Here is a 72,089-nt window from a genome sequence, read left to right as displayed (position 1 = left end):
TAACTCATCCAGTACGGGTGAAAGGAGGCCTAAGTGCTCTATAGAGCACCCTGGCATGGACTTAACTGCTCTGCAGCGCACCCTTACATGGGACTACCTATGCTGGTCCCTCTAGAGGTCACTTCAAGATGTCTTCATGTCATGAAACTCTTTTGGAAGGAGGCATTCAAAAGGGTGAATTGTTTAGGGCATGTAGCAACTGAAATTAGGGTTTGATGAGCCCTAAAACACTGATCTGAATGATGGGATTGATGTGCTGAAATGGATCTGTAACAGTTGCCCCATAAAGCATGAATTCGGAAAAATGCCAATGTAGAATGAAATGCTTTACAATGTTGTTACAGGGAAAAGTTTCTACTCAGAACTGCTTATCCCACTAAGGTGTGATAACTGCCTTAGAAAAAAACAAAGTAAAGCTACTTTCATTTTTCCTTTATGAAGTTTAGATAGAGAAGAACAAAGAAGACCAACCTCTGTCTTGCGCTAATCTCTTGGTTCGATTCCTCTATTTCTTGATAGTCTTTCGCTACTTGTTCCCTTGCACGCCTAGCTTCATAGAGTACCTGTAAGATCACAATAGCATAGCACTATATAAGAACATGGATCTATAATCATAAACAATCTAGGATCAGATGTAAATTGACCATACAAATGCAACAAACATAAATGACACAAGAGTATGGAGGAAAACTTGAATAGCTTTTATTGATAAACAAGAAAGAGCCAAGGGGAGTTACAACCGGCTGTTCTGACCCAGCATCATCCTCTCAGCCAGGAAGTCCCTCTTCACCTCATACAAAGCTTAGATCACCTAACAATCTGATGTTTGTCTCAAGAAACCAACAATAATTCCTTACAATATGCAAAATTCCAGCCTCTGGATCTCTGGGATGAGGGATCCATATATAGATATCTGTAAGGGAGATGAGTCAGCTTGTGATTTGATTAGTGTCTTCCCTCTGATAGTTCTTGCTTCCACTTGGAGATTGATGATCTCTTACTCATCCTTCGTCGAATTCAGAGAGGCAAGTGTCACAGGAGAAGTTTCTGGAAGCTTCCATGCCTCTCCACCTCGCGGAATGACACTGCCGTTTATCACTTCTCGCCCATCGCACCCCATAGAAGGGTTTTTTGAAATGCAACACACCCACACAGTGTGTTTAGGTGAGATACAACGCACTTTGCCTATGGAGCAGCTGAAATGATCTTGTTTTGACCAATTCTGAGTAGTTTTTCATGGAGAACTTCTGGGAGAAGTTGTAATCAGTTGACTTTGTTCCTTTAGGGGTTAGAACAACACTTTTAGGGACTTAGGAGCCCTTGTTTTATGGACATTTCATGCTTGGGGTTGTAGTGCCCAAAAATGTCTATAACAGTTGCCCCCTAAAGCATGAGGTCGTTAATCTTTTGATGTCAGGTGAAATGCTTTATTATGAGGATCTGAAGTTCTTTCAGGCTGGGAGGAGACTTGTGATAAGATACAATACAATACATTATCTTCATAATATTTTCATGATCTAGTTGAGGCGGGCATTCCCATGCTCAACTTTATAAATTCATTTTCATGTACATAGGACAGACAATCGTCTGAGTGTAGACTGATGATTCTGGTAGAGCCATCATCCCTTTGATTGGATGATTATCTATGCACCAATGATGTACATTTGATGTCTTTATTTCCCTGAATATGTTATGAAACCAGCTCAAGAAAAGATAGAAAAGATAAATCCACGCCTTAGAATTCAACCTCTTCGAGGGGGCAACCTCCTTTACATTACATAAATGAACAATTCTTAGATGATACAAATGACAAAACCTCCTTTCTATATATAGGAGTCTAAGGAGTCACAATATAATCCAGCCGACCTAACAATAATAATATAAAGCCACAAAAATAACAATAGAGGGATTCTATGGGGCACAGAAATAACAATATGGGGGTAATAGGGGCACAACAATATAAATAAGGGGTATAACTACAATAGTAATGGGGTAATCACTAGTATTATAGGGACCCAACATGCCCCTCTCCTTCAAAAAAGTGTTGTCCTCAACGCTTGAGCAGTTCTGGATACTTCTGCATAAAATTCTCATCCTCCCATGTGGAATCTTCAGGGGATAAGTTCTTCCACTTGATAAGATACTCTGAAATTGATCGATTTCGTAGCTGTCGAGTTCTTGTTTCTGTGACTGCTTCCGGTTCCAATATAATTTTTCCTTCCTCGTCAAGTTCTGGCAATATTGTTTGAACTGGGAGCTTGTCGCCTATAACCTTCTTTAAACATGAAACATGGAAAACTGGGTGCAATCGAGAAGCTGCAGGAAGCTCCAATTTGTATGCCATAGTACCAATCTTTTCCAACACCTTGTACGGACCATAATACTTTGGTGATAATTTATTATCCTTCTTAGCTTGCTTTAGGGACATTTGCTTATATGGTTGTAGCCGTAGGAATACCCAATCACCTACATCAAAACTTCTTTCACTGCGATGTTGATCTGCCTGTTGTTTCATTCTATTTTGTGCCAACACGAGGTTATCCTTTAAGAGTTGGAGGACTTGTTGTTGATGTTCGATGTGATGTTCCACTGCCTGAACCTTAGAATTTTCTCTTAAATATGATGTGATTGATGGTGGTTGATACCCATAAAGTGCCATAAATGGGGTCATTTTTGTTGCTGTATGGAAGGAAGTGTTATACCACCATTCAGCCAGAGGCAACCATTTGACCCATTGTGTCTGTTTATCAGATACAAAGCAACGAAGATATCCTTCCAAACATTTGTTTACTATCTCAGTTTGCCCATCAGATTGAGGATGATAAGATGAGCTATGAGCTAACTGAGTACCAAGACAAGAAAATAATTCTGTCCAAAAATTTCCAGTGAAAATGGGATCTCTGTCACTTACAATAATCTTTGGGTTTCCATGTAGCTTTTGAACTGTTTCCATAAATGCAGTAGAAACTGTACTGGCTTTAAATGGATGTGATAATGCACAAAAGTGTGCATACTTGGTAAGTCTGTCAACTACCACCATGATGACACTCTTTCCCTCAGACTTGGGTAAACCTGTGATAAAATCCATTGAAACCTCCTCCCAACGTTGGCTTGGAATGGATAAAGGTTGTAATAGACCCGGTGTCTTAATTGTTTCAACTTTATTTTGTTGGCAAACCAAACATTCCGCCACAAACTTTTGAATATCTGATTTAAGGCCATCCCAAAAAAATTCCTTCTTAACCCTGTGGTAAGTTTTTAAAAATCCTGAGTGCCCTCCTAAGGGAGAAGTGTGCAATTCCATAAGAATCTTTTGTTTTAGCTGGGAATTCTTACAGAGGTATAAGCGATCTTTGTACCATAACGAATCATTTTGCCAGCTAAATGTATCAGAAGTACTGGAATCTTGTTGTAGCTTTCGAATAAGTGCCCACACTTCTTCGTCATTCTTCCATTCCTCCTTTGCTTCGTTTATCCAATCTGGTTGGATAATAGAAATGGCACACAACAATGCTTCCACATCCTCATCCTTTCTTGAGAGTGCATCTGCCACCACATTTTGCTTCCCTTTTTTGTAGATGATTTCAAAGTCATAACCCAACATCTTTGTGACCCACTTTTGTTGCTCTTCAGAGGATAATCTTTGTTCTAAAAAGTATTTAAGGCTATCATGATCCGTTTTTACCTTGAAGTGTCTTCCCATTAGGTAGGGTCGCCATTTCTTAAGTGCATGGAGTATTGCCAACATTTCCTTCTCATAAATAGCTTTGTTTAAAAACTTTCCCTTGATTGGACGACTTTCAAAAGCAATGGGTCTTTCATCTTGCATTAAAACAGCACCAATTCCATTTCCTGAAGCATCACATTCCACAATAAAGGTTTTTGTGAAGTCCGGTGTAGCTAAGACCGGTGCTTGGCACATTGCCTCTTTAAGATGTTCAAAGGCCTTTGTTGCTTCCGGAGTCCATGAAAATGAATCTTTCTTCAATAATGTTGTTAGAGGTGCTGCTATTCTCCCATAATTCTTAACAAACTTGCGATAATACCCTGTCAACCCAAGAAATCCTCGCAGATGCTTTATGGATGTGGGGATTTTCCATTCCTTAATGGCTTTAATTTTGCTAGGGTCTACCTTAACTCCTTCATGAGATACAATATGACCCAAATATTCCACCTCCTGGACTCCAAAGAAACATTTGGATCTTTTTGCATATAATTGTTTCTCCTCCAATAGTTGTAGCACCTTGTCAACATGTTCAACATGATCCTTCCAAGACTTGCTGTAGATTAGTATATCATCAAAAAATACTAACACAAATTTTCTAAGGAATGGTTTGAAAATTGAATTCATCAAACCTTGAAATGTTGAAGGTGCATTGGTAAGGCCAAAAGGCATGACCAAAAATTCATAATGACCCTCATGAGTTCTAAATGCCGTTTTCGGAATGTCTTCAATCTTCATTCTGATTTGATGATATCCCGAACGAAGATCCAACTTGGTGAAGTAAATTGATCCATGCAATTCATCCAGTAATTCATCAATGACAGGAATGGGGAACTTATCTTTAATAGTGAGCTTGTTGAGCTCCCTATAATCTGGACACATGCGCCATGATCCATCCTTCTTGTGCACCAATACTACTGGAGCTGAGAAAGAACTTTGACTCGGTTGAATTATACCAGCCTCTAGCATTTCTGCAACCATACGTTCAATTTCACTTTTTTGGACATATGGATATCTGTACGGCCTGATGTTTGGAGGAACACTTCCTGGAATCAGATGAATAGCATGATCATGATCACGCATAGGTGGGAGACCTTTGGGAGTCTCAAATACCTTGGAATGATTGTCCAGGACTTTTTGGAGATCTGGAGAAATAGATGATTCCAATGTGGAAACATCTAGCGAACATAATTGTGCAATTACACCTCTTTGCTCCTTTTTTAGAAGCTTTGTCATGCCATTAGAGCTGATTATCTTTCCTGGTTTCCCTGCAATACCCCTTAATTCAACTTCCTTTCCTTCCACAGAAAATTTCATGAAAAGTTCTTGAAAATTAAAAGCTATTGTACCCAAGGATTGTAGCCATTGGACTCCTAGTACAACATCAGCACCTCCCATTGGAATGGAAAGCATTGGGCTAGTCAATACATATTCTCCCATGGATAGCTTGATATTATGGCACTTTCCAGAACAATTTATTGTTCCTCCATTTGCAATCATCACTTGACACTCTGGTGCTGGATATAGGAAGCAATTCAATTCTTTTGCTACCCTACAATGAATAAAATTGTGGGTGCTTCCTGAATCAATCAACACTATTACCTTTTTCTTCTTGATTTGTCCTTCTATCTTGATGGTTTGAGGAGTGGTAATTCCCGCCAATGCATTACAAGATATGGTCGGATTTATTTGTTCTTCATCTAGGCTTTGTTCCTGGAATATATCCTCTTCTTTTGACCTTTCTTGCTCCTTTTCTTCTTCCTCTTCACAATCTATGTAGAATAATTTCTTCTCAGCACACTTATGACCTTTGTGTATTTGCTATCACAATTGTAACAAAGCCCTTTTGCTCTTTTTTCTTCCAATTGTTGTGGTGTCAACCTTGTAGGTTGTGGAAGACTATGGGCAACAACACTTCCATCTTTATAGTTGTGAATGGTATGCTTCCTAGTTGCCATAATTTTGCTTTCCATTTTTCTTGCTAACCTGAATGCCTTCTCTAATGAATCAGGTTCCCAAAGGCGCAAATCATGTTGGATATTATCCTTTAAAGACCCTATGAACACATCAATCCTATGCTCCTCTGGAATATCTTTTACCCTTATGTTCAATTTTTGGAACTCCTCAATGTGCTCCATTATTGAACCCTTTTGTTTGAGACTTATCAATTGGCTAAAAAAAGTGTTGCTTTTTGTATCCTCATAATGTGCTATCAATTCTTCCGTAAAAATTGCCCAAGTGATAAATTGTTTACGAGAACAAAGCCATTGATACCATACAAACTGATTTGGTTCCAAATATAAAGTTGCCATACGTACCTTTTGTGTGTTTTGCACATTATTGAGATCGAAGAATTGCTCCATCTGTAATATCCATGTGGCGGGATCCTTGCCATCAAACTTCCTCATATCGATTTTTGGAACATGGTGAGTCTTCGATCCAACATTAGCGTCTATGGTATCATGATTAACATTTCTTTTTTCTCATCATGAGTTTCCTTTACTACCTTTTCACCATTAGTGACACTTTCTTGTAGCAACTTCTTCAATTCTTCCATATCTGTCTTCAAATCTATCTTCAAATCTGCCATGTCTCTCTTCAAATCTGTCTTCGAATCATCCATCTTAGCTTCCATGCCCTTTATCTTAGATTCCACGCCACTTATCTTAGCTTCTGTTAGCTTTTGTGAGCGTGACATTTGTTGCACTTGTTCTTGTAATTTTGATATATCATGTAGCATTTCTTCTTCTTCTTCATGAGTCATGCTAGAGCTTTCAGGTTCCTTACTAGGTGTTTGCATTTTCTTTCCTCGGGGCATCAGTTACCGATAATAATGCTTTACTATGCCCTTTGAATTCCGTTAAACCAAGCTTACACAAAAATTTTAAAAAAAACTACACACCTTTTTTCACTTTATAGAAGCCTGATATTGAATCTGATGTATCTCTGTAATTTCAAATCATCCAGTTCTGAAATTTCTACCTGCAGTAGCCTTCTGTGTCCTCTTTCCAATGCCACAAGTCTGAGCCAAATTGGATTCTCCAAGGAAGAGTTATGTGAAATCTCCCACAGTGACTTGCTTTTAGACTGGTTCAGTAGAGCGAACTTGTACGACGTGCCACGAGTCACTGTTTCAACCTTTGAATCTAAAACACACATACACGAAACTATAGTCCGTCCTCTTTCTGTACCTTTTTACGAAATTTCAATCCGATCCTCAGAGAGAGAGTTATGACGATTTTCCCCAGGTCACCTGTTTTGAATGTAATTCAAGGGTCTGCAAAAAGGCCAACTTCCTCAGATCATATCTCCGAAAATATCGCGTAAAAAGCTCTGAAATTCGGACCCAAGGTTCAGCGCCAATTATTCTCAAATGGGTTTTTTTTTAGACTTCTGAAATGTCACAGAAAAAAAGTTATAGCGAAAATGCCACGATGACCTGTTTGGAGCAGCGAAACCCTAGAATCCAAAGCTCTGATACCAAATGTTATGAAACCAGCTCAAGAAAAGATAGAAAAGATAAATCCACGCCTTAGAATTCAGCCTATTCGAGGGGGAAACCTCCTTTAAATTACATAAATGAACAATTCTTGGATGATACAAATGACAAAACCTCCTTTCTATATATAGGAGTCTAAGGAGTCACAATATAATCCAGCCGACCTAACAATAATAATATAAAGCCACAAAAATAACAATAGAGGGATTCTAAGGGGCACAGAAATAACAATATGGGGGTAATAGGGGCACAACAATATAAATAAGGGGTATAACTACAATAGTAATGGGGTAATCACTAGTATTATAGGGACCCAACAGAATATATATCACAGCCCGGATGGATGAAACTAGATCCAGGGTCTTCAATCTCGTTCGATCTTCACTCGAAGTACAAGTCGATCCATGTGAGAGATGTTTTGGAGTCGAACATGGAAAGACATCCCCTGATTACTAGCCAAAGATGTAAGTTGTTAACAAGCACGAGAGGAATCACCGATAATGATAATGACCCTCAAGGTACTGCAGTACAATTCACGTGGTGTGAATAAAGGACTTGGCATCGAACACCACGCAAAATCTTTCGGTCGAAGGTCATTGATGTAAACCTGTCATCAGAAGTGAGAAACTTGCCATTGAGGCATGCAAGCTTCAAAGTACTGAATGGGGTGTTCCTAGATCGACTTCATGGATAATGAGTTGATGTCGACAAGAAGCGATCCGTCATAGGAGGGCCTTAATGAATCCCACATCAATGACACAGAACGGAGCAAATGATTTTAATGGAGGTGAAAATGATCTGGTGATATAAGGTTCAGGGTGGCGGTCATGAAAGAATGGAGTATGAATGTATTGTAGCGGGTGAGACACAGGTGAAATCTCTGAATGGCTTCTCTTGAACATATCAGTGACACTGACATGATGGATTGGTATCATTAACCCCAAATGTGGATGGTGTGATGGGACCATGGTGATGTGACCGGTGAATGAAACAACCCAACCCGACTTGGATGCAGAGTGAAAGTGTCATGTTCAAGAGTGACTTGCTACCAACAAAGTTTCTTCAAGTTTTCTTCCCAATTTTTCCCCAGTCATTGCTGACCAGTACCTCTTTATTTTTGTCAAGCTTGAGAAGGATAACATATGCTTGTTCTATAATTTTCCCTTCGGGCAAACCCATCTCTATGTTTTAACGAGCCTAGCGATAGTGAAACTCATTCTCGTCTATAGACAAGTTTGTCACTACTAAGTTTTAACGAGTTTAACGACAAATATAACTCGGTCCTTTTCAATTTTAGAGAGTCTGAAAAGGAACGTAAAGGAAACTCCAAAATTACTTTTTCGTCATCTAATCCCTTAAGTCCGAAAAAATTATAAAACAATACAAAAGGGATGAATTTTTGATCCTTTTAACGAGCCGAACAAAACAAGCGCTCGATCTTTTTGTGTAATAATCCCTCAGGTCCAAAAAGATTAAAATTTAGAGGAGGGATAGCACTTCCAGTCCCTTTAATGAGCTAGAGAGGCCAATGGCTTGGCAATCTTTTCATATTTTACAAGTCAGTTGAAAAGAGCTTAAAGGAGACTCGTCTTTTGAGGAACGAGTGATAAAATTGGGTAGCAGCTGATTCCAGGTAAGGTTTGGAATTTTCCAATCACGGCAGTGTTATAAGGATGGCTAGTGAGATCATTCTTCGCAGCTGTTCCTCAAAAAGGGGTAAACAATAAAATGGAGGTGAATGATCGGCCAATACAGAGTGGAGGTGATGATGAGAACATGACCAAGGCTTTTAACGGCTGAAATACTACATTCACGCTGGTTATTTACCGGGAAACCGGTTCATTTTTTTTATTGAACTTAAACACTAGGGGGAAACATTTGCTCATGACTTATGTTTATTTTTTAACGAGCTTGAACTATGTCCTAAAACTTCTCGATTAATCCAGTCGTATAATAAGAATGTCGCATATATAAAAATGACAACTTTTAGAGTTTTTCTCCACATCCTTTCTTTATGCAAGTTAGGAAACGACCAATCCTACGAGTTTAAAGGGTTAGAGGACCTACAAATTTAAAAAATAAATAGTCGCTCTTCACTTGCACGCCAAAAGGTTTGCATGCCCCAAGGTATAAAACAGAATTTCAAGGTTACCCCTTCTTCTTTCTGTTAAAACAATTGTTTTACCGAGAGAGGTCTACCTCTTACAGGTTACCAAAGATTGTTCTATTCACGGAGTAAACAAAACATTTCTTTGGTGATGTTTATTGAAATAAACAAAGGTGAGTGGCAATGCATGCCAACCCACATAACTTTGACAAGAGAATCTTATTCCAGTCCAACTCCCTCTTCCAATCACGGACGGGAGTACGGAGGTCATATACTCTCGCGGAAACCTACCCTATACCCGAATTTTTCCTGCCGAAGTAGACCAGGGTGCATGCCCCCTGGGTTTCAGTCATGTCCCCCGAATCACTCGCGCTCATCAGGCGGATGGACTGGAGATTGATGAGACATTCCTTGTGTGAAAATACCATTCAGGGATGGCATATGACTATTTGCTCTGTGTGATCGGGGAAATGAAAGCTGGTCTACGAGCTGACCACTCTTCCTTCGTGCGGAAAACAAATTACTCTAAAGAGTGAGGAGACAATCGCTCCCATGCAATAAATATAGTCTCTTCCGAGGAGTAGATTATAATCCAAGGGTCCTTGGACTACCATTATGTTCATTTGAACAGTTTTCCCTCTCAATGTTATGGGCACATTGGGAAGGATCCCTAACGGTCGACTGGTTCCTTTATCAAAGCCTATTAGATTTCTCATCTCAGGCAAAAGCAATGGTGAACCAAGCGCTTTCCAAGTAGTTGAGGAAAGGATACTCACAGAAGCCCCTTCATCTATGATGGTACCGGCCATAACCATTCTATATATTTGAACAATGATTCGGAATGGTACACTAGCTGGTAATCGGGGTCTGCCTAGTTGATTCCAGTCAAAGGAGACAACTAGGTTGCTTGGAGGTGGGGCCGAATAGATGGTCGGGTATGACTCTGACGAAATTCCTTCCTGCGGTAAAGGAACGGGTAAATTGACCCCATGTTCATCGGAGTCTTTGCTTACGAAAATAATTTTGACGGTGTCATCCTTGTTCTCTTCGGTGACTATATCATCTGAAGATGGAACCTCTGAAGGCAAGACCGGGTCAACTGCCACCTCGACCTTTTGACTTTCGTCTGGTATGAGTTCAGATGGTTTGTCTTCAATGATAGATGCTTCGGCCGACCACCTGAGCGGGTCAGCCAGCTTTTCAACTAGTGACAAACTCGGCAAGAGTTTTTTATATCCAAGAGGAAGTTGTAACGGTGAGATTGGATGATCGTCCAAAACTCTTTTAGCCTTGTCTAAGAAGGGACAATGGTGGATGGCATGGTCGCCTTCGCACAGTTTACAAGGAAATCTATATTTTCCTTTTTGTCCTGGGGCTTCACTTTCACTAGTCGACGGTGTGTTTTCAACATGATCATGAGAGGTTGACGACACCGGGTTGTGAAAACGAGGAGACCAGTCCCTTAAGATCTTAGGGATGCAAGGACAATCTCTATGATAGTGGTATCCTTTGAAAATGACACATGGTGATTTAGGCCTGGTCAGTGAAGTGTGTGGATTTTCACTACACGACACTTGGTTGCCCCCTTCCGCTTTTGGCTCCTTCTTCTTCTTCTCTTTCTTCTTCTTTTCCTTCTTCTTCTCAGGTACTTGATTTTTGGCTTTACCAACCCCATCAAGCGAAGAAGAAGGAGGAGAGGAAGAATTGGAGGAAGTAGAAGGTGGGTGGGTAACTCTGGACTCATCTAGTTGCTGACTCGATTGTTCAGGAATTGCAGTGTTCTGAATGACAGAGGTTGAGAAGAGCCATACGGGCAAGCCGATTGTCAATCTTGGAAGCGACAATGTGGCCATATGGGGTGCACCAACATCTCCCCAAGAGGAGAAGGGACTAGGATTTCCTCCATGGGGAATTCCTTGGTTGGTGGATTCCATTTTCTCAACCCAAGATCAACGTAGGAAAGGGTGATGATTATTCCGTTTAAAATAAATTTTAGACACTTTGACACAACTTGTTTTTTCAATTTTAAAGAGTCGAGAAAAAACAAAAGATGACTCTAGTCGCCTTCGATTTTTAATGAGCCTGAAGTGACAAGTGCTCAGATGGACCTTTTCCGTTAAGGAGTCTGAAAAGGAACGAAAGGGGCTGCTCTGGAAATCTAGGAGAGGGATTACTAAACCAATCACAAAATTGCAGAATACTTTTTATGGTACGGCAGTCAATCTTCCCGAATGTTGTGGTCAATGCATTGCAATCAATAGGGTGGCAGACATGGCTTCCTATGGATAAAGGATTAAGCCTATTGTGGTCTCCCAAAATATACTCGATGGTACGTGGGAGCACAAGTCTGTACTGGCACTTATCGTCTCAAATTGGAGGAATCATCCAACCATCAGTGAGAACAATAGTTACTAGGCTTTATGACGCTAGAACACGTCTCTAGCCTAGACTTCTAAATGTTGTGCGTTAGGTTCCAAAGCGTTGTTAGATTCATTGAATTTATTTTATAGTTGATCTTGTTTATGAAGTTTTCCTTTCAGGTTCACCGCGAGATGTAGTATAATTCCTAAAATGAAATCTAAGATGATAAACAATCTTTTTATCTTCTTTGTGCAATGAAAATACTAGCTACTAAGGAAAGAAAGACAGAATTCTTTCACAAAGAGCAAAGAGCACACTCTAAATGCACTTTCCTAAATCAAACCAATCAGACTGTCTAAATGCAAATGCACATGCATGTATTTGTTTTCGACTTTCTTAGTATGTAAATGATAAAAAGAAAGCTGATGCACAAATCTGAATTACTTTTCAAGCGACAGTTATCAACAAGTTTCTTTTCGAAATCAAAAATGGAGACAATCACAACACCTTACGATTTGGAAATGAATACCTGTTTTCGACACTAGAAAAATTACAAATTCAGACCAAATACAATAGTAACATGATAACAAACTATCAACAGCAATCAAACTCTTTCCTATGATCGAAAACGACACTTGCGACACTTTCAAATCAAAGGACGACAATACGATTACGTTACTTTTTGCAAAGGAGAACTGAAAATGACTCAACAAACACACAAAAACATTCATAGTTCTTTTGTACAAAGGAGGTGGAATAATAGCAAGGAAAAGGGGTTTCAAACAGATATATACTGATCATAGGCAGCAAAATTTACGAATAGAACTGGAAAGAATGAATCACAAAAACCAAAACTACACAATGCCTAGTCTGATCAACGCACATGTGACACAGGGAATTTGAAATGCATCACACCTACTACACTCGGGAAGTGCGCTGAATTTCAGATTCTCAGAACAGTACCTGCGCTGGACCAGAGATGAGACTTTGCTTGGGTTCTAGGTCACAGTTTGCAGTTCAATTCATGGGTTTTGGCCGAGGAAATGGTAATCAGTAATGCAACAATCAGGGGTAGATCTAAGGAGGATCTAAGAGCTACCACAAGGGGCAATCAGAGAGTTTGTGAATCAGTTGTTTAAATCATAAACAGATCCCGGAGATTGACTGAAGCGCCATTTATCTACTTTGAATTTGCATAGCAAATGCAGTTCAAAAGCTACCTAGCTCGACTTCAGGCTCCGTCTGTAAGTTTATGAAATATACAACAAGGAAGATAAACAAACAAACTAATTCGTCCCCACCGGAGTCACCATTTTGTTACAGGGAAAAGTGTCTACTCAGAACTGCTTATCCCACTAAGGCGTGATAGCTGCCTTAGAAAAAAACAAAGTAAAGCTACTTTCGTTTTTCCTTGATGAAGTATAGATAGAGAAGAACAAAGAAGACCAACCTCTGTCTTGCGCTAATCTCCTGGTTCGATTCCTCTCTTTCTTGATAGTCTTTCGCTACTTGTTCCCTTGCACGCCTAGCTTCACAGAGTACCTGTAAGATCACAGTAGCATAGCACTATACAAGAACATGGATCTATAATCATAAACAATCTAGGATCAGATGTAAATTGACCATACAAATGCAACAAACATAAATGACACAAGAGTATGGAGGAAAACTTGAATAGCTTTTATTGATAAACAAGAAAGAGCCAAGGGGAGTTACAACCAGTTGTTCTGACCCAACATCATCCTCTCAGCCAGGAAGCCCCTCTTCACCTCATACAAAGCTTAGATCACCCAACAATCTGATGTTTGTCTCAAGAAACCAACAGCAATTCCTTACAATATGCAAAATTCCAGCCTCCGGATCTCTGGGATGAGGGATCCATATATAGATATCTGTAAGGGAGATGAGTCAGCTTGTGATTTGATTAGTGTCTTCCCTCTGATAGTTCTTGCTTCCACTCGGAGATTGATGATCTCTTACTCATCCTTGGTCGAATTCAGAGAGGCAAGTGTCACAGGAGAAGTTTCTGGAAGCTTCCATGCCTCTCCGCCTCACGGAATGACACTTCCATTTGTCACTTCTCACCCATCGCACCCCATAGAAGGGCTTTTTGAAATGAAACGCAAACACACAGTGTGTTTAGGTGAGATGCAATGCACTTTGCCTATGAAGCAGCTAGAATGATCCTGCTTTGACCAATTCTGAGCAGTTTTTCATGGAGAACTTCTAGGAGAAGCTGTAATCAGTTGACTTTGTTCCTTTAGGGGTTAGAACAACACTTTTAGGGACTTAGGAGCCCTTGGTTTATGGACATTTCATGCTTGGGGTTGTAGTGCCCAAAAATGTCTATAACAAATGTGATGAGGAGGTTTCGAAGTGGAAGGTGACCTGCATCAATTGCAACACATATATCATGATATTTTGATCTTTACATGAATTGTTGAGGGAAGGCATGCATATGCTCAGCTTATAAAATTTCATTACATGTACATGAACAGTCTTTTAAAGATTTAGACCCATGATCAGAATGACCATCAATGTGAAGCCATTGTACATATGATTTAGTACTCCTGAAATCGCAGCCCGGATGGATGAAACTAGATCCAGAGTCTTCTATCTCATTTAATCATTCGCTCAAGTACGAGTCTAATCATGTGAATATATGATCTGAAGTCGAACATGGGAAGACACCATCTGATTACCAACCAATGATGTAAGTTGTTAACAGATGCGAGACAAATCACCAATAATGATAATGATCCTCAAGGTACTACAGTACATTCTGCATGGTGTGAATGGATGATTTGATGTCGAACACCATACAAATTCTTTCGATTGAAGGCCATTGATGTCAACCTATCGCTGAAAGCGAGAAACCTGCCATTGATGTATGCAATTCTCAAGGTACTGGAACGGTGTTTCTAAGTCAACTTCTTGGATAATGTGTTGATGCCGACAAGAAGCGACTCATCGCAGGAGGGCCTTAATGTATCCCACATCGACACAAAACGAGTGTAATGATTTCAAAGATAGAATTTGCCTGACAGCACAAGGTTCAAGAATGGCAGTCATGAAAATGAAGGTTTATGGTATTGCAAAGGATGAATTTTGACTGAATGACTTCTCTTGAACATGTCGATGACACTGAAATGAATTGGTAGCATTGATACAAAACAAAGTGACGTATGGTATGATAGACCAACAGTATGATAACCATCAAGTTGATAACCCAACCCAAATAGTCACGGTGATGGAGTGAAAGTGTCATGTTCAAGAGTGACCTGCTATCATAAAGTGATTTTCCCCTTTTGCCCATTTTCCCCAGTCATTTCTAACCAGTACCTCTTTATTTTTATCAAGCTTGAGGAGGATAACATATGCGTGTTGTATAATTCCACTATTCGGGTGAATCCATCACTATTTGATGTTTTAACGAGTCTAGCGAAGGTGAAACTCGGTCTTGTCTAGATGGACAAGTTTGTCACTATTTGATGTTTTTATGAGTTTAACGACAAAGATAACTCAGTCCTTTTTATGTTTAGAGAGTTTGAAAAGGGACAAAAACAAAACTCCATGATTTCTTTTTTGTAAATTAATATCTCAAGCCCAAAAAAGCGTAAAATAATACAAGAGAGATGTCGTTTCCAATCCATTAACGAGCTGAAAAGGACAAGAGCTCAGCAATCTTTTCATATTTAGAGAGTATGAAAAGAGCTTAAAGAGGACTCTAAGGGGGTTCCTTTTTCATTTTTAACAGAGCTCGAAAAAGAGAAAAAAATATGCTCTGTGGTCAAAGGTACAATTTACAATCAAGCACATTGAATTCTTTAAGTCAACTGTAAAACCTGCTCAAAACACCACCAAATGGATTTAAAAATACCTGTTTCATAGGAAACAATAGGAAAATACTAATTTTTACTCGATTAATGAACATGAAATAAACATAAAACAAGTTTTTACCATGACATTTTACCATTTGGAACTTACCATTCAATTTTATGCTCTGAGCTAGTTTTTTACCTCGGACTTCATCAGCTAATTATGAGAGATTCTATGGACCATTTCTCGTGTAGTTCAGACCATGTAGGAGATCTACCCCTCTTCTTTCCTTTCAAGTCATTCTTTTGTCATTTTTTGCAAGTTGTAGGGTTTCTTAGGGCCTCTGGGGTTTCATTTTTTCGCCCTGGGATCAGTGCAGGCTTTCACATCGAAAAATGAGTTGAAGAGCACCTAGATAGAAGGTGATCCGGATTTAAACAGGAACGCAATAAAATATAGAGATAACCATAAAGATAGATATGCAGTGGAAATAATACCTCAATTCATTACTGTAAAATACTGAAATATGCTTACAAACAGAAATGGAAATAAACCAGCTAGGGCGATGGTAGCTTATCTCTGAGAAGAGATGTGGTGGCTACATGCCTCTGAACTGTCTTACAATGAGGCTCAGAGGCCTATTTATTGTTGAGAAACAATGGAAAACCCTTCACATTCCAAAACCTAACCCTAGAAGATGAAACGCCAAATTGTGGGCCCTATTTTTGGGTAAGTTGGTACATCAACTTCCTGGGGTCGCGAATTGGTCTTACTATCTCCGTTTGACGTGCATGATAGCCCGTTGGAAAGATATCTCCGAGGACTACGACGAAAAAGACGATTTTTATTAGAAAAATATCTTGGCGGTAGATTTCCCAAAAAACGTCGTTTAGGGCCTCAAAACGGCTCCAGAAGTTTAGGACCCGAAAAACTGCTAAAAATAGTAAACTATGCTATAATTAAGGAAACTGAAAAAAACTGTAAGAAGCACTAGAGGGGATCCAAGTGGAATTAGCGGGTGGCCACCAATATCCACCTGGACCATTCCTCCCCCCTTAGGAAGCAATGGTCCCCATTGCGTTGAGTTCCTCCATGAGATGAGGGAACTTCTGCTGCACTTGGTCCCTGGTGAGCCACTTGCCCTGGTGAAGGAGTTGTTCTGCTTTGACAACTCGATACAGTTGGATATTCTGCTGGCGAGTGTGCTTGATATGTGTGTCCATGATCCGATCAGTTGCAGCCTGTTCCATGCAAGCTGGATTTAACTCTGTGGGTGTGAGTTGTTCTGCAATGTCAGACGTGTCTAGTAATGGTGGAAAGTATGGCCGAAGGCAGTCGACATTGAACACCGGGTGCAGGCCAAGGAATGGGGGAATGCTAAGCTCAAATGCATTGTCTCCCACAGCCTTGGTAATGGTGTAAGGGCCATATCGGAGTGGTCTGAGTTTCCGATAGGCTCCGGTAAGGCGTTCCTTTTGCAAATGTAACCAAACTTTGTCTCCCACTTGAAACTTGTGTGGCACCCGATGTTGATCATGTCGCTACTTGTACTTGCCATTTGATTTCTCCAGAATGTCATGGACCTGCTGGCGAATATGTTGGATGTGCTCAATGAAGCTGTTTGCCTTATCTGTTTCGGACTGAACATGAGCAGAATCTGCATGAGTTGCTGCAAATGGCATGGCCACATCGATGGGACATAGTGGCTGGAATCCCAATCCCACCTGGAAAGGGTTGTGGCCAGTCGAGCTGTGGAGAGCCCGGTTGTAGCTGTGCTGAACATAAGGGAGGCTCTCGTCCCATGTGCGTGGATGCTTTGAGTTGTACATGCGCAGAATGTGTACGATCATCCTGTTGATGACCTCAGTCTGGCCATCAGTTTGAGGATGGAAGGCTGTGGACTTAGTGAGTTTGGTGTCCAGCATCAACCAGAGGCTAGACCAAAATGTACTGAGGAACCTGTTGTCCCGATCTGAAATGATAGACTGTGGGATCCCAAAGTGTACCCATACTCGTTCAAAGAAGAGTTTAGCAGTGGCTTCTGCTGTGATATTCTTCTTGTAGGCCGCCATAATGGCCATCTTCGAGAACCTGTCGACGACCACAAAAACACAATCATTTCCATGCCTAGTGGAAGGGAGGCCTGACATGTAATCCATGGAGATGGATTCCCAAGGTCGACTAGGGGTAGGCAGCGGGGTATAGAGGCCTTGCTTCTTGATGGTCGGTTTGGCAATGGCGCAAGCAGTGCATGATCTGATGTACTTCCCGACATCCTGTCGAAGATTTGGCCAATAGAAATATTTCTGCAGTACTGCCATGGTTTTTTCGAACCCAAAATGCCCAACGACCCGACTATCGTGTGCTTCCCAGATCATCTTGGCACACTCGCTTGAAGGAACACAAAGGTGACCCAGGTGGCATAACAGGTCGTCCTAGAGGTGAAAATCTAGAACATGCTGACCCTCTAAGAGTGTCTGGTATGTGTGGCTGAATTCCGGGTCGCTTTTGTAGAGCAGTGGCCAATCAGAAGTCTCGTGCCCACAAGAGTTGAGCACGGTGGTTAACGCCATGATCGCTGGTCGACTGAGGCAATTTGCAACATTATTGGTGCTTCCCTTCTTATACTTGATATTCAAATGGAACTGTTGCAGGTATGTGGACCACTTCTGATGGCGATCATTCTGAAATTTCCCTTGGGTCTGTATGAACTGCAGGGGTCGGTGGTCCGTGTGGATGACCGTTTCCTTCCCCAAAATGTAATGTTTCCATTGTCGGCAGGCCTGCACAATGGAATACATCTCTTTGTCATAAGTGGGATACTTCCGGACTGTGTCTGAAAGTGTCTCACTGTGATATGCCATTGGATGCTCGTGTTGAGTAAGGACTGCCCCAATAGCATAGTCAGAGGCATCTGTCTCGACCTCAAATGGTTGTTGCAAGTCTGGTAATGCAAGAACTGGTGTTGTGCAGAGTCGATCTTTCAACTCTGTGAATGCCTTCTGTTGAGATTCAGACCAAAAAAAATTTGCTTTCGCTCCTCCCTTGGTGACCTGACTCAAGGGCCAAGTGATATGAGAAAATCCCAACACGAACCTGCGGTAGAAGTTGGCAAGGCCTAGAAAGCTGCGAAGCTCCGTCAGAGTGGTTGGAGATGGCCAATCCTGAATGACTTGGATCTTGGCTGGATCCACATGCACCCCCCGTTCATCAATAATGTATCCCAGATACTGAACCTGGGTCATGCTAAAAGTGCATTTCTCCAAATTGGCACATAACTTGTGTTGTCGCAGTGTTTGGAGAACCTGTCGGATGTGGTGGAGGTGCTCTTCCCAATTCTTGCTAAAGATCAAGATGTCATCCAAGTATACCACTACAAATGAGTTGGTGAATGGCCGCAAGATGTCATCCATTAGCCTCATGAAGGTTGCAGGAGCATTCGTCAATCCGAAAGGCATAACCAACCATTCGAAAAGGCCCTCCTTGGCTTTGAAGGCAGTCTTCCACACATCGGAGGGTTCGATTGGTACCTGGTGATATCCTGACTTCAAATCGATCTTGCTGAAATATTTTTCCCCCTTTAGTTGGTCCAGGAGGTCATCAATCCGTGGGATTGGGTACCTATTATGGACAGTGATCTTGTTCAGCACCCGATAGTCAATACAGAGTCTCCAAGTCCCATCCTTCTTTTGTATTAGCATGATCGGGCTCCCACAGGGCGATGAACTTGGACGGATGTGACCTTTTTGTAGCATCTCCTGAATCTGCCTCTTGATTTCATCGTTCTCCAGAACAGAGCGCCGATATATTGGTCCATTGGGCAGCGACGAACTTGGGGTCAAATCAATGGAGTGCTTGACCTGACAGTGTAGAGGAACCCCTGCGGGGGAGGTGAAGATGTCCTCATACTCCTCCATGACCTTGTCCATCTGTAGTTGTCATGCGGAGGGGCCCTGTCTGGAGGTCGTGGCCACCGTCTTCTTCTTTTCTTGAGGGCTTATCATCAGGAAAACAAACTTCCCGGTTTTGGAAATGAGCTTACTGCATTGTTTTGCAGTAACCAAAGAGATGGCGGTAGGCAGTGCTACCTCTGGTATCCTATACAACTTATTTCCCAAAGTAACAATAACAGCACGGGGCCTTGACTCATACACAGCATGTCTCTTCCACAAGTATGGTTGTCCTAATAACACATCACAAACTTCAAGGGGAGCAATGTCACACAATACCTCATCCGTGAAGGGCTTGATGTTGTATGGAAGGCGACACTGTTGGCTCACACAAAGATCCCGTCCTTGGTGCAGCCACCCAATGGTGTATGGTTGTGGATGTGTTGTGGTCAGTAAGCCCAGCCGTTTCATGACCTCTACCGAAATGAGGTTCTTTTGGCTCCCACTGTCGACAATGAACTGTAGCGGGGAGCCCTTTACCCACATCTGGGAGTGGAAGAGACGCTCCTCCTCCTCTGGATCTTCAGGTTCCTCCTTCTGGATCTTCATGGTGGCAACGGTGGCATTGGGCTCCGCATCGATAATCTGCTTCCCTTTGTCATTCCCCTTATCGGATTCTGACTCAAAGTCAGAACATGCATCTGATTCTTAAACCTTTAGCTCGGCCACCAGTGACTGCTTGGCCCGGAACTCACTTGTGTTGTGAGTGGAGCTCTTATGGAACTCACACCACTTTCCAGTGTCCTTTTTCGGCTTCGCGGCATTGTTCTTTGCTTGCAGCTTTGGCGGGTTGTCTTGGGCCGCCCCGCCTTGGCTTTGTCCTTTGTTCTGCGGTTTGGGGGCACCTTTCCCTTGTTTTGGATTCGTAGACCCAAAGTCTCGCTTCTTCTGTTTAAACTTTTGCTCGACCTTTACGGCATATCGGTATGTTGTGCCGAGTGAGGAGATGTTCAAGAATTCTATTTCTTCTTGGATGTACTTGTGCAGGCAGCCACGGTATTTGTGTACCAAATGCTGCTTTGTATCCTTGATACCCAACTTTGTGAGAAGGGTATGGAAAATATTGGTAACATGGAAAATTTTAGGGGCTAATGTTCGCCCAGTGGGCTAATTTTCCATGATTTTTCCACAAAAAAGATTTGCCAATTTCCAATTTTATAAAAGACGATTCGCCCAAATTTTAGAATATAAAATTATTTTACCTTAAAAATCGCCAACATTATATAGAGACTATATATAAAATAATTATAAATTTGATTAATTTTACAAATATATCAATAAACATTTATAATTTGCATATTAGAGATTAGTGAGATTCACCAATATTTTAAACTTCAAGAAAATTTTCCGTCCTTAAAATTTTCCTTGATTGGTAAACTCTGGTACATCTTGGTCCCTTCCCTGCCGTAGCGTGGTCCACTTTATGTATTGATCCTCATAGCTTCCGACAGGGTATTACTGCTCCTTGATGGCATCTCGGAATGAATCCCAAGTCGGTGCGACTAAAAATAGTGAGCCTGTACTTTCATCCTTCTGCTCGCAGTAGGTTTCCCACCAATCCTTGACGTGGGGGGCTACTTTGAGAAGAGCGAAAATAATCTTTTCCCTACTGGAAAAATCATGAACAGAAAAATAACTGTAAGAAGCACTAGAGGGGATCCAAGTGGAATTAGCGGGTGGCCACCAATATCTACCTGGATCAGAAGGCTACCTACTTTGCAGCGCACTGTCTTTGTTCGTGGGCTGCACTAGGCGAGTTTCCCAAGTTTGATTTAGTTTTTTGCTCCAAAATTTGACCTGTCCTTTGCATGGAAAGGATCCTAACTAAGCTTATGATTCTGTTTTAGGATTTCATTGGATCAGAACGTCAATTACATGGTGAGAAAGAGAGCATGAAGAATAAGACATGGTTGCCCTAAACATTTTGGGTATGGTTGAGGCCCTAAAAAACTATGGGTTACTCAAATACTTCAAGTTGTCTGGAATGAGGCAACAAATAGAACTATTTTAGTTCCTTGTTCATGCATAGGATCTGACAAATTAGACATTTCACATAAGGGATAAGAAGGTCCCTATTATCATTGATGTCATTTACTCTCCTGCCAGACTCTCAAGGAGAGGTGCCCCCATCTCACCTTCTAGATTTGCCTATGGAGGTGAATCGGTGAGAGATTACATTCGATAGTTTTGTTGGCCAGATACAAAACCTAGCAAGGATGGGAAAACAAAAATAAGGGATATAGGTGATTTTCCTTTGAGAATGATCCTATTCACAATCACAAAATTGGCCGGAGTGTGGCACTACATCTGGTGAACAGATCATATATGCAGTATGCACTAGAGTGTCTAGAGCTGAAAGTTTTCGACTAGTGCGAGGCCATGCTTTCTTCACTAAAAGAACAACTGACCAAGGTAAAAAGTGGTAAAATGAAGAATTTCTGCTATGGCTCGGTCTTAATCACTTTTACATTAGATTGAATTCCATTGATGCAACCACAACATGTATCACTAGGTGTAGTTGGTCCTAGAGATCCACGTATGCAGAGGTGGGTCAAATTGATGGCTCGACATGTGGGTTAGTCAACAATTATTTTTTCCACTGCATTCTTTAGTTGGCTCGATGGACAAAATCTCTTCATTGAGGAGCATCCATACTTAGGGATGGATTTCCATGGAGATCCAGATTTGATTCTACCAATTGGAGCATAATGGGGTGCTATAGATAAATTGTTTGACAAAACTGTTTTTTTATTTTTCAAGTTTCTACATATTTTTTAGCTTTTAATGTTTCAAGACTAAACTAAAATCATTTTCATGCATGCAGATGTGGGTACTGTTTGACTTGTGGGGCACCAACAGGGTGCAGGTGGGTCGGCGCGGAGAAACATTGGGAGAGTAGTTCTCTAAGACTTAGATTTGGTCGAGACCTTTGCAGAGTTCTAGGATCACATAGAGGGATTAACCCTTAGTATTTTGGATGTCTGGATCGAGGAGTTACCTATGAGGCTGCAACTCCACACTATTGGTGTTCCTAGTCGCTAAGCGAGGCTTTTACGCATGATAGCACATGATGTGACCTGTTATCGTGAGCACCACTAGATCTACTTAGGATGTTTCACATGCATTTTGAGTTTTTTGGGTCAGATGACCAAACGTGTCTTGGACACAAAATTTGTAAAAACTTTTAAACACCTATCTATTTTACTTTCATAGTTGTCTATGGTTATGTGCAATCCTATTCAAGTGGTGACGTGAATTGAAAATATTACTTTTACATATGTCACAAATGTCTATTGAACACATAATTCACTAGAGAATTAGTTAATGTGTTAAATTTTCTGGAAATATGTTGATATTGAATGTTTTCAAAATGCATTTCCAAAATATGAACTCTAAGGAACACACGAAAAATTGTTGGATTTCAAACAGCATAAACGTTTGTTAGTCGTAGTACAACAAGTTGTGAGTCCAACCTAACGATGATTTGGAGAATGCCAAGTGAAATGGCATCAGAGAGAAGTTCAATCAACATGCTATACTCAACGACATTGTTTGTTGATCAACCAATACAAATCCCTTGAAAACTCACTAACTCACCTCTTGGAGCGAAAATAGCCCATGTTGTAGAAGATAGGTTCTGCGTATTATGACTAGCACCATCAGCTTAACCAACAAATGGTTCTGAAGACTCTGATATCTGCAACAAATGCAAAGCAGATTACTTTACCAGATAAAATCTCCAAAAGACACACACTAACACACGCACACGTAATGAAAACATATATATAGTGAGTTTTAGTACACTCAAATTAAGCATAGTAATGTTTCAAGTACAGCCCGTTTCGGGGCTGCGAGAATGGAATCAAATCATAATCTACTAACTCGTAGGCACCTTTTGCCAAAACACGCTTGACAATATAAGGACCCATCCAAATTGGTTCAAATTTACCTGCTCCAAGTTTATCGACTTCCTGGTTGTAAAGCAAGACCAGGTCTCCTTCTGAGAAAATGTGAGGCTTGACATTTCTATCATATTGTTCCTTGATTCACTTCTTATGCGCTTTGTTAGCCAATGTGGCACCACAATGGGTTTCATCCAGATGGATTAGTTCCAAGAAACATGCTTCTTCTTCAGAAGTGTCGGGTAATAGGTCAATCGCGAGTTTAAGAGATGAAATTTCACATTGTATCGGTAAGATTGCTTCCCAACCATACACCACCTGAAAGGGTGTGAATCTAGTTGCATTTCTCACCGAAGTTTGATATGCCCACATGGAAGAGTATAGGATTAAATGCCAGTTTCATTTATGAACCCCTATCACTCTTTGCAACATCCGCTTTGGGACTTTGTTAATGGCCTCAACTTGTCCATTCGCTTGCGGGTAATAAGGGGTAGAAATATCATGTGACAGTCCTAACCTAGTAGTCAACTCAGCCATCATGTGATTGCAAAAATGTGACCCATGATCTGTAACTATGGCTTTTGGTACACCAAACCAGGAAACCACATGGTTAAAAAAGAAAAGAGCAGTCGTTTTTCCACTATTTTTTAATGTCGGCATTTCCTTGACCCATTTGGTAAAATAGTCAACGATGAATATAATATACCATGCCCCTCGGCCGAGGTGGGGTTACATGTCATGAAGTCAATCCCCATTTGGCAAATGGTCCAACAGAAATGGCTGGATGCAATGGTGCAGGTGGCAATCTAGTTTTTCTGTCATATATCTGGCTTGCGTGATAGCTTTTTATGGCAATATTACAATCTTTGAATATAGTTGGCCAGAAGTAACCGACACGGAGAATTCTCTATGTGGTAGCATATCTAGATAATTTTCCACCACAAGCACCTAAATGGAAATCATTCAAGGCTTTCTCGGCTTCCTCATGTGTGAGGCACCTCCGTAAAATTGTATCGATACCATGACGGTAAAGAGTGTCACCAATGATCAGATAATCTTTGGCTTGGTATCAAATACATCGTTGTTGCGAGCGAGAGGTATCAGGCCAAAAAGTTTGGGTCTGGAGATAGATCAATATATCTCCATACCACGGGTCAGATGACGATATTAGAAATAGAGACTCATCCAAGATTGATGGTTTAGATGTTGAATCAATGGAGGTCGAGGGAAGGTCGCAAAGTAACTCAGTGAAAATGAGAGATTTCTTTGATTTGGATTGGATGAATTCCAGATCAAACCCTTGCAAAATTACAATCCATTTTGAGTATTTTCCCCCCAACAATTGACGCGACAAAATGTATGTCATAGGGTTGCAATCTGAAATGACAGTGGTCTTTTGGAGTAGGATGTAATGGTGAAATATCTGAATAGATTTCATGGTTGCCAAAGCTAGTTTCTCAACATAAGAGTACTTACATTCTGTATCATTGATATTTCGGCTCAAATAGTAAATCTGATGTTCAATCCCATTTTCCTCTTGGACTAAAACCATGCCAATGGTTGTATCTGCAACGGCGAGATATAGGTAATAGTCATTTTGATAATTTAGAGAATACATTAATGACGCTCTAATCAGGGTATCTTTAAGAGCATTAAAGGAAGCTTGTGCCACCTGATCCCAATGGAAGGGTATCCCCTTTTTCAAAAGAAGTGTAAAACCTTTAGCCATTTCAACATAATTAGGAATGAACCTCCTGAGAAAGTTAGCCTTCCCTTCGAGTCTCTGTAACTGTAAAATATTTGAAGGTGAACAAAAATCAAGAATCACATAAACCTTTAACGGATCGAGTCGAATTCCCTCTTTAGACACTACAAATCCAAGAAATCGACTAGAACCAACGCAAAACACAAATTTGTGCGAATTGAGTCGTGTCTTGTAGTGTCGACACCGTAAAAATATTGCTCTCAAATGTTGCGAGTGATCAGTTCACTTTCACGAATGAGCAAGTAAATCGTCAAGGTAAGGTTGAACAATGTGCTTGATGTCATGGAAGCCATAGTTCATTGCCCTCTGGAATGTGGCCCCTGCATCCTTCAAACTGAATGGGAGTTTCCTATACGCGAATGTTCCCCATGGACAAATAAACACAGTTTTAGATTGGTCCTATGGGCAAATATTGATTTGATTGTAGCTGGAAAAACCATCCATAAATGAGAATATTTCACATCCGACACATTCATCAATAATCTTGTCGATAAAATGGGTAGGATAATTTTCCTTTGGACATGCCTGATTTACATCCCTATAATCGAGGCACACTCGAATTGTCCCTTATTTCTTCATGACAGGAACAATGTTGGAAAACTAGTCAATAAGAGGTACAGGGTAAATGAAACGAGTGCGCAAAAGATTTTCAACTTCTTCTTTAATGGCAGCGGCTTCCTTTGGATGAACAGGTCGAAGCCGCTCTCGTACTGGTTTTACATCAAGATACATTTTGATCTCATGTTCAACAATACTAGAGTCAATTCCTGGCATCTCCTCATATGACCATGCAAATATATCTCGAAATTCACAAAAGAGAGTACGGTAATTATCAAGTTGTAATGGAGAACATGATTTTCCGACATGAATCTTTTCTACGATAGTAGTCTTGGTCGAAATATTAACAGAAATCATTTCTTCAATATTTGACAGGTTTTGCTCAGAATCTATTATGTCTATGAAAACTGAATTCGAAAGGAAATCAACAGCTGAAGGGTGGTTTATTTCATTTGAATAATTTTCGATGTCATCTGAAGATGGGAACAATGATGATAATCTTCCCAAGGTTCTTCTCCTATCATCATTGATTGAATGATTCCTTCATCCATAGAATGTATACGTGAAAAAGGATCCGAAGAAGTACCATATTCTAACGAACGTTATACCCATACAATTGGTGAAAGTGGATTTGGGTTCGCCACACAAGCCAGAAAAATTGATTGCTATGCAAGCTCAATGGGGCTTAACGGCATAACTTCAGTATTACTATCAACTTCAAAATCATTGGTAATCCTCCTTAAATCAGATGAGGTGGAGGAAATCATATTGCAAATCTCTACTCTTGCTACTTCCACAAAATCAGATGGTGAAGGTAGTGTAAAAGTACCCATTAGGGAAGAATCTTTAAAGAGACCTACACCAACACTTTGAAGTGACACCGGTGGTCCATGTACCAATGGAATGCTTTCGGTAGCTTGTGAACTAGAAGCAAAAAATGCAAGCTAATCGATAACTGTGATTCCACCCTTACGAGGGAATGCAATAGTACGAAAGTACATGGAAACCACAGCAACCATAGCATATACCCATGGCCTTCCTAGTAAAATGTTGTATTCGAGGGGTCCATCAACTACCTCAACCTCAATAGTAATAGTTTTCCCCCCTAGTTCAATTTTCAGGTTACTCGAAATCCCACAAGAAGTATATGTTCATCCATCAAAAGCTTTTAACATGGTTGGTGATCATGACAACGACGATGGACTAAGTGTTTTCCAGCAACTCATTAACATAATGCAAGTAGATGCCCCCTCATCAATAATAGTTCGGTGAACATTCTTATTGAGAGCTTTTACTTGTATTAGGAAAGCTAATTGTGCCGGTAACTGTGGTGTATATCTCGCATGGTTAAAAACCACAAGATTGGAATTCGTAGGATCTATTCCACCAATTGCTGACAATAAAGCCTACTTCTGGGAGGTACAATTTTGTAACACCTCGATTGTCGACATAGCAGAAGGTGATTGAGAAATATCTTCCACTATGTTATAGTTGTGAGTTGCTCGAGCCCGAGGGTTAAATGTCAATTTATGAACAACTCCCTTTGGTGGTTTTATTGTCAATTTTGGTGCAATAGGTGGTGGAATATTTTTAGATGAAGTTGAAGTTGAAGGATTAGGTTGATCAGTGGCCTGATTATTCGACGACGATGGTGGATTTCCATAATCTGTATTTCTCATTGACACCAAAACTTTGTTCTGTGGCTTTGTGATGGATAACATAAGTACTTGGGATGTGGAAGCATGTCTGTCACAACGAAATGTGTCTCTAGGTTTGGAAACGGATCAGTCAACACTGCAAATGTGTTAGAAGTCTTTAGAAGTTTAGAGACTTCTGAGCGATGTGGACAATCTCTTGTAAAATGCTCATCATTATAGATTAGACATGGATAACGAGGTTTCCTTGCTGAATTAGAGGAATCAGATGAAATCTCTTGAGGGGAATTATCCTGTTTCTTCTTGTTTTTCCCCTTCTTCTTGCCTCCTGGTTGCTTTTGATTTTTTCCTTTGTCATATGACACGACATTGACTTCGGAATCCAAAGTGTTTTCTGAAGCATTGGTAGTTTGATTGGTAATGGCAAGAGTTTGACCAGATGGTCTTCCTGCCTTTGCATGCTCGAAGAACCAATCACACTGTGGCTGACATGAGAGTCCTTACTCAATTTTGGAGGAGGAGGAACAGTGAAAGCTGGTCGTGGTGCATTGGGAATCTTGTCGTAGAGCATGCTAGATTGTGTATAGATCAAATCCAAATATTGGGCACGAGTAATTACTTTCTCTTCTATGATGACTCCACCTTTTTCCACATCCTCGGTGATTGATGGCAATAAGGATTTTATGAACCACTCAGCAAAAAGCTGATCAGGAACATATTTCTTAACCATTCGACGATGACGCCGCTACTCATAAATATGATTTGATATATGAGTAGAAGTAGTATGTTTAAAGTTGGTTAGAAGTTCCATTGCACTCTCGTATATGATAGGTAACTGGAAGTGGGTCAATAATGTGGTGGCTAAAGTCCTAAAGTTGTCGAAAGAAGCTCTTGCTAACTCAATGTACCACTTCACAGCCGAACCAGTAAACGTTCTTTGGAAAAGATGGAGTCTAACCAAATCATCATTTAAGGAGTTTGATGAACACCAAAAATGACATGTCATGACATGATTTGATGGGTCTTCTCCGAATTTCCATTGAATTTTGGAATGTCAAAAGGTAACTTGTGTGGAATTACTAGCCACCAAGGTGCATATAAGATTGGAACATTAGTGAGCCAATTTAAATCTGGTAATTCTGGAGTTGCTACAAACAAAAACTGTCGATTCAAGTCAGGTTGAGCATACCCACGATATGATGGAATTACCTAAGAAATAGGTCTTTGCATACCAACATAGAGGATCTATATTTGGTAAACTTGATAAGGTGGTTGTTGATAACCACGTTGAATTTGCGGTTTTCCATAACTAGCAAAGCCTTGTTGACCAGGACCTTGGTAGGATTGATATTGTCCAAACCCAGGTTGAGCCTATTGGGCAGGTCCAAATTGAGGTTGGAGTTGTTGGAATTGAGGCTATTGAAATTGGGGTTTCCACGGTTGTTGAATCAACTGTTGTTGATTTAACAGTTGTTGTTGCCCAGCAATGAAAGGTTCGCCAGGTTGTGAATAAACTATACCAGTGTAGGCCTGAGTCACTTTGGATAAAGGTATACTAACTTGAGGTTGTTGGACCCTAGACACAAGTGGTTGTTGAATAACAACTTGAGAATCTTGAACTTCTTGACCCCAAACTTGTGGTTGCAAGGTAAAAGGACCAGTTTGTACAGGTTGAGATACAACTGTTTGAACTTACGAATGCGGTATAGTGGTAACAATAGGTGTAGTAGGAATACCTGACACAGTTTGCATTGGTTGTGTTGGATACACAAGCCTTGGTTGAACTGGCATTGTTAGTTTCCATTAACAAAAATGAATTCCAGGTTGACCTGAATACTACAGGATACTACCATATGATGGTCCTCCAGCGTATGGAGGATAAGGTGAATAAGAATATTGCTCTCCATATGGCTGCAATCCAGTATGTAATGGATACAGAGGTCTTTGTTGACTAGATTGCCCAGTTTGATATTGATATGCAGGATCAAACTATTGAGTTCCTATTAAAGAAGAACCAAGTAAAATTCTAGTTGAGGACATGGGTGATGACCATGGTGTAGAAGCAACCCCTGAGTGGGTTCCAGATAAATATTGGTAACCAACCGGGATGGACGATTCACCATATAGGTGCAACTCAGGTGTAGTAGAAAACATCGAAGAGGTTACGACAAAAGATTCTACCGCAGCTGCATCAGATGATACAGTCTAGGATGTTGATGGTTGTTCAGCCATAGTTAATTGACCCAAAAGTTGTCCTAAAGAATCGATGGGTACTTGAAAAGAAGCAGGATCAAATGAAGCAGTAAAATGAGGAGTATGAGGGTAAAGATAAAGTCGAGTTCCAAAGTGGAATGGGGTTCTAGGTGTAGAATATTCTTGTCACGTTCTGATTTAACTTCTATTTGAACTGTGATAGGTTTTGTATTAACTTATGGTTGAACTAATTTAAGTTCAGAAGTAATTTCTTGTGGAGAAACTTCAAGTTGAGGATCAACTTGTTGTTGAACAACTTCAGTTACTATTTCACTAGGATCAGTGATAATGCCCTCGGGTAATTGTGACACTCCCTCTTCAGAAACAGATGTACCAGAAATAGTTGGAGTAACTAGAGTCTCAGTACTTACCAAAATAGATGATTCAGGTAATTCAAATGAAGAACTAGGAGTTCTTGATGTACTTGACTCAGTTAAGCAAGACCACTTTGACCGAATAGGTGTAGATTTAGGCGGCAAAGGCAATTTACTCGTTGTTCTCCACAAACGACGGGGTAAGGGTTGATGTTCCTCCACAATTTCTGATTAATTTTATTATCAAAAAAGAAATAAACAAAAAGGGGTAAGCTAGGCAAACGGTTTACCAAGCAACTATGAACTGCAAAATACCTCCTGGCAAACCAAGAAGTACAGGCAGGAAATCTTCCCGAATGATGTGTTCGATGTATCACAGTGTACAAGGCAGCCGCCTCGATTACCTAAGGATGGATAGTAACCTAGTGTTGTCCTCCCATATATCACCGAAGGTACATGGAGCCCCAGTCAGTATAAGCGTTGTCTAATGCAAAACCACACAATGAGAGCATTCCCATATACTTTACACACTGTAACACCGCCCTATATACCTGAAGGTATGTGGACGAGCTATGATATACTAACGTATGTGGAATGAGGTATCACACTCAGGATGTATTGCAGAAAAGTTAGCGACAACTACTTTGTTTTACGACGTCGAAACATGTCTCTAGCGTAGAACCACCAAATGTTTTTCATTAATGAAAATGCTCCATTAGGTAAATTGATGTCAATTTTAAGTTGATCTTGCTTAGGAATTTTCCTTTCAAGTTCACCACGTGATGTATTATGCAATTCCTAGAAATGCAACTATCATGATAAGCATTCTTTCCATTCAATTTAACAATGAAAATCCTAGCTACTAGAGATAAAGCAATCAGATTTATTTCGATCAAAGAGAAAAGAGCACAATCTAATGCAATTTCCCTATGCTATTCCTATGAGCACACATAAACTTTTTCAATGCAACATGCATGTATTTCTTTTTGATTTCCTTAATGTGAATGTAAATGAAAAGGAAACTATGCACACACAATCAATCAATCTTTAACAAGAACGAAGACTTTACAACAATTCTATTTCGAAGGAAAATAATAGTTTTACGACAGTTTCTTTTGAACAAATATTAATTAACTATATTCTAACTTTGACTATAAATTGATAATGACAAAGAAAACACTTAAAAAAATAGTAATCAACTAAGTCAAAGTAGGGATAGCAAAGGAGATAGAAACTTGTTCTCTGAGACATGACATTCATTGATCAATCAACAAACAAACAAACAGAGAAAAGTTGGCAAAAACTCATTCCAAACGTGGGAAACTGACCCTAGGAGGATCAACATAGCCTTGAATGGGAGACAGTGCACTTCAGAGCACTGCCCCTAAGCCAGGGGTGCTCTGTAGTGCACTATGTCCCTCACAAGCCTGCGTTGGTGACAGTGAGTCATTTCAAAAGGCAATTTGACACAGTTTTGACCAAAAATTCAATGCAAAAGAGTCAAAATACAATAAATGAACACAAGTAGGCTCTGTAAGAATGTCCTAGGAGGTGGATAAGCTACTAGGAAAGAGGATCTTCCCTAGCGGAGTTTCCAATTTGTTTTGGGGAATTTGGTATCTACGGATAAATACTAATTCCCCAGATAAGTAGCCATATCTGGAACAATAGTTTAAAGAATTTTAGTCTTTTCTTATAAGCAATAGATAAGATGAGAAGATGAGAATACCTACTTGTAGTTCCGCTTTCCTCTCATCTCCTTTGTATCGATCCTGTCGCTCCTTCCCGTACTTAACACGCTTGAGAAGTACATGTAAACACAAACAGAAAACAAAGAATCGATCAAAGCAAAAGATCTATTAAATACAAGTGAATGGAATCAAATACATTTCACACATAAGCATTATAAGACAATACAAACATATGGGAGAAAGGTTCAAATACTTTATTGAATAGAACAAGGAATTACAACCATCGTATCTGATTCAAAGTCATTCCTCCAGCTTGGATCCCATCCACATCACATCAAAAGCATGACAAACTTGTAGAATTACAATACTTGCTTCAAAGCCAATTCTCATAGCAACATTATCTCCTTACAATTCAACATAATCCAGCCCCTGATCAATTAGATGAGTGGTCAATTTATAGGAAGACAAAGGAGGTTCTGTCATAAATGGTGGTATTGAATGGCCTTCCATACTTAGAATTAGTTCCATGGAGGAAGGGATGAGAGGATAGGATGCATAGTAACTCATTCCTCATCCATTTTCAAGCTCATAGGAGTTTATAAGTGAGGGAACCTTCTAGATGACTCCAAAATATAAGAATATTCCCCCAACCCTATGTGAATTTCGCTCTAACTGGCCCAGCATAGGTGAAAGGAGGCCTAAGTGCTCCGCAGAGCACCCTGGCATGGACTTAACTGCTCTATAGCAAACCCTTACATGGGCCTACCTATGCTGGTTCCTCTAGAGGTGATTTCAAGATGTATTCATGTCATGAAACTATTTGGGAAGGAGGCATTCACAATGGTGACATGTTTAGAGCATGTGGAAACTGAAATTAGGGTTTGATGAGCCCTAAAACACTGATCTGAAGGATGGGAGTGATGTGCCCAAATGGATCTATAACACCTGTCACTCAATCCCAACCCCGTTTATGAACCCAAGTGAAACATATTAGACTAGGGATTTATCAAACTAATTTCATCTTGTCGCGAGTGGATTATAGATACAATATTTATACCAGGCTATGACAAGATGATGAAGAAGGAGGACATGCTAGATGACACTCAAGGAGATGAGTAGTAAAGATATTTATCATATAAGAAGACCAAGGAACTCGAGGTATGATAGAAGATAGAGCCTGCATGAAGACTCCATTTGATGTATAACCCTTTGGAGGGTGGGTATCGAAAAGAAAACACATCTTTTGAAATATACCTCTCAGTGTAGCATGAAGGAGTGCTTATCATTGTTATATCATTATGTCTTTGATGACATGCATTAGTTGTAAACACTGAAAGTTATTCCATGTGTTTCCTCTAAGTGTATTGCTCCCTTTCTCTTGTTGGATCAATTGTCATCTTTTGGCATGTTTGGTTATTATGTCATATTTTCAAACCTTTCCTGGTGGTTTCGAAGGTTGATCTATACGAGTTTTCCTAGTCATGTAAACACCTACCCCACTCATACACAATGTCTTGAGCATTGTCACACAAGTATCGTCACGTTCACCCTAAAGTTTATCCCAAGTGTCACACTTGTCGTTTCTTTTTTAGAGGTAGTCACTTAGAGGGTAATGCTTTTCTTGTTATCCTGATGGTCTGTAGTTGTTGTGTTGTCAAAGTATGCTAAGTTTTTCTTCCATCACAGTTTGAGTTCATCGTGAGTCCATCTTCCCTCCTGCACTTAGTCATCTCTCTGAAAATCCTTCCAACCAGACAAATCACTTTCACCAGACCTTGATTGAACTGTAAACTACACAATCTCAGCCTTAAGTGATGCAACCTTATGCCTGGAATTGTGCAATGCGTAGTCACTATCCGCCAGGGTAGTTGCACTGTGCAATTTCAAAGTTGAGTAGCCTGCCTTCATCTCCAGAAATGGGCAGTAACATTTCCCAGCCTGACCTAAACTGTGAATTTCTCAAGATCAATCATCAAGCTTCCCCCATTTTCTATTAGAACCCTACAATGAATAGAGAACCAAACTTACCTTGTCTCTAAGAACTACGTAGAAGTTCCCCCCTAGTGTCGTCCCTCAATTGGGACTCACTAATCTCAAGAACTATGTAGATATATCCTCTAGGCCCCTCTGCATCCTAGTCTTACCTTGCCTCTGAAAACTGCATAGACCTGCCTCCCAGGGTCCCATCCTGTACTGGCCACTGACTATCCCAAATTCACAATTCTGTCTCCCAGTGGCCCCTACACAATTTTCTCCCATAGTGAGGACTATGATTAGTAGTTCCTCAATCAAGCCTAAGCTATGCTCTGCCCAGTCTCAGTTACCAACCTCCCAACCTGTCACTTATAACTATGCAATGTGCAGTTATTGGGCCCCCTTTTAGCCTGACACATGTCCCAGGCCCAGTCCATGGATAACAATGCTTCATCTTAGACTAGGGATATTTGGATTTGATATTGTCTTGTCATGAATGAATTGTAGGAATAGGTACATTGTTGGACCATGAAGAGACGATGAAGAAGGAGAAGAAGGAGAGAGCATGCTAGAAGACTCACTTATAACTAGATGGACAAAGAAGCTTATCAAGAACAAGAAAATGGAAGACATGCATGAAACCACCTCTCAAGACCAAAGATAATTGAAGACCTTGCATTGTTAAGCTATGTGGAGGAGAAGAGAAATCACATCGAAGAACACATCTATCACTCAGTAGCAGCAACGAGTTCATATTATCACCTTAGTAAGCTAGACTGTGTTAGCAATGTCATGTCAAGTCGTGTCATGAGTTGTCAAAGGTCACTTCACTATTATGAGCCATATGTATTGTAATGTAAAGTGTAAGTCCAATGGACACACATGAATATGAAGATTCATGTCAATTGAAACACCATAGGAAGTTGGACAGTCATGAGGGTGGGAAAAGAGTCATAATGGTCAAGCATCACCCCTTCGTTATATATACCCCCTCATTGTATGAGCAAGAGAATTTTCACCTTGGCTCCTCCCACAAAGCATAGATAGTTTCAGTTAGTTCTTTGAGGAGCAAGGAGTGGCTCCAATGTCCCACTACTGAGTCTAGCGATGTATGATGTAAATATGTGTCTTGGACCTTTTTCTTAATACATAAGCCTTCTCGAGCTGACACCTTTCCATGAATGACTTATGGATGTTTGTACGACTATTATATGAGAATATATATTTCATGTTTGTTTCACATGTACTCAGACAATTGAACCATTTTAGTTGTTTTAGTGCTTACCTTGTTGGGAATGTGCTGTTATGGTTTCCATTGTTGTCTCATCCTTTTCCATTACTACACAAGATACTAGACAAACCCTTCTGCTCATTGGTTATTAGAAATGTCACATCCGTTGTGAACTATTCTATCAGATGGTAGATGGAACTTTCCCTATTCTTTGGTTTTAACGACTTCCACATCCATTGTGGACTATTCTGCTCGATTTTGGACAGACTTTCCTGGTTCACATGTGTCTCTTCCTAGGTGGTATTATTACCTCTCACTTAGAGGCTCACTTTTCTCCCCCTTTTCTATTAAGAAAACCTAGATAGAGTTATGTTGCACACTCACCAAGCATACTGACCTTGATTTTCGAAGGTACCATTGCAACACTCTCATGTGTTGAAAGATAGAGCCGAGGAAAATATCTAAGTATATGCAAACTGGGCCATTATACTAGATGGGACTCCTACACCAAATGGTGTGAGGTCTAATTGGGACCTCTGTTATGAAACCAGCTCACAAAAAGATAGAAAAGAGAGATCCACGCCTTAGAATTCAACCTCTTCGAGGGGGCAACCTCCTTTACATTACATAAATGAACAATTCTTGGATGATACAAATGACAAAACCTCCTTTCTATATATAGGAGTCCAAGGAGTCACAATATAATCCAGCCGACCTAACAATAATAATATAAAGCCACAAAAATAACAATAGAGGGATTCTATGGGGCACAGAAATAACAATATGGGGGTAATAGGGGCACAACAATATAAATAGGGGGTATAACTACAATAGTAATGGGGTAATCACTAGTATTATAGGGACCCAACATGCCCCTCTCCTTCAAAAAAGTGTTGTCCTCAACGCTTGAGTAGTTCTGGATACTTCTGCATAAAATTCTCATCCTCCCATGTGGAATCTTCAGCGGATAAGTTCTTCCACTTGATAAGATACTCTGAAATTGATCGATTTCGTAGCTGTCGAGTTCTTGTTTCTGTGACTGCTTCCGGTTCCAATATAATTTTTCCTTCCTCGTCAAGTTCTGGCAATATTGTTTGAATTGGGAGCTTGTCACCTATAACCTTCTTTAAACATGAAACATGGAAAACTGGGTGCAATCGAGAAGCTGCAGGAAGCTCCAATTTGTATGCCATAGTACCAATCTTTTGCAACACCTTGTACGGACCATAATACTTTGGTGATAATTTATTATCCTTCTTAGCTTGCTTTAGGGACATTTGCTTATATGGTTGTAGCCGTAGGAATACCCAATCACCTACATCAAAACTTCTTTCACTGCGATGTTGATCTGCCTGTTGTTTCATTCTATTTTGTGCCAACACGAGGTTATCCTTTAAGAGTTGGAGGACTTGTTGTTGATGTTCGATGTGATGTTCCACTGCCTGAACCTTAGAATTTTCTCTTAAATATGATGTGATGGATGGTGGTTGATACCCATAAAGTGCCATAAATGGGGTCATTTTTGTTGCTGTATGGAAGGAAGTGTTATACCACCATTCAGCCAGAGGCAACCATTTGACCCATTGTGTCTGTTTATCAGATACAAAGCAACGAAGATATCCTTCCAAACATTTGTTTACTATCTCAGTTTGCCCATCAGATTGAGGATGATAAGATGAGCTATGAGCTAACTGAGTACCAAGACAAGAAAATAATTCTGTCCAAAAATTTCCAGTGAAAATGGGATCTCTGTCACTTACAATAATCTTTGGGTTTCCATGTAGCTTTTGAACTGTTTCCATAAATGCAGTAGAAACTGTACTGGCTTTAAATGGATGTGATAATGCACAAAAGTGTGCATACTTGGTAAGTCTGTCAACTACCACCATGATGACACTCTTTCCCTCAGACTTGGGTAAACCTGTGATAAAATCCATTGAAACCTCCTCCCAACGTTGGCTTGGAATGGATAAAGGTTGTAATAGACCTGGTGTCTTAATTGTTTCAACTTTATTTTGCTGGCAAACCAAACATTCCGCCACAAACTTTTGAATATCTGATTTAAGGCCATCCCAAAAAAATTCCTTCTTAACCCTGTGGTAAGTTTTTAAAAATCCTGAGTGCCCTCCTAAGGGAGAAGTGTGCAATTCCATAAGAATCTTTTGTTTTAGCTGGGAATTCTTACAGAGGTATAAGCGATCTTTGTACCATAACGAATCATTTTTCCAGCTAAATGTATCAGAAGTACTGGAACCTTGTTGTAGCTTTCGAATAAGTGACCACTTCTTCGTCATTCTTCCATTCCTCCCTTGCTTCGTTTATCCAATCTGGTTGGATAATAGAAATGGCACACAACAATGCTTCCACATCCTCATCCTTTCTTGAGAGTGCATCTGCCACCACATTTTGCTTCCCTTTTTTGTAGATGATTTCAAAGTCATAACCCAACATCTTTGTGACCCACTTTTGTTGCTCTTCAGAGGATAATCTTTGTTCTAAAAAGTATTTAAGGCTATCATGATCCGTTTTTACCTTGAAGTGTCTTCCCATTAGGTAGGGTCGCCATTTCTTAAGTGCATGGAGTATTGCCAACATTTCCTTCTCATAAATAGCTTTGCTTAAAAACTTTCCCTTGATTGGACGACTTTCAAAAGCAATGGGTCTTTCATCTTGCATTAGAACAGCACCAATTCCATTTCCTGAAGCATCACATTCCACAATAAAGGTTTTTGTGAAGTCCGGTGTAGCTAAGACCGGTGCTTGGCACATTGCCTCTTTAAGATGTTCAAAGGCCTTTGTTGCTTCCGAAGTCCATGAAAATGAATCTTTCTTCAATAATGTTGTTAGAGGTGCTGCTATTCTCCCATAATTCTTAACAAACTTGCGATAATACCCTGTCAACCCAAGAAATCCTCGCAGATGCTTTATGGATGTGGGGATTTTCCATTCCTTAATGGCTTTAATTTTGCTAGGGTCTACCTTAACTCCTTCATGAGATACAATATGACCCAAATATTCCACCTCCTGGACTCCAAAGAAACATTTGGATCTTTTTGCATATAATTGTTTCTCCTCCAATAGTTGTAGCACCCTGTCAACATGTTCAACATGATCCTTCCAAGACTTGCTGTAGATTAGTATATCATCAAAAAATACTAACACAAATTTTCTAAGGAATGGTTTGAAAATTGAATTCATCAAACCTTGAAATGTTGAAGGTGCATTGGTAAGGCCAAAAGGCATGACCAAAAATTCATAATGACCCTCATGAGTTCTAAATGCCGTTTTTGGAATGTCTTCAATCTTCATTCTGATTTGATGATATCCCGAACGAAGATCCAACTTGGTGAAGTAAATTGATCCATGCAATTCATCCAGTAATTCATCAATAACAGGAATGGGGAACTTATCTTTAATAGTGAGCTTGTTGAGCTCCCTATAATCTGGACACATGCGCCATGATCCATCCTTCTTGTGCACCAATACTACTGGAGCTGAGAAAGAACTTTGACTCGGTTGAATTATACCAGCCTCTAGCATTTCTGCAACCATACGTTCAATTTCACTTTTTTGGACATAGGGATATCTGTACGGCCTGATGTTTGGAGGAACACTTCCTGGAATCAGATGAATAGCATGATCATGATCACGCATAGGTGGGAGACCTTTGGGAGTCTCAAATACCTTGGAATGATTGTCCAAGACTTTTTGGAGATCTGGAGAAATAGATGATTCCAATGTGGAAACATCTAGCGAACATAATTGTGCAATTACACCTCTTTGCTCCTTTTTTAGAAGCTTTGTCATGCCATTAGAGCTGATTATCTTTCCTGGTTTCCCTGCAATACCCCTTAATTCAACTTCCTTTCCTTCCACAGAAAATTTCATGAAAAGTTCTTGAAAATTAAAAGCTATTGTACCCAAGGATTGTAGCCATTGGACTCCTAGTACAACATCAGCACCTCCCATTGGAATGGAAAGCATTGGGCTAGTCAATACATATTCTCCCATGGATAGCTTGATATTATGGCACTTTCCAGAACAATTTATTGTTCCTCCATTTGCAATCATCACTTGACACTCTGGTGCTGGATATAGGAAGCAATTCAATTCTTTTGCTACCCTACAATGAATAAAATTGTGGGTGCTTCCTGAATCAATCAACACTATTACCTTTTTCTTCTTGATTTGTCCTTCTATCTTGATGGTTTGAGGAGTGGTAATTCCCGCCAATGCATTACAAGATATGGTCGGATTTATTTGTTCTTCATCTAGGCTTTGTTCCTGGAATATATCCTCTTCTTTTGACCTTTCTTGCTCCTTTTCTTCTTCCTCTTCACAATCTATGTAGAATAATTTCTTCTCAGCACACTTATGACCTTTTGTGTATTTGCTATCACAATTGTAACAAAGCCCTTTTGCTCTTTTTTCTTCCAATTGTTGTGGTGTCAACCTTGTAGGTTGTGGAAGACTATGGGCAACAACACTTCCATCTTTATAGTTGTGAATGGTATGCTTCCTAGTTGCCATAATTTTGCTTTCCATTTTTCTTGCTAACCTGAATGCCTTCTCTAATGAATCAGGTTCCCAAAGGCGCACATCATGTTGGATATTATCCTTTAAAGACCCTATGAACACATCAATCCTATGCTCCTCTGGAATATCTTTTACCCTTATGTTCAATTTTTGGAACTCCTCAATGTGCTCCATTATTGAACCCTTTTGTTTGAGACTTATCAATTGGCTAAAAAAAGTGTTGCTTTTTGTATCCTCATAATGTGCTATCAATTCTTCCGTAAAAATTGCCCAAGTGATAAATTGTTTACGAGAACAAAGCCATTGATACCATACAAACTGATTTGGTTCCAAATATAAAGTTGCCATACGTACCTTTTGTGTGTTTTGCACATTATTGAGATCGAAGAATTGCTCCATCTGTAATATCCATGTGGCGGGATCCTTGCCATCAAACTTCCTCATATCGATTTTTGGAACATGGTGAGTCTTCGATCCAACATTAGAGTCTATGGAATCATGATTAACATTTCTTTTGTTCTCATCATGAGTTTCCTTTACTACCTTTTCACCATTAGTGACCCTTTCTTGTAGCAACTTCTTCAATTCTTCCATGTCTGTCTTCAAATCTATCTTCAAATAATCCATCTTAGCTTCCACTTCAATCATCTTAGCTTCTACGCCTTTCTTTAAACAGTCCATCTTAGCTTCTACACCTTTCTTTAAACCATCCATCTTAGATTCTGTTCCTTTTTGTGTAAGGGACAATTGTTGCACTTGGTCTTGTAATTTTGATATATCATGTTGCATTTCTTCCTCTTCTTCATGAGTCATGCCAGAGCTTTCAGGTTCCTTACTAGGTGTTTGCATTTTCTTTCCTCGGGGCATTAGTTACCGATAATAATTCTCTACTATGCCCTTTGGATTCCTTCAAAATAAATTTTCAAACCAAGCTTAAGCAAAAATTTAAGAAAATCTACACACCTTTTTTTACTTTGTAGGAGCTCGATATTTCCTCTGATGTATCTTTGTACTCTCTGATTATCTAGTCCTAAATTTTTGACCTGTAGTAGCCCTCTGTGTCCTCTTTCCAATGCCACAAGTCTGACCCAAATTGGATTCTCCAAGGAAGAGTTATGCGAAATCTCCCACAGTGACTTGATTATAGACTAGTTCAGTAGAGTGAACTTGTACGGCATGCCACGAGTCACTATTTCGACCTTTGGATCTGAAAAACACCCACAAGAAACTACAGTCCGTCCTCTTTCTGTACCTTCTTACAAAACTTCAATCAAATCCCCAGAGAGAAAGTTATGACGATTTTCCCCAGGTCACCTGTTTTGAATGTAATTCAGGAGTCTGCAAAAAGACCAACTTCCTCAGATCATATATCCGCAAATATCGCGCAAAAAGTTCTAAAATTCGGACCCGAGGTTCAACGCGATTTCTTCTGAAATGGGTTTTTTTTGCGACTTCTGAAACGTCACAGAAAAATAGTTATAGCGAAAATGCCACGATGACCTGTTTGGAGCAGCGAAACCCTAGAATCCAAAGCTCTGATACCAAATGTTATGAAACCAGCTCACAAAAAGATAGAAAAGAGAGATCCACACCTTAGAATTCAGCCTCTTCGAGGGGGCAACCTCCTTTAAATTACATAAATGAACAATTCTTCGATGATACAAATGACAAAACCTCCTTTCTATATATAGGAGTCCAAGGAGTCACAATATAATCTAGCCGACCTAACAATAATAATATAAAGCCACAAAAATAACAATAGAGGGATTCTATGGGGCATAGAAATAACAATATGGGGGTAATAGGGGCGCAACAATATAAATAGGGGGTATAACTACAATAGTAATGGGGTAATCACTAGTATTATAGGGACCCAACAACCTCATATCGAGGAGATCCCCTAAATGTTCGCAGATCCAGCACTGTCAACATTTCTGGTGGTAGAAGGAGGGCCAGACGACAGGTTGTGCCTATAGAATCTAGTTTGAATCTCTTATTTAAAATGGCCCTTCCCGAAATCATAATCCCGTGATGTTTTTCTAAATAGTGTAATTGTACCATCCCTACAGAAGTTATTCATGACCAGTCCAAACTTAAGTTCGATGCTCAAGGTGAAACTACATTTTGTGAACATATGTTTCATGTTATCTTTCTCTTTCTTTGTCACGAAATAGACTCCAAAGATGTCATTGTTAGATTACTCACCCTCACATTTCAAGGTCGTGTTAGACAATGGTGTCATACATTACCGATTTCTTCTATCCATTGGCACACTCAGCTTACCCAAAAGCTTCATAACATCTTTGATAAGTATAACCACCAAGGTGTTTGTGAAATAATCCATCGTTTAAGAATGAAGCCTGATGAATCATTTGAGGATTTCTGTGATCGTTTCCTTCACCTCTGTTGTGAAATTCCTAAAAAATGTTTGAACTCACATTTCTTGAGAGAATATTTTAAGTGCATGATTCATGTCTCCTTATACGGTGAGCCTAAACCTCATGCTTTCCCTTCTTTCCCAACTGTTTCATATCATGAGGCACCTCAAATCGTAGGGGAGGGTCCTACTACCCATTTTGTTCCTTGTCCTCCTCCTTTTCAAGTCCCAATGTGGGGACCTCCTAGTGGTGATCGTAAAAACTCAGAAATCTACAAATAAAATCTCCAGTCCATCTTCCCATCCTTCTCCCACTCCAATGTAGGAAATTCCAGAATGTCTCATGAAGCCTATGATGGAGACTCAGTCCTCCATTTTGTAAGAGGATGTCACCATTCATAACTCAAGTCTCGAATCTAATCTGGATGTCATCCATCCTCTATCATCTACATGCCATGACTCCTTGTACAATGACTCTCTTGATCAATTTTCTCCATTAGCTAGTTATTCACATTCTCTTAATTCTCAAGATGCTAGCTCAAATTCAAGGCACAAGGCAGTCACATTTCGCAGGTAAAGGAGAAAAAAGGTAACGACACTATGAATTATTCCGCTCTATTTCAAAATCTTCCACATTAAAACAATAAGTTTCCATTCTTGAATCACTCTCAATCTACTAACCCCGATGGAACATCCTATAAAATCAATTCTTTCAATCAACCCACAACTTTGGGCAGTAATCATTCCAATGATGAGAAATCTATTGAAGAATTCCCAAGCACATCATATCATCTTCTAGTATCTCATGAGGATTTTAATTTAGATCTAGAATCTTCTTCAGTCAAATAAGATGTTCATATTGAAAATTCCCCTTCACCTCACTATCCCTTTTGTCCTACCATTCGAAACACATCCACTTGCAACGAAGATGCTCCATACTCTTCAATTTCTTGATCCAATGTGTTATCCCCTCAATTGACACAAGGCGGTGAGATCGTCCATGATGAAATTGAAAACAATCAAATCATAGAAAACTCTTCCCATCCCTCATCATCTCTTCTTTTGCATGAAGAAAAATTTTCAAATCAGCTTTCACATGAGACCTCACCTATTCATTTATCTTTCAATGTGCTATCAAAAGGGCCTCTCCAATTGAGTAATTTGATTGTCAAAGTTGAAAGATATCGTAAAACCTGTGACAAAGATGGTTGCCATCCGATGAGAAGTTTTGAAATAAGCAACAATAGCTTTCCTCAAACCATGCATGATCTAATTCAAGCTTCAAAATGTGGTTCTACAATCCCTCGAAAGTTCTGGCACCTGCCAGGGGGTTGAGGCACTTAAAATTCCATTGATAGTTATGTCAGGATCTTGCGAATCTATTAAGCTCCTCGAACTAAATCAGATCTTGTTTCTCTCGCATAATCCGTCTATCCACATGGTTTCACTCGATGTGGATTTCCGAATGAAAAATGTTTGGTATTCCGAGTGTAATATTTCAGATTTTCAAGATTTTACTTTTGACCGCATACAAGAATATGTTACAGTTCATTCGTCTTCATGCAAATCTCTCACATCAAACTTGGGTTGGGAATGTCCATCTCTCATGAAGTTATGGAATTGTGAATTTTATCATCTCAAGGACTATCTTTTCCCGTAAGAATCATAATCATCGAATTCCTCCCTTAATAGTCAGATCCTCGTTATTCTTGCAAATCTCATATTGCAAATTTTTCCTCTCATCACACCAGAAATATTCTTGTAGATAATGAATGCACGAGTTGTCTCATGAATGAAGTTCTTCTCCATTCACCATGCCTCAATTGTTTTCATGCATTCATGGTGCCAACATTTTTTTAAAACTATTTTGATGACTATCATGCTTTCACAATTTGTCACCAGTTGCAGGAAGGTGACCTGTCATATCTGGATCGCAAGGAACATGGTTCAATTGTTCATAGTGTTCGCAAGATTGTTCAAATTGGTTTTCCCTTGATTATTGGAAACTGGGAATCATATGCTTCAATCATCTCATCTAACCATTTCTTTGTCTTTGGTGATTTTCATTCAGCTTATCATTTTCCCATCATCACATCCAATGATGGTTTCTTCACACTCTTTGATCTTCATTTTTCAACATCTCTCTATTCAGATTTTTTTCAAGAAAGTGAGGCACTCCAGCCTTCGCTAATGGTTATGACAGGTCTTCACTGTCTTGGAATGAATGCTGAGAATGATCAAATCTACTTTCCCTTACAAGATTCCCATCATGATCCCGCTTCTCGAATCATAAGTTCATCCTTTCAAAGCTCACGAGGTTTTCAAGACAACCATTATGAATTTTCCAATCCAATCGTTGGATGGCTGGAAGAATCTTACTTGGAAAGCTCTGTTGCAAACAACAAATCTTAATCTTCCCTCGAACTTGCTAAGAATCTCGTTGTAGATGAGGAAGCACCCACAAGAGGCTTCCAAGGTTTGTTGAAAAATGGCATTCATCAAAAAGGTAAGCATGTGGATTGGATAAAATTAGTGGGTGTGACACACCCTTTTGCCTACAAGAAAGGCCTTCCTTTGCTTATGTAATATTTTCAAGTTTTTGTATCTTTTTTGCACATTGCTATACTTCTGTTTTAATCATTAATATCTTTGTTGATACAGATCAGGAATGACTATGATGGCTTCACTAGAAATTTCATTATACGTGATCCTGACCTTCTAGTTGTTAGGATAAGGTAGGATTTTCTACATCTTAGTTTTCCCTTCCTTGCACTCATCTTGCCCTCATTCCCTGTAGTTTGTCTTGATTTTCTTATTTTGGTTCTACATCATGTTTGTTAGTAATTTTGTTCTCTTGTCTTCTAATTTTGTTGCCTGGTTCTATTTTTTCTTTCTTTCCTCCTTGTTTTATTTCTTGTTGAGCTTTCCTTTTGTTTTCATCATGCAAATAAGTGTTGTGCCTTGTTGCATTGTGCCTTTCAAGTGTGTGTGGTTGAATCCCAAAGAATATTCTAACACTAGAGTGCTTGGTTAGTCCTTTGTCTGTCTTCTTTGCAGTTGGTTGTATCTTTGATTGATGAAGCTCTGACAGAAAATACAATCTGTCCTTAAAGAGAGATTTTTTCCAGCCATGAACCTATGCTAGTCTATCAACCTCATGCCTATACTTAGCTTTCTACTTTGGTGTTTTCAAGCTTATCCAACTAGTAGAAAGGGAGAAGGGGAAAATCTAAATGACAAAGCCTAAATCAGGGGTCTTTATATGCTTCTTTGAAGGAACAACCTCTCTTACTCTCAATAAGTCGGGATCCCTCTTCTGCCCGAAAATAAATAAGTGTCGATGCACAATTTTCTTTAAATAAATAAATAAAGGTGAAAGAAGAGAAAGGTTTCCTGCGGAGAGAGTTGAAGCTAGAAACACCACCAGGGTACTGTCTAGGCTTGCTGGAAGTGGAGCAGTGTTTTTGTTCCTACGTGACTCCTTCAGGGTACTGTCCAGGCCTGCTGGAAGCAGAGAAAAATTAGAGATGAAAAACTATACTCAAAAATTTTAAGCTCATGAGCTAAACTACCCTTCCAAATTCGAAACACTGTGATCTGGCTAAATATTATGTTGTGTTTAATTGAGAAGGTAAGAGGGGGACCATGTCTGCCCATGGGGTAAGTGGAGAATCCAAAGTAATTTGCACAATGAATCAATACTCCCTGAAGGACTAAGGGCTTGCGTAAAAGAAACTAACCAAGACACACAAGTTGGATTCTACCAGTGTGTCACTAAGTGTTGTAGCAGTTGTAACACCCTCCAAAATTTTGGCCTAAATTCAAATTTTGGAGCATACTATCAATCCTGTGATCGATTATTCCTTAGTCACTTATTAGTAAGCTAATTATTCCAAGCTCCCTTATTTGATATTAAGAGTCATTCATGCTTTTATCTTTATATAATGTGTCATCTTTACGCATGGGGATTATCAGCTGTCATACAAAAGGAATTTTGTTTTGCTTCAAGGGGAAATAATTTTTGAAAATGGGTTTTTCTCACCATATAGACATGTTTTGCAATCATTTCCAAATTTTCATGCATTATTACACAAGTGTTGCCATTATCCTCACAAAGTCTATCATCGGAGCTGCACTTTTCGTAAGCTGCCACGAAGGTTGTTGCATTAAGCGAAGTATGTTTTAATATGTTCTGGATGGTCTATGTTGTATCACTAAGTGCTAAAGTGTGTTTTCATAGTCAAGTCTTATCATTGTTCGCATCCGTTCCACTAATCCCACACTTAGCAAAATTTTGTAGTATTCCTAGCATGATAGCCTCATACAACTTTCCTGAACTGTGAACTTTGCATCTGCAACCCTCAAGCTATTTCCTTTCTTGATGGAATTGTGCAATGCACAGGAAGTCTAGCCTTTCTTGGCATCCAAAACTATGTAGATGCTTGCTCTAATGTCCTTCCCTTAGGTGGAACCCATTGTCTCTAGAAACTGTGCAGTTTTGTTCCTCAAACATCTCAGCTGCCCAACCCACCTTGCATCCTAAAACTGCATGGATGTGTCCTCCCAAGGCCTTATCACATAGTAGCCACTGCTTTCTTAAACTACGCAATTATATCTCTCAGTGACCACTATGCAATTTTCCTCACTAAGGATTGTGGATAAATTCCCCCCAATTTGGCCTGAGTTGTGCACTACACAGTCTCAGTGATCAAGTTTTCCCTTCGCTACTTGAAATGCAAAATTATGCATTCACTAGGCCTTCTCCCTTGGCCTCTCATTTAGTCCCAACCCAGTTTATGAACGCAAGTGCAACATCTCAGACTAGGGGTTTATTAGACTAATGTCGTCTTGTCACGAGTGGATCACAGATACAAGATTTCTACCACGATATGACAAGTTGATGAAAAAGGCGATGAAGAAGGAGGACATGCTAGATGACACTGAAGAAGGTGAGCAAAAAAGACAGTTTTCATGTAAGAAGACCAAGGAACCTGAGGTATGATAGAAGATCAAGACCACATCAAGACTCCATCTGATACAAAACCCTTTGGAGGGTAGGTATGGAAAAAAAACACATCTTTTGAAATACAATTCTTAATCTAGCATGAAGGACCACTTATCATTGTCATATCATTATGTCTTTGATGACATGAATTGGTTGCAAGTGTTGAAAGTTATTCCATATGTTTCCTCTAAGTGTCTTGCTCCCTTTCGCTTGTTGGATCAATTGTTGTATTTTGGTATGTTTGGTTATTATGTCATGTATGCGAACATTTTTTGGTGGTTTCGAAGGTTGATATTTTTGCATACATGTTTTCCTAGCCATGTAAACACCTAACGCACTCATACACACTGCCTTGAGCACTGTCACATAAGTTTCGTCACGGTCATCCTAAAGTCTGTCCCAAGTGTCACACTTTTCATTTCGTATTGATAGACAATCACTCATAGGGTACTTTGCTTGTTATTTTGATGGTATGTGGTTTTTGTGTCATCAAAGTATGCTAAGTATGTGACCACAGTTTGAGTTCATCACGAGTCCATCTTCCGACTAGACAACTCAATTTCATCGGACCCCACTAAATTGTGCATTGTGTAGTCTCAACCATCAATGATGCAATATTGCTACCTGGAACTATGAAATGCATAGTCACTGTCCCCCAGGGAGGTTTCACTGTGTAATTCCAGAGTTGAGCATCGTGCCTTCATCCCCATAATTGCGCAATAACTTCTCCCTCCCTAACCTGAACTACACATTTCACAATATCATTCATCAAGCTTCCCCCCTTCCCTACTGGAACCCCATTATGGATAGATAACCAAGCCTACTGATGAGAGCTAGTATTGTAGCAAGAATACTGCAACTCCTGGGCTACCAGTTTTACTTTATCAACTTGGGGTTCTTAAAAACTTAGAGGTGACAATGCTGTATACACAATTAATTGCGATGGTTCTGCCCTTTGTCACAGTTTAGCTGGCGAGAGACCACTGGGGTTTTCAAGCCAGACTTCTATGGAGTCAGAAAAACCTAGGTTTCTTGATGGAAGAAAGAGAAATCTGCTCTAAGGGAGAGCTACTCTACTGCAATAATGGAAAAGACCGAAATTCAATGCTAAATCACACCATTTCCTAATAAGCTGCCAAGAAAATATGCTTTGAAATAATTCTAAATTATCATGAACCAAATTCTACTATCTAAGAATGGAAGTAAGAAGCATCAAACATCACTAATGTGCAAGTAAAGGGACTGAAATAAATTTGTTTTTGTCTTTTTGTCTTTTCAAGCAAACTCATGGATGCAAACTAATTTATTGTGGTGATGTGGCACGTGAATTAAGGATGTTGGGGGATGACTGGAAGGCTTAGGAGATGGTTGGATTGTGTGGGGAACCCTTGGGAGGCTTTTGGTTACTTCCTAGATATTTTCCCACAGTTCGGCCTCAAAACAGGCCATTTCAAGAAAACCTACAAGATGTACTAGAAACCTACAGGATTCCCTGTAAACCTACATGATACAGCCGAGAGCAAAATGCGAGGTGTGGGAGGTGATGGAACGCTTAGGAAATTTGGTTGATGGGTGGAATGGAGTGGGAGAAGGTCTAGGATCACTCAAAAGTCAACAACAAAGATAGGATATGGTTGGATTTGCTCAATGTGCTTGGAAGAATTTCTATGAAAAATGATGAAAACTAGTGAAGGTGATGGTGAAAACAAGGAATGACTATGGTGGATGGAGTGGAAGGTGGTTGTTGGCTATGAAGTCTTTGTCTCCTCTTGAAGCACCTACTCTACATAAAACATGTATATTTTCCAAAAAGTTATGTAAACAAGAAACATTCTCATAAACTAGAAAAGCAGAATTAATGAACTAACTGCCTACATTATGCATGAGGAAAGTTGCTGAAAGGAATGAAAGCATTGATGAGATATACTGCAAAAATGAAGATGAAAAATTTGACAATGAAGTCCTACTTTGCAAAACTGACCAAATGCTAATTTAAAGAAAACAAACTCTAAAGCTTATAAAAGAAATAGAAATCTATGTTTTTTGGGCTGCATAAGGGTCCCTTCCTCAAGTCATCATCCCAGAGGGAGGAAGTGAGGCCGAGACACCTACTGAAAACCTTGTGGTGCTCCTTTTATCCCTGCTAACCTGCTTCTAAAGTAAGGCATAAATGGAAGCAAACTAATAAACAACCAATCCAATCTACACTACTTGCAATGGAAATGTATCTAAAAACAAACTAACAATGAAGATATGAAACTAAAATAAACATACATATACAAGAAAGAGGAGCCTTGGCTTGGTTTGGGCCCTAGCCCAAGAGCTTCAGCCGTCTGGGTTAACTTAGTGCTGGCTCAAAACAAAACTCATTCTTAGTACCAAAACAGAAAATTACATCAACGAAACTTTCACAAGTCTGGAGCTCGAAAATAGCTTAGAGTTTTAAAACAAAAATTCCAATCCTAATGAGGCTCTAGGCCTATCTAATTATACAACTAAAGTCCCCAATGACTTCCTTAAAATCAAGGAGGCTAAGCTCCCGAACTTGAGATAAACTAGCTCTTTTTCTCTCACTTGCTCGACTGCCTTCTAATCCTCATGGCTTGGTTGGTTGCACTCCAAGCTAGTTTGATGGATGGAGGAATATTCGAATGGGGGATAACTAAATGAGGAGGATTTACCTCCTACAATCCCTCTCCCTTGTCCCATTCAAGTTTTAACCTTAGTATTTGAAAAAATTCCTTGATTTTCTCCTTCAATCCTACATTCAATGCATATTAGTCCACTAGGCATAATATCCAACTCTAACTCATCTCAAAAAAAAAATATAATAAAAAACATGTAATAATTTGTGAGAAACGTTGGTTTGACTAAGCTAGGAGTTTAACTAAGGCCCATATAATTACCCAATGATGAGGCTCATCATCACCCCGCTACTGAAAGTGTTGCTCATCCTATGAGGAATGCAATCAATATCCATATCCTTCATAGCTTTAGTGGCCTCCCTGACATCTCATGCCTCTGTTGTGATTTCCTCTTCTTGTTCATAGAAGCTTGCTTTCCTTTATACCTCCTTTGATTGCCTCTTTTCTTCTCCTTCCTTCATTCCTTCTAGCATTCCTAAGAGTAGTGGTGGACTGAGTTTTAGGCCAATCCAATTAACTTTCAACCTTTGCATAGATTGCCTGTACATGGGTGTCCTGTTTAGTGCTTCTCTCAATATTTGAGGAGAGTGGTACTATCCTATCTTTAATATGTATGGAAATGTGTTCCATCTCCTCAGGGAAGCATGCATGCTATCATCCCCTAACAGCCTGAACATGTCCTCAAAATGTGAAATTGCTTGCTCTTGGGCAGCAAGATATCTAGGTTGAAGCTAAGGATCATTTGCAATAAAATTATGGGTACTGATGAGGGCCATGGGATCTGACTGTTCAACTCTGATCATAAGAGGTTTGGTTTGCTCTCTTGCCAATATCTTCTTCATCTCTACAGCCCTTAATTCCTCAAGGTTCATCCATGATGCCAAAGCCATCAACTATAAATCTCCTAGCTTGGAATAGGGTCCCATACATTCATGTTTGTTAAGGCCATGTTGTCAAAATAAAACTCAAACATATTGGCCCTATCTTCTAGTTTGCTATGATCACAAAGATCAATGAACTACCTGTAGTCCTGAAATGACATGGTGCCTCTTTGTGCTAGGGTATTGATCTGGAACTGCAACCATTGTTCCTTGAGGTATAGGGCATAAGATTTAGCTGGCATCCTAGACTGGATTGTTGAAAATAGCAACAAGAAATGCTAAATATAGAAGTGATAAAAATAGCATTGATATAAATAGCATTTCGGGATACATTCCAATTTTAGTTAGTCCCTGAACTAAAATTAAGAATTAAAATTCGAATTTGATCTTAGCAGTTGTTTGAAAAATAATTAATTAATTCATCTTGAGTTAATTAGTTGGAGAAAATCAAACATGAAGTCTATGTGAATACATGCAATAGTTTTCCCTTTGATTGAGGAAGTTATCCCTTAATTAAAGTGATCAGGATGAGTTGTACTTTGAGTTGTAATTAGTTAGCTCAGTTAACTGAGTTAAGTCCAGTTAGATTAGTTCCAATAGTTTGTGGAACTGATTGTGAGTTCAGTTACTTAATTCATGCATGCATGTAACTGATGCACTTCAGATAACTGAATATTCATAAATAACTCATGCAAGTCAGTTCAGTCAGAGATCTAGTTGAGATCAGATGATGGGACAGTGTACTATCAATTGCAGCAATATTCCGTTGAGGATATCTCTTGCATGTAGAAGGAATTCATTCCTTGGAGATTGTGCAATTACTTCTGAGTTTGGTGAGTTATGTGAGAGGTGAATTCACACAGGTAGTAGCCAGAGGACCCAAGAGAAGCTGCGCAAGGAACTAGGAGGCTTGGAGGACCGAAGGAAGGCATATGCTGTGTCTATTCAGTCTATGAGCAACATTGAGGGATTGTACTGAGATCTAGATAGCTTGTGAGCTAAAGCTTTGTGTAATCCAGAGATATTTCCACTTGTATGATAATATATAGATCGGGGTTTTTAGCTGAGGCTTTCCCCAGAGTATTCTTATGTGTTCATGTGTGATTTATTTCTCATTCTCTGTTATATGTGTTCTATTTGATCTTACTCGAAATCGATTAAGCTTCCGCAAGTTTTTTTGTAGAAGTAGATCAAGTATTTTGCTTTAGTATATTGCATTTTCAAGTGATCTACAGTGGGAAATTCTACATGGTATTGGAGCAAAGGTGATCAAAGTGAAGAACAATATAAAAAGAAGTTCGAAGTTCAAATTTTGAAGTTCTTGATTACAGAATTTGAATTCCTATCACATCTCAAATTTCACCATATTGGGTAGTGGAGGTCCCGCATAATAGTTTTGGGTCTGATAGCCTAGAAAGTAATATTGTAAACCTCCAAAATATGCAGAGCATGAAATGTAAAATGTTGAGTCAATGGGTTGTCTGCCCAAGAAATAATATAAAATAATAGGGAGTAAGTTGGTTCACAGACCATAGGAAGGTATAAATAGAGCATGGCTCTATGAGAGAAAGGCAGTTCTTTTTGGTATGATCTTGGATAAAAATTGTAATGGGTTCTTGAGAAGAGGAGTCTGAAAGCGTCTATAAGTCTGAGTCAGGTGTTTGGGTAGTGGATAGAGGCTCTGCAGCTGTGTACGCAGAGGCCTGAAAGAGTCCGCAGCTATGTGCGTGGACCCCTACAGTTGAGTGCATAGGGTGGATCTGGATGTATTGGTGATAAAGTGGAAATAAAGGTAAGTTTCTTCTGTAAATTTTGTGCTATAATCTGAGTTATTGTGGATCTGAATTTGTGAACAGGTAATATAATTGCTTGATCTATGCGCATATGCTTATGTTATAGATATGTATGTGAATTTGAGTTTATTCTAAGTATGCGAAATGGTTAACTCGGGTAAATGTTTGCTTAAATATCCTGCTAAGTAGATCTAATTTACAATACTTTATCAAATAGATTAGATCTGTAAACCACACGATAATAGAAAGTAGAAGGTATTCTGGGTCAATATCTATGTGAATCTCGAGCGGTGCGAAGCTGCAAAAGGGAGCGCGAACCCACTAAACCACATCTGGACATCCCAAGGGTGCGGAAACCTGGTTCCAACACCCTCCCTTGCTACCTCTGGTGAGACCTCAGTCCACGCTCTGCAGGCTGTTGCCAAAAGGGCCAATAGCTATGGGATTTGTTTGGCTAAATAGCTCTTCCGAACATGGGTCAGGCCCATATAAGCCAAAAAATGGTTCCGCTGCCGAGACTAGGATCTGCCTAAGGGGTGTCTGGTGTGAAACGCAAGGACCCTATAGAGAAGAAAATTTAAGGATCGAAGGGACCAGGAACAGTAGTAGTTCAAGGGTAACAATGACAAGTGCGATTCAGTTACCGGTATTCAAAAGAGTAGGAGGCGAAGACCCGGAACAATTCTGGTTCATATTAACATCAGTATGGAACATGCAGTGAATTATGTATGACAATATTAGAAAGGCTACCTTAGTCAGTGTGCTGTAGGATTGAGCACTCACATGGTACATAAAGTACTCAAGCGATCACCCAACAGTGGGGACAGAAGAAATCCAAACTAAATTGAAGAAGAAGTTTAGCCAGCTGAAGTCAGAAACATGGTCAATTATAGGGTTCAAATAGATCACGATGATGCCTGGTGAAACCCCATGGGATTTGGACCAAAGACTGAAAAGTATTATTTGGGAGGCTAACATGAGATTGACAGATGCACAACACTTCACTTGGTTTATGGCATCCTTAACACCACATCTGAGGATGGCTTTATCCCAACAGAAGATCTCAACCCAGGCCGAAGCACTAGAGACAGTGATGAGGTTACACGATACTCCATTACAAGACCCGGGGTTAGGAGTTCAACAAATCCAAGCACATATCCTAAATTTTTGTTTGGAAATGAAGAATTTAAAATAAGAATAGGTACCACGACCGGAAGTCCAGGAGGAAGTATGGTGTATAAAGTGCAGAAGCAAGGGACACGATAAAGATCACTACCTAGTCTCAATGAATTTTGTGGCAATGGGGGGACCAACAATATTGCGACTAGAGGCACAAGCAGGACCAAGCACCACAGCCCTGCTCTGGTGTGCAATCCGTCAGGTGGGAGGAAAGAACAACATGGATAACTGTCATCTATTACCAAAATACAACCAGAGCCCCCAGCAGCTATTTTGAAACTTTTGTAGGTCAGTGGGCCAGGAGGAAAGAGACTGTCGTAGCTACCAATTGTTAATGGACCAATCACCTGCTTAAAAAATGCAGACTGAGGCGTGAGGTCAAGATCCAGCCGCGACGATCGTGTGTGGTGCGTTCCAGGGCCATGGACGAGGACGGGGCAGAATGGGGCCAGGAAAGGGTCGTGGACAGCTAATTTGCTACAACTGCGGGGGACTAGGACATTACGTGCAGGATTGTACCAACCTAACTAGAATTTTGTGCAGTTATTGTGAACAATTCGATCATGAGATGACAGATTATCCTAAGCTGATAGAAAAAATTCGCAAAAAAGAGGCAGCGCAACCAAAATCGACCTAAAATGTGCAGATGATGACGTCTGAACCCTGCAAGGAAGATCCCAAAGTCAACATGGTACTGAGAAGTGGCATGGCCACAAGAGTAGATGGATGAAACTTAGGGACCAGTAAGGAGACATATCTGGAATCTCGGGGGAGCTTTGCGGAGGTCTCTACCCCAGGTAGTAGGGATCAGCTGGAGTCAGACAAGGATCCCTCGATGATAACTACCTTTTTAGAGACATGTATAAAATTTCTTCACGACAACAGGGCAGTTAAAGGCTTACAGGAGTTGATAAATAGATGTGCAGGATGGAGTGAACCTCACATCGTTCGAAAGTTGGGAAGACATGCATCACAGACCGAGAGGGAAATGTGGTTAACAGTGCAGATCGGTGACTATGAGATGGATCAGGTCATTCTGGATCTGGGCTCAGATGCCAACGTACTGCCGAAATAGACTTGGGAGCACATGGGTAAGCTTACACTACAATGGTCCCCTATCCAGTTGCAGATGGCAAACCAACAGAAGGTGCTACCCATGGGAAGGCTGCAAGGAGTTACAGTAGACCTTGACGGCGCAAGTACCCGAATGGACTTTGAAGTTATTGAGCTCATGGATGAAAGTATGCCCTATCCTGCATTGTTAGGAATAGATTGGGCCACCAACATGAATGGGGTTATTAATTTAAAGAAGCGGACCATGATATTTGAAACAAAGTCGCTTCGTGTAGTCATTCCGCTAGATCCGGCTGAAGGACCGCACTACATTGAACCTGTGCACGACAGAGAATGCGACGACGACGTAGATTGTAGCTACAGAATGTCTACCCAAAGGCGAGGATGGGTCAAGACAATGGAGGATAGAAGAATATCATGGGGTGATGGAGAATCCTACACTTCTGATTCAGATGAGGAAGATGAGCAGTGGCACAACAGGTTGAATAGAGTAACCACACTACACTGCAACATGGTGACTAAATCTCTGTACTGCATAAGGGCCCAGGATCGCGAATTTCTGAAGTATGATGGGTTGACAATAATAGATGAATTCCTAACCATATTTGAAATCACAGTACCACAGCACCAACGGTTTGAGGCAATGAGGTGGGTGCTATGTGCGATGCCTGCGCGATGGTGGGGTACACATCAAGGGACATTTGAAGATTGGCGTGCCTGCAGGTGCATGATGAAGATCAGATTTAGGAAACCATAACTACGCATAATAGAGAAATATGACGGATGTGATGACCCGCGCATGCACCTTATCAGATGGATCAAAGCCTACGAAGAGTAACCTCAGCCAGAATGGGTGCACTTATTTTATCACACCCTAGACATCATTCCGAGAAACTGGTATACTGAAGTGGAGCTTCAACACGACACAAGCGAGTGGGATATCTTGCGCACAGGATTTTTGTCAACATTCCTCTTTAAAGATCAATGGATGGATCCCGTGGATGAAGCATTACAGCTGGTAATGGCTTCCATTTTCAAGGCACCACTAGAACTAGAGGAAACTGTGTAGCCCGATTGGTCACGACAGCTGAACCAAGCCCTGGAATGCTATAATGTCCAGGTAGACGATGATGAGGATGATCTACGAAATGTCAATATTCTAGAATCAAAGGGGAGCCGTGAGGTGCACGGACTCGAATTCAAAGATCCAGATATCACGGTGCCATTGAAAACGAAACAAGTCAATATCGAAACCGAAGAAGAGTCGAAGTATGCAACAACTGCGAAGTTTTTATTCAAGAACATACTGACAAGGTTTGGTTGTCCCAAAATTCTCATAAGCAATCAGGAAACACATTTCGTGAATGAAACAATCAGTTCACTCACTAAGGAATTCCAGATATATCACCAACAGAGTATGCCATACCACTTGCAAGTGAATGGGACCGTTGAGGCATTCAACAAAATCTTGGAGACAGTGTTGACCAAGGTCTATAATGCGCGACGAAATGACTGGGACTTTCGCATTCCTGCTGTACTATGGGCATGTTGGGTTGTGTTATATTCTTTCCACGTAGTTAATAGGGGGTTTGAAGGGCACCTGTAACCCCACTCTATGGGGTTCAGGGCAGCACCCCGGAAAATTTTGGTTTTGGACCATATGTTAGGTTGGGCGGACCCACCTATGGTTTTGTACATGATTTTCGCACATGTTTTTTGGACGCGATGGTTTTCGGTCCATGGTATTGGATGCTTCGGCATGTATAAATATGTATTGTAACATTGAAAGGAACATAATGAAAAATCAAGCTGGTAGTCCCAGTTTTGGGATCTAGGGAAAAATCTCTGTGCATATGTGTTTTATGGGTTATGCTCTCACATTGTTTATTTTCTTTGTTTAAGAATTCGTATGCAGGTAATTTGTGTACAGGGTTAAAACCTACATTTGGTATCAGAGCTGTTTTGGCTTCAAGGGGATGCCTTTGTTGCTGAGGGGTTTCGCTCGGGCCTGTGGTAGACCCTATTCAGTGGGAGATCTGTGAGATCGATTCTAGTGGTGAAAGAAGATGGCGAGCAGTGGAAAGATAGAGATTGAGAAGTTCAATGGTCAGAATTTTGAGTTGTGGAAACTCAAGATGGAGGATCTGTTGGTGGATAAAGATCAGTGGATCGCGGTAGATCCAGGTACTAAACCATCGGGAGTGACCGATGAAGAATGGAAGAAGTTGGATCCAAAGGCAAAGAGCACAATATGATTGTGTGTCTCGGATTCATTATTGCTGAATGTATTAGGGGAAGCTATGGCAAAGGCTTTGTGGGTCAAGTTAGGGACTTTGTACCAATCTAAGTCTCTGGTGAATAAACTGTTCCTGCGGAAAAAGCTGTATAACCTGAGGATGAAAGATGGAGACTCGGTGACAGAGCATCTGAATGCGTTTAATACTGTGGTAAGTCAGTTATTATCTGTTGATATTAAAATTTTAGATGAAGATAAGTGCATCAGTCTGTTGTGTTCTCTACCAGATTCGTGGGATAGTCTGGTTATTGCAATAGGTAGCAATGCAACTGCTTTGCAGTTTGATGAAATAGTCTCAGCCTTGCTGACGGAGGAGATGAGACGGAAAAATATGGACAACCAGAATGGTGATGCCTTGTCTGTACGAGGACGGTCCCAGAACAGAAACAAAAATAAGTCATCGAGTGGGAGATCTAAATCTAGAGGGAGATCTAAATCTCCAGGAAAACCTACAAAGGTGGTGTGCTGGAAATGCGGAAAGGAAGGGCACTTCAGAAGGGAATGTAAATCTAAAGCTCCTGATAAAGGAAAGGGATCTGATGATGCTCCTTCTGCAGAGGCAAAAACCACCTCAGATGAAGGTGGAGATGTGTACTTGGCTTCTTCAAGTACACATGTAGATCATGAGGCATGGTTGATTGACTCAGGTGCATCCTTTAACTTCACTCCCCATAGAGAGTGGTTCTGTGAATATGAGAAATACGATGGTGGTGATGTCTTCTTAGGAGATGATAGGAAGGCTAGAATCATTGGTTGGGGAAAAGTAAAGTTGAAGTTGCAAGGTGGAAGGGTTAGAACACTTCCGGGTGTTCTACATATTCCTGCATTGACTAGAAATCTGATTTCTGTAAGCAAGTTGGATGATGCAGGTGTAAAGACAATGTTCGAGAAAGATACCTGCAAGATGGTTCGAGGAGCACTGATATTAATGTGGGGAGTTCGGATTGGAACTCTGTACAAGCTGCAAGGTAGCACTGTTGTTGATGGGTGCAAAAGTTCTATGGTTCCTGAAAATGGAGTAGAGAATCTAGTGGTCTCTGGAGAGAAGACCATGTTGTGGCATCAAAGGCTTGGACATATTGGAGAGAAGGGCCTTCGAATACTTCATGGTAAAGGTATGGTAGAAGGTATGAATAATAGCTCTCTAGATTTTGGTTTCTGTGAAAATTGTGTATATGGGAAGCAGAATCGGGTGAGTTTCCCCTCTGGTGGTAAGAGGACGAAACGAATATTAGAGCTTGTGCATAGTGATGTGTTTGGACCTGTGAAGGTTCCATCACCGGGTAAGTCTGTGTACTATGTATCATTCATAGATGACTTCTCAAGGAATACATGGATATGTTTTCTTAAGAATAAATCTGAAGTCTTTGACAGGTTTAAATAATTTAAGGCTCTGGCGGAAAATCAGACAGAGAAGAAGATAAAGGTGCTCAGGACAGATAATGGTGGAGAATTTTGCAGCAAGGAATTTGAAGAATTTTGTAAGAAGTGTGGTATAGCATGGCAGAAGACTACTCCATATACACCTCAGCAAAATGGAGTCGCAGAAAGAATGAACAAGACGTTGATGGAAAGGGCAAGAAGCATGCTCAGTGGTGCCGGGTTAAGACAGGAATTCTGGGCAGAGGCGGTGGATACTGCATGTTACCTGATCAACAGATCACCTTCATCAGCGTTGGAGGATAAGACTCCACAAGAAGTATGGACTGGTAAGAAACCCTCTCTTTCACATCTAAGGGTATTTGGATGTGATGCATATGTACATATTCCAAAGGAGAAACGAACAAAGTTGGATAGTAAATCTGAAAAGTGCATCTTTATTGGGTATAAGGATGGTTTAAAGGGTTATAAGCTTTGGAACCCAGTCACACGGAAGGTTGTGTACAGCCGAGATGTGTTGTTCAGAGAGGTAAAAGATGTTATTCAACATGAAGTCCAACCAAAGGAACCTGAGAAGATAGAGTTTGAGCCATAGGAGGAAGAATCAGACTCTGCAGCAGAGGAGGAATCAGAAGATGAAGAGCCACAAGCTCCGGCTGTGAGAAGATCAGTTCGAGAAAGAAGGCAGCCAGAAAGGTATAGTCCATCTGCTTTCAGATCAAATTTTGCTTTGTCTGTTACTGATAATGATCCCAGAACTGTGAAGGAAGCAGTGGATTCAGAGGATGGAAAACTCTGGAAAGAGGCCATGGTCGATGAAATGGCATCTTTGCACAAAAATGAGGCTTGGGATCTAGTGGAGTTTCCGGCTGGAAGGAAACCCATTGGCAGCAAATGGGTGTTCAAGAAGAAGACAAATGCAGAAGGAAAGGTGGAGAAATACAAAGCTCGGTTGGTAGCAAAAGGTTATTCCCAGGTGCCGGGAATTGATTTTGGTGATATTTTTTCTCCTGTTGCCAAGGTAACTTCTATTAGATTACTTTTATCTGTTGCTGCTGCTTTTGATTTTGAGGTAGAACAGATGGATGTGAAGACAGAATTTCTTCACGGGGATTTGGAAGAGGAAATCTACATGAAGCAACCTGAAGGCTTTGCGGTAAAGGGTAAGGAAGAACTGGTATGCAAGTTAAAGAAGTCTCTGTATGGGTTAAAACAGTCACCAAGGATGTGGTATCAGAAATTTGATACATTTATACGGGGACTTGGCTTCACTAGAAGAAAAGTAGATCATTGTGTGTATTTTAAATTAATTGGTGACCGTATTATTTATCTGGTCTTGTATGTGGATGATATGTTGCTGGTTGGAAATGACAAAGAAATTATCCAGGATTTGAAGACCCAATTGTCCTCCAAATTAGACATGAAAGATATTGGTGCTGCAAACTATATTTTGGGCATGGAAATTAAAAGAGATCGGTCAAAGAGGAAGCTCTGGTTAAACCAGAGGAAGTATGTTGACACAATACTCCAGAGGTTTAATATGCAGGATAGTAAACCGGTGAAGGTTCCTATTCCTGTAGGTGTGAGGTTATCTGCTGAACAGTGTCCCAAGACACAAGAAGAGGAAGAGGACATGTCCCGTGTTCCATATGAAAGTGCAGTGGGTAGCCTGATGTATGCAATGGTCTATACTAGACCAGACATTGCATATGCAGTGGGAGTATTGAGCAGGTTTATGTCAAAACCTGGGAAGGAGCACTGGAGAGCCGTGAAGCGGGTTTTCAGGTATTTGCATGGCACTAGTGATTATGGTTTGTGCTACCAAGGAAGACCAGGATTGGACAGAGTGTTGGATATTCATGGCTTTTTTGATGCAGACTGGGCTGGAGATCTGGATCAGAGAAGATCTACAAGTGGGTATGTGTTTAACCTATTTGGAGGTGCAGTCAGTTGGATGAGTAAGAAACAATCTGTAGTGGCACTATCAACTACAGAGGCAGAATACATGGCAGCCACTCATGCAAGCAAGGAAGAAGTTTGGTTGCAGAGATTGTGTTCAAGTATGGGGTTAGTACAGGGAGCTATAAGAATAGACTGTGACACCCAAAGTGCAATTTTCTTTGCAAAGAACCCTGCTTATCATTCAAAGACAAAGCACATTGATGTTCAATATCACTTTTTGAGGGATATGATAGAGACAGAAAGGTGTTGCTGGTAAAGGTGGACACTTTGAAGAATACTGCAGATGCATTGACAAAATCTGTGAGCTCTGAGAAGTTCTCTTGGTGTAGAGAAGCAATGGGAATCTGAGGGCTGAAAAAAATGACTAAGCTCTCCTGTGGCCCCCTGTGGAAAGAAAACAACAAGTGGGAGATTGTTGGGTTGTGTTATATTCTTTCCACGTAGTTAATAGGGGGTTTGAAGGGCACCCGTAACCCCACTTTATGGGGTCTGGGGCAACGCCCTAGAAAATTTTGGTTTTGGACCATATGTTAGGTTGGGCGGACCCACCTATGGTTTTGTGCATGATTTTCGCACATGTTTTTTGGACACGATGGTTTTCGGTCCATGGTATTGGACGCGATGGTTTTCGGTCCATGGTATTGGATGCTTCGGAATGTATAAATATGTATTGTAACATTGAAAGGAACATAATGAAAAATCAAGCTGGTAGTCCCGGTTTTGGGATCCAGGGAAAAATCTCTGTGCATATGTGTTTTATGGGTTATGCTCTCGCATTGTTTATTTTATTTGTTTAAGAATTCGTATGCAGGTAATTTGTGTACAAGGTTAAAACCTACAGGGCATACTGAACCACGTGCAAGAAGTTGATGGGATAGACACCTTTTCAGTTAGTCTATGGCAAGGAGATTGTTATGCCTATGGAATATATTGTGCCTAGTCTACAAATCGCGACAGTCACAGGTATGGAAAACCACGGGGCTTTGGAGGAAAGGCTCGTGCAACTAGAGGAATTGGAGGAGGAATGGTTTTTGGCTGGATTCCATCAGCAAGTACAGAAATAGCACGAGAAAGCATGGCATGATCACCATATCAAGGTGCACACCTTCAAGGAGAATGATCTAGTACTGCTATAAGACAATAAGTTTGAGAAATTCCCTAGAAAACTCTCCATGCATTCATTGGGACCCTATGTCATCAAAGAAGTTACCGATGGGGGCACAGTTCAACTTACCAAACTCAATGGAGACCCCTTCCCGGACCGAGTGAATGACAGTCACCTGAAGCTCTACACAGGCAGACAGACCACCTGAATAACCGTTCAAGGGACAGTCTCACCGCTCCAGCCAGTTGAAAGAGAGAACAGGACGGTAAAGCAGTCTGGGGAAAAGAGGCATGAGTACCAGGCTATGCATCGATTTGGCTCATCAACAAGATCATGGTTGCGTGATAAGAAGTGCACCGATACATTGCTAAGAAGAGAGGTGACCGTTCCTATCACTATTCATGACAAGATGTCTGCATTATGGAAAAAGGGAGCGGGCGGTGAGCATTTAAGAGAGGGAGTACGAGCCATATATGGAATGAGCTACAACAAATTTCACACGAGGATGCTAAACCAGGCAGAAACTAGTGAATTTTAAATTCGAATTGCTTATAAATCACCGAGAAGCATCCACCAGGCGATCTACACTTTAGGAAAACACCTGCTGGTTATCGATATGGAGCTTTTCATTATCTCTGCACCAGGAGTAAGCCCGAGGGTGGTGATATGGCCGATGAAGACATAAGACTCGCTAAGGAATATGGTGGTGACAGCTGCAGGCATCCCGCATCGTGCAACATCACTAGTAGGGGATGTACCGGAAAAGGGGAAACATGAAGCAGAATTGGTTTGGATGTTGTCGCCTCGCCCAGGGGCAGGTTGGCGAACCACAATAGAAAGGTAAAATGATGGAAAAAAGGAGACCATGGACAGAAATGAAGTTAATAAGTCGTCTTTGAAGGATCTTGAGGAGTGGGATCTCACGGATAGCAACACAAGTCTTGTAAAATTGCAACACAGGCTACCACAGACAATGCGAAGAGTAGATACGAAGGCCGGAAATGGCTGCGGTGGTACAAGGAGGTCCCATATGCAGCTCCCCCACTAGAGCTAAAATCCTAGGAGGGGGTGTTCTGTGTTAACCGAGCAGAGCAGAATGAGCGATATCGGTCACAGAATTGGTAGAAACAACAAAGCAGGAGCCAGATGTAGCATTGTAGGAGACAATGAAGAAGCAGTAGGATGACGAGCATCACTCAGGGGTAGGTGAACCGCGAAGCCATGGCAACGTGTCTCGCCACACCAAGGAGTGACTCGGGACGAGTCATAATGATTGTGTTGGGGGACTGTTGGGTAGCGGAGGTCCCACATAACAATTTTGGGTCTGATAGCCTAGAAAGTAGGATAAAAATATTGTAAACCTCTGAAATATGCAGAGCGGAAAATGTAAAAGGTCGAGTCAAAGGGTTGTCCACCAAAGAAATAATATAAAATAATAGGGAGTAAGTAGGTCCGCGGACCATAGGAAGTTATAAATAGAGTGCGGCTCTATGAGGGAAAGGTAGTTCTTTTTGCTATGATCTTGGATAAAAATTGTAATGGGTTCTTGAGAAGAGGAGCCTGAAGGCGTCTGTAAGTCTAAGTCAGGTGTTTGGGTAGTGGATAGAGGCTCTACAGCTGTGTGCGCAGAGGCCTGAAAGAGTCCGCAGCTGTGTGCACGAACCCCTGCAGTAGAGTGCGCAGGGTGGATCTGGATGTATTGGTGATAAAGTGGAAATAAAGATAAGTTTCTTCTGTAAATTTTGTGTTAAAATTTGAGTTATTGTGGATCTGACTTTGTGAATGGTTAATATAATTGTTTGATCTATGTGCATATGCTTATGTTATAGATATGTATGCGAATTTGAGTTTATTATAAGTACGCGAAATGGTTAACTCGGTTAAATGTTTACTTAAAGACCCTGCTACGTAGATCTGATTTACAATACTTTATCAAATAGATTAGATCTATAAACCACGTGATAATAGAAAGTAGAAGGTATTTTGGGTCGAGATCTGCGCGAATCCTGAGCAACGCAAAGCTACAGAAGGGAGCATGAACCCCCTAAACCACATTTGGACATCCAAAGGGTGCAAAAACCTGGTTCCAGCACCCTCCCCTGCTACCTTGGGTGAGACCTCAGTCTGCACTCCGCGGGCTATTGCCGAAAGGGCTAGTAGCTACGGGATTTTCTTGGCTAAATAACTCTTCCGCACTTGGTTCAGGCCCTTATAAGCCAACACACCAATGGCATTCAACAGTTTGAGACTCGAGTATGCCCTTGATGGCAGCTCAAATTATATAGCCTGGAAGGATCGCATGGAAGTGATATTAGAGGACAACGGTTTGAAGGAGTTCATTGATCATGAAGTCCCCAAGCCAGCAACTGCTAATGCCCAAGAATTGGCGGAATGGAAGAAATGTGTGGATGAGTGAGGAGTATTCTTCTGGTGGGAGTTTAAGACCACATAGTCTCGAGTCTCCATGGGAAGGAGATACCATTCTCAATGTGGAAAACATTGAAGGATCTATATCAGAACAACAGTGATCAGAGGAAGTTGGCGCTGAAAGACAAGCTTCAGAAAATAAAGTGTGAAAAGGGTGACACGATCTCTACATATCTGAATAAGCTCATGAACTACAAGGATGAGCTTGGAAGTGTAGGGATCATGACAGCTGATGATGACATGGTGAGTCTTGCTCTCCTCAGTCTTCCTATGAGCTGGCATAGCTACCAAGACTCGGTAAATGGAAGAGAGAAACTGCCAGATTGGGAATGACTTTGGTAGGATCTGATGCAGGAGGAGATAAGGAGAAGCACCAGAGATGGATCTTCATCAAAGCAAGATGATGAAGAAAATATAGCCTTAGCAAGTAAGGCTATGAAAGGGAAAGGGAAGGCGTCCCACTCCAATTGAGTTCTTCCCATGGTGGGAAGAAGATTGACAAATTGAAAGTGAAATGATTTCACTATCATGAATTGGGCCATTATGCTACAAATTGTCCATAGAAGCAATCCAAGAAGGGATCCTTGAAGGGATCAGATGGTGAGGCACTGGCCTCACAGTTCGAATTGGATTTCACCCTCATCGCATGCATGGTTTCATTGATGGTGGGATGTGTTTGGTACTTGGACAGTGGAGCCTCATTCCACATGACTGGTGACAAGAATCTATTCAGTACCTTGGACGAGAAGGACCTCCAGATGTGCATCGAGATGGGCGATGATGGAAAGTACCGTGTTTTAGGTGAAGGTATGGTTTTGTTTCAAAGGGAGCATGGAGCTCCTCTCACCCTGACTGATGTAAAGTATGTGCTCGGTCTGAAGAAGAACCTTGTGTCCATCTCTATGTTGGAAGACAAAGGCTATGATGTAGTCTTTAGTAAAGGAAAGGCATTCCTGAGGCATATCGGCACTAGGTAGACCAAGAGGATTGGGATTCGAGTAAAGAACCTCTACAAGCTAGAGGTAGAAGATTGTGCTGCATTGAGTTCCAAAGCAGAGTTGGTGCAGAGCCAAGATGTTGGCGAGCTATGGCATAGAAGATTGGGCTACTTGCACCATTGGGCCTTGAAGATCATGCAGTGGATTTCTATCGGACTTCCTAAGGGCAAACTGGAGCAAGTGGATACATGCAAAGGTTGTACCTTGGGTAAGTATGCAAAATCTTCCTTTCACGATCAAGACAGTAGAGCTAGAGCAATCCAAGAGCAGGTTCATACATATGTGTGTGGACCATTCTCTACAGCCTTCACCGCTAAAAAAAGGTGCTATGTTATTTGTGTTGATGATTTTTCTCATAGATGTTGGATCTAATTCATGCAGAAGAAGGATCAAACCTTCTCAAGGTTTTGTGAGTTCAAAGCCTTGGTAGAGAAAGAATCTCGAAAGAAAATAAGGGCCTTGCGAAGCGACAATGGTGGAGAGTATGTCTCCCAATAGTTTAAGGACTTTTGTGCAGCAGAAGAAATTAAACGGGAGTTGACAACACCCTATAACCCACAGCAGAATGGGGTGGTCGAAAGGAAGAACAGATCGATTGTGGGAGTAGCTCGAGTGATGCTGCATGACCAAAGCCTACCACTTCATTTGTGGGCTGAGGCATGCAATACAGTGGTATACTTAAAGAATAGAAGTTCACATAGTATATTGGGGATGAAGACACCAATGGAGGCCTTTTCCAGGAAGAGACCAGATGTGAGTCACTTCAGGATCTTTAGATCATCGGTTTATTACCATGTGACCAAATATGCCTGGAAGAAGCTAGATCCAACAGCTGAGTTGGGGATATTTGTGGGGTACACTGATACACCCCATAACTATCGGGTGTTCTTGCCTACCAGTCAGAGGACAGTGGTACGCAGAGATCTGAAGATCGACGAGCAAAAAGCCATGTGAGTGTCCTTTGAGAGGGAGCTCAAGTTGCATGCAGAGGAGGAACTTTTGGTTCCTAAGGAGGAGGAGCCTTGGACTGATGCAGAGCAACCGCATGTGGAGGATCCAAGAGTGGAGACATCCACTCATGCAGAGTCTTCCAGAGATGGTCAAAAATTCTCAAGGGAAGCTGATAGATTGGTGATGGATGTGAGAGAGAATGTGGGATAGCCATCCTCTCAGTGTAGACAGAGGAGATCACCCAAGTGGTACACTGGTTACATGGCCTTAGTTGGGGAGTGTGTAGAGACCGAACCTTCTCCCTTTGAGGAATTCGTGCAGCAGCAAGTCTGGGTTGATGCTATGGTGGAGGAGTACAACTCCATCATTTGGAACAGTATTTGGGATGTTTTCCCAAGACCAGAGGATAAGTCAGTAGTGAGTTCTCGATGGCTTTACAAAGTAAAGCAAGTAGCTGATGGAAGTGTTGAGAAACATAAGGCAAGGTTTGTTTCCCGTGGTTTCTCACAGGTCAAGGGGATCAACTATGATGATACTTTTACTCATGTAGCAAGGTACTCATCTATAAAATCGATGTTGGTACTATCAGCTCAGATGGGTTGGAAGATCCATCAAATGGATGTGAAGACTGTGTTACTCAATGGCAAGATTGAGGAAGAGGTGTACATAGAGCAGCCGTAAGGATTTGAGACCTTCCATCGTGATTCGCATGTGTGCCGACTCAAGAGACCTTTGTATGGGCTGAAGCAAACACCTCGTGCTTGGTACACCAGGATCGACAGCTATTTAACCGGGTTGGGCTTCATAAAGAGTGAAGTGGATGTGAGCTTTTACCACATCATGGTAGAAGGTAAGCCATTGATCATTGTTCTTTATGTTGATGATCCAATATTGACAGGTGATGATTAGTTGATCAAGTCTTGCAAGGAGGACCTTGCAAGTGTGTTCGAGGTGAAAGACATGGGTCTTATGCACTACTTTCTAGGCATGGAAGTGTGGTAGAAGGATGGGAAAGTGTTTGTGTCTCAAGCCAAGTATGCCAATGAGATACTCAGGTGATTCCACATGGAGAAGTGCAAACCCATGCAGACTACCCTAGCAAGTAACTGGAGGAAGGAGGATGCTACTTCAGGTGAGGTAGTAGCTGCTACTGTTTATCGATAGCTTGTGGGTTCATTGATGTATCTAGTGAACACACTACCAGATTTGTGCTTTGCGGTGAACCAGCTAAGTCAAGCTATGGTTTAGCCTAACAAGCTTTTTTTGAAGGTAGTGAAGCATGTGCTAAGATACCTCAGAGGCACATCTTAATATGGATTATGGTAAAGACAGACATAGGGACTGAGCAGATCGGAAGAGCACTTCAGGAGGAATTTTCAACCTTGGCTTAGCTGCAGTTTCTTGGTATAGTAGGAAACAAAGGTCAGTTGCACTAAGCTTAGTAGAGGCTGAATACATGGCTATCAATCAGGCAGCATGTGATGCCATTTGGATGTGGAAAATTCTAGTTGGATTATTTGGTCAGAGGATGGATCCAACTGTGATCTATTGCGATAATCAGAGTTGTATAAAACTCTCTAAGAATCTAGTATTTCATGATAGGTCCAAGCACATCGATATCTAGTATCACAATCTTAGAGACTATGTGGTGAAAAGGATCATGTTGTTGCTGTATGTTTCCATTGAGGAGCAGGATGCAAATATTTTGACTAAGGCATTGTCAAAATGAAAATTTGAGTTCCAAAGAGACAGGATTGGGGTGACACATAATCCCTTGATTATTGAGAGGGAATGTTGAAAATAGAAAAAGGAAATGCTAAATATATAAGTGCTAAAAATAGCATTGCTATAAATAGTATTTTGGGATACATTCCAATTTTAGTTAGTCCCTAAACTAAAATTGAGAATTAAAATTCGAATTTGATCTTAGAAAATGTTTGAAAAATAATTAATTAATTCATATTGAGTTAATTAATTCGAGAAAATCAAACATGAAGTCTATGTGAAGACATGAAACAGTTTTCCCTTTGATTGAGGAAGTTATCCCATAATTAAAGTGATCAGGATGAGTTGTACTTTGAGTTGTAATTAGTTAGCTCCGTTAACTGAGTTAAGTCCAGTTATATTAGTTCCAATAGTTTGTGGAATTGATTGTGAGTTCAGTTAGTTAATGCATGCATGCATGTAACTACTGCACTTTAGATAACTAAATATTCTCTCATAAATAACTTATGCATGTCAGTTCAGTCAGAGACCCAGTTGAGATCAAATGATGGGACAATGTACTATTAGTTGTAGGAATATTCCATTGAGGATATCTCTTGCATGCAGAAGGAATTCATTCCTTGGAGATTGTGCAGTTACTTCTAATTTGGTGAGTTGTGTGACAGGTGAATTCACATAGGTGGTAGCCAAAGGACCCAAGAGAAACTGCGCAAGAAAATAGGAGGCTTGAAGGACTAAAGGAATGCATATGTTGTGTCTATTCATTCTATGAGCAACATTGAGGGATTGTACTGATAGCTCGATAGCTTGTGAGCTAAAGCTTTGTGTAATCTGGAGATATTTCCACTTGTATGATAATACAAATATCGGGGTTTTTAGCTGAGGTTTTCCCCAGAGTATTCTTCTGTGTTCATGTGTGATTGATTTCTCATTCTTTGTTATATGTGTTCTATTTGATCTTGCTCAAAATCGATTAAGCTTCCGCAAGTTTTTTTATAGAAGTAGATCAAGTATATTGCTTTAGTATATTGCATTATCAGATGCTCTATAGTGGGAAATTCTACATGGATTGCTTCCAAAGAGAGACTGGCCATACATGCCAATTGATTCTCTCTTTCTTACAGTGGTCCTCTCAACCATGCATTTTCTGTCTCTAGTTGATTTTTCATTATGGCCTCTCTATCTCTCAAGCTACTTAGCTCTTTGACCAATCCTTGAGCTTCTCATCCATGTTCCCAATGTCTTCCACCCCCTTGGATTTGGCAATCAGCATGTGTCAGTGAGTTCTGACTCTCTCCTTCTCAAGCTCAAAGAATAGTGGAATAGCAAATTTTTGAGGTATGACCCTACCTCCTTCAATAAACCCATAGTAGGAGTTAAGGTTAGGTTGGGGGATAGGTTATTTTGACTATGGGTCCTCTTCTTTAGTTCATTGTTGTTTCTTACCTCCTTTTCCAATTTTTGTGTCTCCTATAGGTTCAGCAGAGTATCTTGTAGGACTGCTTCTGCTTCCTATAGATTCTGGTGTGTATCCTGTAGGAGTTCTTTTCCCTTGGAGGAGGCTGACCTAGTCATAGGCCTTCTCACATAGGTGATAGGAGACATAGGGGAAGTCATTTTATCCTTTTTTTTAGGTGAGTCTTCAATCACAATCAGAATTTTGGTTGGTGTTTGAGGTTTCCCCTGCCTTATTCTTGTGCTTTTCCTTGTCCTGAAATATAAGGGGGTCTGCCTCTGCCTTTTGCATTTTTTCTTGATGGGGGTGCTAAGAGCAATGAGAGCAGTTGTTGCCTTTCTCTCAGTGGGTTACGGAGACACCCTAGGTGACTTCTCCTATTTTATGCCCCCTCTTTTCCATTGCTTTCTTCACCTATGTCTTTCCTTTCTTATTCCTCTTATAGATCCTCATCATCTTTATCAATTTCCTCCTCAACATCCTACTCTGTTTCTTTATCATCCTCCTCTCTCTCCTCTTCTTCTTCATCTTCCTCATTTTCTTCTATTTCTTCTTCTTCATCATCCATCTCATCTTCATCTCCTTCTATTTATTCTTCTTCCTGCTCCACTTCTTCTTCCTCTACTTCAGTCTCTTCCTCTTCCTCTTCACTGACAGTAGGACTAACATCATATGTGAGAGCTTTGATGTCTTCCTCTGCCTGCATGTCACTAAAAACTGACCATTGTATAGGAATTCTGAGGTTTTGGAGGGAATCTTCTATAAGGATTCTAATTAATCCATGGTGAGCTAATTGTTAGGAAGTTCCCTCTTGCACTTTAATGCTTGAGTCTATTAGTGATTGCAGCAGAAAGTATGGTATGCTGAGCCTGTGGTGAGAGGGTGTTTCTGCTCCAAATCTCAATTCCTCAAGAAGCCTAAAATGATAGCCATAGACCACCCTACACCTACCCTCACATGAATGTATTTGATCATTTGATAGCTTACCTCATTCCAGGAATATGGCGAACTTTCTCTCCTTACTCCATTTTTGTCATCAGTGGGTTCCTCACCTTCTAAAAAGAATTTCCTTTTGGCAACCTGGCTATCTCCTTTGTCTTCCTTCCTCCATGGTACTCCTAGGGGAAGTGTGGTGACTCTAGTGATGAGTTCAAGGGTGAGTTCTATGGAGAGGCCTCTTACCACAACAGTGACATAGACTTTCGTGAGTGGAAGGGAGGGAGCAAAATATTGGGCCACCTCATCATCATACCCCCTTAATTTTTCGAAAAACCCCATCCAATTATGCCTTGTGAAGATTTCTAGTACCTAAGGGTGTTGTTGGATTCTCACAACATTTGTGGGCTCCCTCTTATTAAATCCTCCTGACATATTGGTTGGTGAGGTTTTGAGGAGATGAGATGGTTGATACAATTTTCAAATGGAGAAGTAAAAAAAACTGAGATGACTGTGTGGAAAATTCTCTTCCACAACTGCCAAATTCACTCAAACTAGAGAATTTTTTTAATCAATTTACTTGGAAAGAGGAATGTAATTACAAAGCCTACATCTTCATAATGTTTTTCGTGGTAAACCCCCAAGATTTCCCCTCTGAAACTCCTCTAGACCTATCCTGTAGACTATCTTTATGTATCCTGTAGGAATTCTTGTGCACGATCCTATAGGAATTCCTGTGCAATCCTGTAGGAATTCCTGTGAAGTAAAATGATGGAGTTTTGCTTTTGGTAGGTTGCATGGGTATGAGAGCAACCTGTGAGAGCGAGCCTCGAGGAAGTGAATGCAAGAATTCATGGGGACAATGATTATTTCCTCTTATGGACATTTAGGGTGAGGTGGTGTGCTCACAGTCGAGGTACATTTCTATTTTTGGATAGTTGGTCCCCACTACCACCTCATCATTCCTCATTCCTTGTAATCAGATCTCACCTTATGAATCTGTAGCTTTAACTACTTTTGTCCTTCTCCTTCTCTATTTTCGAGTTGACTGCTACATGTGAGAGGACACCTTATTTTCTCTTTGTTGACTAAGTGAAGGTGGCCAAGTTAACTGACCACCTTTTCGCTTATAAACCAACTTACTCATAATCTTTACATTTTTTTGACTACATGATGCATATGAGAGAGTGAAAAAGATACTTACCTGTGGTGCCAATACCTTGCTACAGTTGTTGAAGATCAGAGGTGCTTACTATGTGTATTGGTTGCATGCTATTCTTCTTCCCTTTCTTGTTGTTTTTTGATGATCCCTTTGTTTTTTTAGGTACCTTTTGTTGAAGATGGTGGTGCTGGTGCTGCTTTGGAGCTGCTTCTGCCCTTGGATCATCATGATGGAGGCTTGCTGCTCTTATGATTTGTATTCTGTGGGATAGACTGCTACAGGATGTCGTGTAGCTACTTCTCCCTTAGAACTCTTAATCATACTCTTTTATGGGGTTATGAGGATGGTGACATGTATCGAGAGAGAGACTAGGAGTGTGGAGAATGAGGAATACTCAGGTGATGCTCTCTATTTCTCCCTCTTTCCCTTTTTTCAAAGACTGTCAATTTTTTTTTTAAACTGATTTTGTTTTTAAGGGTGAATATAGGGGTGATGGTGGTGGGTAAGGTATGGTGATAGAATGATGATGAAGGGGGTATTATTTCATTGACATAGTAGGTCATTTTTTCCTTTAGGGTTGGTTCCTGTAGTATTTTGGGGTCACTGTGATTCCTACAGGATCATCCTATAGGTTTTTAGGGGATCCTGTAGGTTTATAAGGGTTCTTGTAGAAAACACAGTCCCCTTGTAAACTGAAGGAAAGGAGTGGAAAAAATGAGAGAAATGGTAGAGTGATGAATGAAAATGAGTGGAAAAATAAAATGTGAGTGAAATAGTCTCTTTCTAATCCTCCTTTTCTCTCTGATCATCCTTCTTGATGGCCTGCAAAATATAAATTTTCATGATTTTTCTCTTTTCTTTTCTCTGTTTTTTTTTTTTTTTTGTAAACAACTAGGCTGCCTCTGAGAGGTTTTCATCCTAGCTATTTGCCTTAGGCACCTCAAGAGAGGTTTTCACCGAGGGATCTTTTTATTCTCATTCTTTTCTCTCTTTTTTTATATTGACACCATTGGGCCACCCCAAGAGGTTTTCAACCCGATAGTGGGACTCAGGCACCTCATGGAGGTTTTCACTTGAGTCATTTTTTTTTTATTCTCTCAGTGATTTGATGAGGAAGGAGCTGAAAATTGCTCCACTACCATCACTGTTTTATTGATATCATCAATGAAATCTTGTTTTGACAATGGTCTCTTGTAAATTTTCAGTCGATGTCTGATCTCCATTAACAAGTAAAGGAATGGTGTCTTCATCTATGGTTCTGATCTATATTGAACCATTATCATGGCATCTTTATACAACATAAGGTGCTAGCCATCTTTTCCTTAACTTTCCCTTGAAGTCTTTATACCTAGAATCATATAAAAAAGCCCAATCACCTTCTTGAAATTTCTTTTCCTT

The sequence above is a fragment of the Pinus tabuliformis genome, chromosome 3_1 (assembly GCF_031772625.1).
Source record: "Pinus tabuliformis cultivar Carrire ecotype Pingquan chromosome 3_1, CPIR1, whole genome shotgun sequence".
Classification (NCBI taxonomy): Eukaryota; Viridiplantae; Streptophyta; class Pinopsida; order Pinales; family Pinaceae; genus Pinus; species Pinus tabuliformis.
This window is presented reverse-complemented; position numbering follows the sequence as displayed.